Source organism: Salvelinus alpinus, chromosome 18 (genome assembly GCF_045679555.1).
Source record: "Salvelinus alpinus chromosome 18, SLU_Salpinus.1, whole genome shotgun sequence".
In the NCBI taxonomy this organism is placed as follows: Eukaryota; Metazoa; Chordata; class Actinopteri; order Salmoniformes; family Salmonidae; genus Salvelinus; species Salvelinus alpinus.
The window spans coordinates 13,769,517-13,841,605 of NC_092103.1; the positions used below are offsets into that span (position 1 = coordinate 13,769,517).

At 41.9% G+C, this 72,089-nt stretch overlaps 1 protein-coding gene across 1 annotated transcript; it reads right to left on the reverse strand.

Moving 5' to 3' along the window:
- Positions 1 to 2,357: 2,357 nt before the first annotated feature.
- On the reverse strand, positions 2,358 to 37,058 carry LOC139543839 (zinc finger protein GLIS3-like). The gene is made up of 11 exons (XM_071350309.1): positions 36,767 to 37,058; positions 27,204 to 27,789; positions 22,173 to 22,380; positions 20,820 to 21,990; positions 13,770 to 13,931; positions 13,216 to 13,326; positions 12,567 to 12,708; positions 12,271 to 12,391; positions 4,501 to 4,667; positions 3,469 to 3,654; positions 2,358 to 3,364 (listed from the first exon to the last, which is right to left on the reverse strand). Exons 2-11 carry the CDS (start codon positions 27,619 to 27,621, stop codon positions 3,240 to 3,242), a joined length of 2,811 nt encoding a protein of 936 aa, XP_071206410.1. The 5' UTR covers positions 27,622 to 27,789; positions 36,767 to 37,058; the 3' UTR covers positions 2,358 to 3,239.
- Between the last annotated feature and the right edge of the window lie 35,031 nt (positions 37,059 to 72,089).

Here is a 72,089-nt window from a genome sequence, read left to right on the forward strand (position 1 = left end):
CACTAAAAGTGGCAGTAATAAAGCCTCTCTTGAAAAAGCCAAACCTTGACCCAGAAAATATAAAAAACTATCGGCCTATATCGAATCTTCCATTCCTCTCAATGTTTTTTGAAAAAGCGGTTGCGCAGCAACTCACTGCCTTCCTGAAGACAAACAATGTATACGAAATGCTTCAGTCTGGTTTTAGACCCCATCATAGCACTGAGACTGCACTTGTGAAGGTGGTAAATGACCTTTTAATGGCGTCAGACCGAGGCTCTGCATCTGTCCTCGTGCTACTAGACCTTAGTGCTGCTTCTGATACCATCGATCACCACATTCTTTTGGAGAGATTGGAAACCCAAATTGGTCTACACTGACAAGTTCTGGCCTGGTTTAGATCTTATCTGTCGGAAAGATATCAGTTTGTCTCTGTGAATGGTTTGTCAAATCAACTGTACATTTCGGTGTTCCTCAAGGTTCCGTTTTAGGACCACTATTGTTTTCACTATATATTTTACCTCTTGGGGATGTCATTCGAAAACATAATGTTAACTTTCACTGCTATGCGGATGACACACAGCTGTACATTTCAATGAAACACGGTGAAGGCCCAAAATTGCCCTCGCTAGAAGCCTGTGTTTCAGACATAAGGAAGTGGATGGCTGAAAACGTTCTACTTTTAAACTCGGTCAAAACAGAGATGTTTGTTCTAGGTCCCAAGAAACAAAGAGATCTTCTGTCGAATCTGACAATTAATCTTGATGGTTGTAAAGTCGTCTCAAATAAAACTGTGAAGTACCTCGGCGTTACTCTGGACCCTGATCTCTCTTTTGACGAACATATCAAGACTGTTTCAAGGACAGCTTTTTTTCCATCTACGTAACATTGCAAAAATCAGAAACTTTCTGTCCAAAAAGGATGCAGAAAAATTTATCCATGCTTTTGTTACTTCTAGGTTAGACTACTGCAATGCTCTACTTTCAGGCTACCCGGGTAAAGCACTAAATAAACTTCAGTTAGTGCTAAATACGGCTGCTAGAATCCTGACTAGAACCAAAAAATTTGATCATATTACTCCAGTGCTAGCCTCCCTACACTGGCTTCCTGTTAAGGCAAGGGCTGATTTCAAGGTTTTACTGCTAACCTACAAAGCATTACATGGGCTTGCTCCTACCTATCTTTCCGAGTTGGTCCTGCCGTACATACCTACACGTACGCTACGGTCACAAGACACAGGCCTCCTAATTGTCCCTAGAATTTCTAAGCAAACAGCTGGAGGCAGGGCTTTCTCCTATAGATCTCAATTTTTATGGAATGGTCTGCCTACCCATGTGAGAGACGCAGACTCAGTCTCAACTTTTACATCTTTACTGAAGACTCATCTCTTCAGTGGGTCATATGATTGAGTGTAGTCTGGCCCAGGAGTGTGAAGGTGAACGGAAAGGCTCTGGAGCAACGAACCGCCCTTGCTGTCTCTGCCTGGCCGGTTCCCCTCTCTCCACTGGGATTCTCTGCCTCTAACCCTATTACAGGGGCTGAGTCACTGGCTTACTGGTGCTCTTTCATGCCGTCCCGAGGAGGGGTGCGTCACTTGAGTGGGTTGAGTCACTGACGTGATCTTCCTGTCTGGGTTGGCGCCATGCTCTCTCTAATTCTCTCTTTCTTTCTCTCTCTCGGAGGACCTGAGCCCTAGGACCATGCCTCAGGACTACCTGGCATGATGACTCCTTGCTGTCCCCAGTCCACCTGGCCGTGCTGCTGCTCCAGTTTCAACTGTTCTGCCTGCGGCTATGGAACCCTGACCTGTTCACCGGACGTGCTACCTGTACCAGACCTGCTGTTTTCAACTCTCTAGAGACCGCAGGAGCGGTAGAGATACTCTTAATGATCGGCTATGAAAAGCCAACTGACATTTACTCCTGAGGTGCTGACTTGCTGCACCCTCGACAACTACTGTGATTATTATTATTTGACCATGCTGGTCATTTATGAACATTTGAACATCTTGGCCATGTTCTGTTATAATCTCCACCCGGCACAGCCAGAAGAGGACTGGCCACCCCTCATAGCCTGGTTCCTCTCTAGGTTTCTTCCTAGGTTTTGGCCTTTCTAGGGAGTTTTTCCTAGCCACCGTGCTTCTACACCTGCATTGCTTGCTGTTTGGGGTTTTAGGCTGGGTTTCTGTACAGCACTTTGAGATATCAGCTGATGTAAGAAGGGCTATATACATTTGATTTGATTTTGATTTGGAGACGGCTTATGGTAGACAATTGAAGACCTGTGTAATGATCATGCTGTTTAATCAGCTTCTTGAAATGCCACACCAGTCAGGTGGATTGATTATCTTGGTAAATGAGAAATGCTCACTAACAGGGATTTGAGAGAAATAATCTTTTTGTGCGTATAGAAAATTTCTCTGATCTTTTATTTCAGCTCATGAAACATGGGACCAACAGTTTACATGATGTGTTTATATTTTTGTTCAGTATAATTCATATGCTACTAACACGTTTTAAAAACAAAAGAACGTGCCTTTCATGTGCTTTTTATGGTATCTACAGTAATTGCATAATAGGAGGGACAATATTTAGATACAACTGTAGTACAAATGCATTCAACTAATGTAAACATAAAAAATCCTCCAAAGCTCAAGACCATAGGCATCCACAGAAGTGTCATTTTTTTCAGTACAACACAATCTTTAGGAGGCATATTTCATTGCGGGCTTAGACTCTGACATCCGGTGATACCGCAGGAGGTTGGTGGCACCTTAATTGGGGAGAACGGGCTTGTGGTAATGACTGGATCGGAATTGGCGGGATGGCAACAAATACATCAAACACATGGTTTCCAGGTGTTTGATGCCATTCCATTTGCTCCCTTCCCGGCCATTATTATGAGCCGTCCTCCCCTCAGCAGCCTCCTGTGGATGATACTCACTTGAATGAAGACAGCATCTTGCAGACTTCAAAAGTAAGGATCTCAGAATAGTTTTTATGATACATATGACCATATGACTTGCCATTATGAAAACAATGTCGATTGAATAATATCAGTTAATAAGTGATATGTATATGTTCATTTTGCCCATTTAATTAATTCAAACTACTGTATGTCCCCTCTTGTCTACAGTTCTCACCCAATAGGGGCATCACACTCAGGTCAATGTCAGTGAGCATGGAGCTGAAGAACAATAGGGTTGTTGTAGGAGGATTATAGAAAGCATCTGCCTTAAGAAGTGGACAGATTTGCTGACGTCAACCCTCAGTGTAGATACAGGAGAGCTGGCTAGGGCAACGGTCCACCGCGCTGACATGTAGATAAGCGTCCTCTGACATCACTGGCGCCGGCAGATCCTGTGACGCACCTTGCAGGTCGTATACTGTGGATGCAGCACACACACAGGGAGCCATTGTTATACGATAGATGCAAATGAATGCACGTTGATCCGTACTGTACTGTAATTGTACTTTGTCTCTTCATTACCTGTGAGCCCAGACGACAGAGCTCTTTGGGAGATGTCTAGTCCATTCTGAGTGGTAAATGTTGGAGCAAAGCTGTCATCAAACACTGGGGTTTGCATCAGGTGACAGGAGTTGGTCTGCTTGGCGGATTTGTGTGTATCATTGTTGTATGACGGAGAGTACACCATTTGGATCTGACCATTAAAACCTGAGGAGGAAAATAACAGGTACATCTAGTTATTTACATTTCACAAATAGATGAAGGGGGAGACTGAAGAATCTGTTTTCCTCCTCTGGTGTTTCCCTCTTTCCATCTTCATTCATTCTTACTTCTTCCCACAAGCACATTGGCTTCATATCTTGATATTCATATTCACAAATAAATCTGGTATAGATAAAAGGTAGAATACTCAGTTGTAGTTCTATGAACCCTTACAACCACCATGGCACCTTATGGAAGCACTATTACTCATCTGATACTACAGAACTGTACTTTTGAGTAGTTTGAAGCATTGTTCTTATTAAAACAATAGAAGCGGTGCACAGCATGAACACCTTGTCAACATCAAGCACTGCTGGCAAGTCCAGTGGGGAAAATGTGCAATCTATTTTAAGCTATGATCTAGAGAGTAAAGCTGCTTCTTCTTTCCTAAATAGAAAAAACATCAGCCACCTGCTGCACAACAAACAGCATTAAGCCATGATCATCCTATATCGGAGTATCTGTCAAAACAGAATGTCAAACCACCCACACACTTCTTTAATAGACTTTCACACAATAAAACCAACAGTAACTCTCATTTCAGAGCAGGAATTTCCCTGTGGAATTGTATCATTGTTTTCTTTCCGCAGGCACATTTCCACAGTCAATAAGCTATGCCTTCCTGTAGGTGCAGGTGTAATCCTATGCAGATCTCTGGGACGCATTACCGACCTGATCTGCTGTCCCTTTTGACGTTCCAGGGAAGGATATCTTCAATTCAGTACATTATCACCGAATAGATGAATGCAGTGAACATATTTGATGTGCCTGTAGTTGGTAGATGTCATTTACCTGGGTGGTGATCTGTTTTTACTACAGGAGTGTGACTGGGATGACTCAGAGCTGTGCTGGTCTTTAGGGATAAGCCAGTGGGATGGTGGGTAAGAAGAGTGGAGGGACCAGGCAGTTGGTTTTGGTGTGACCCGGGGCTGAGATGGTGGGGGGACCTATTGGCAAACCTGAAATGTTTCACAAACCAGTATATGAAATAATATCAGGTTGTTCAAGATACAAATGGACATAAATAATTTAATCTACACACCTGCTGCAAAACATCATGATACTGTGACACTGCCCCTGCAGTAGGCTAATTTATTTATGCAACAACACACTCACTCATCATCACAAATCTTAAGCAATCTATTTACAGTGCCTCCTAAAAACATGATTCACATGGGGAAAAGAGGGTGGGATATCAGCTGATCATTGATGTTGATGATTCATGTAAATCTGCTAGTTAGCTAGCTCAATTTCTTTTACTGATTGTGATTTACCTTTTTCTGTCTTTCTGTCTCTCTCTACTGCACGTATCAGCCAACCAGACCAAATATTGATGATGATGTTGGCTAAATCAAGTGTTATCAAGTGTTAATCAAATGTTATGCTGCTGTGGCAGTACTGTTGATATTTTAACTAAGTAGCTAGCTACACACCCTCGATCGGCAATCGCATCTCTCAAGCCATGCATGTTTGAATCTCTGTACAGGGCAGACTGGGAAAGGCGCAACCGGCCACACGCGAGCTCCGTACAGGGCAGATCAACATGCACAACCAACGGAGTGGGTGGGGGGTCCCTGGCGTACCACAAACCCCCGCAGCCGATGCAAGGCGGGGGGCCCACAGGCTTTGGGGGCACCCAACCCCCAAAATGTATATATATATTTAGATTTCTTGGGGTTGGGGGCCCCCTTGAGGTCGGCCCAATAGAATTAGGAATCAGAATACTAGAGTGGACATGAACCTTCTTATTGGATAAATGTCAGCCATTTTGGTCAGGGAGTTGGTCAACCATGGTATGCCAGTGCTGTGATAAGATATTGTGTAAAATAATGAATTTTAAGAATTTTTCTACACTGTTTGTTAGCTAGCTAGCCAGACAGTTTTAGAAGAATGATTCTATACATTTTCTCAAATTAACTGCCAATATGCCAACATTCCATTCAAACAATGTAGTCAATTCATAGCCATACACTGGCTGAAATCAGTTGATGATAGGACTTAGCCAAGTTGTAAATGTAACAAGTACTGATATTATATAATAGCACTCTCAGCTTTCAAATTTATATTTTTTGAGACATTTATGGTTTCAAAAATGCAACCTTCATTTAACTAGGCAAGCCAGTTAAGAACAAATTCTTATTTACAATGACGGCCTACCCCAGCCAAACCCAGATGACGCTGGGCCAATTGTGCGCCGCCCTATGGGACTCCCAATCACGGCCGGATGTGATACAGCCTGGATTTGAACCAGGGACTGTAGTGACACCTCTTGCACTGAGATGCTGTGCCTTACACCACTGCGCAACTCGGGAGCCCCGAGTATATACATATATTTCAGAGGCTATTTATCCAGAAAGTTGGTATAAAACCCATATCAACTGTATTTATAATTATAGACAATATTTTAGGTTGACAATAATTCTATTACACAATTTTTACATTTTTTAAATCAAGATTATGCCTCTACTGACATTCATTCCAATTAGACTGGTTTGGATTTCTCCCTGACCAATATGGCTGCTATTACCACCCCCTTCTGGAACTTTGAGGGCTTATGATATAGCCCCCTCCCCAGATAGGATATGAACACATCATAATTTGTGTCAAAACTGTTTAGAGTGACAGGAAATTAGCTGTAAAACTGCACATTTTTCTTTCAGCTTCATATAAATTCTACCACCGCCCAAAAGGAGACTTTGGAGGCTTGAAGGGCAAAGGGGCATGTGCTCTGCACAGGTAGAGCCCAATCTGTGCACATGCCTGCTTGTAAGGAGAATGGAGAAACATGCAGTATCTCTTTCTCTCTCCTTAACAAACCCTCAACTTTGTGAGCTAACTTGGAACAAATAAAATAGTACAGTCAAATTTGACATGGTAAATTCATAAACACGAATATGAATGATGGAGAAAGTTTATATTGTGAAGTGACGTAATGCGCATGAGTGATATTTATCAAAATGAGTGATATTGTTAACGGGTATATTGGGCACATTTTTGGGAGTTCAAAGACAACTTTGGTAGTATTATAAACCTTAAAATATATTGTTTCTAGTAGGCTACAGAATTAGAGGGGGTGAAAAGCGTAGTGAAAAGTATACAAATAAGCATTATAGGTTATGACACTTAAAGGGGTTTAGCAAAAGAACTGATCTGATTGGACAAAAGACAAATTAGTGAAGAAATATCAGAATTGGGCTGCCTGTGTAAACTAGTGCTGAGTGATTAACTTTTACTGCCTCAGAAACCCGGATCCGGGAGCACCCCCCACCCCCCACACACTGATTAGCATAGATAGCATAGCTTCAGAAGTAGATAGTAGCATCTAAATATCATTAAATCACAAGTCCAAGACACCAGATGAAAGATACAGATCTTGTGAATAAAGCCACCATTTCAGATTTTTAAAATGTTTTACAGGGAAGACAAAATATGTAAATCTATTAGCTAAACACGTTAGCAAAATACACCACTATTCTAACTCCATCAGTTTCTTACTCCTTCAGGTGCTATCACCAATTCGGCTCAACTAAGATATTGATAGCCAATAACCTATAAAAAAAACCATCAGATGACAGTCTGATAACATATTCATGGTATAGGATAGTTTTTGTTAGAAAAAAGTGCATATTTCAGGTAGAAATCACAGTTTACAATTGCACCGACCATCACAAATCCACTAGAATTACTAGATAGAGCAACGTGTATGACCAATTTACTCATCATAAAACATTTCATAAGAATAGACAAAGCATAGCAATGGAAAGACCCAGATCTTGTGATTCCAGACAATATTTCAGATTTTCTAAGCGTTTTACAGCGAAAACACAATAAATCGATAAGTTAGCATACCACATGTGAAAACGTTACCAGAGCATCGATTCCAGGCAAAGAGCGCTATAACGTAATCACCGCCAAAAGATATTAATTTTTTCACTAACCTTCTCAGAATTCTTCCGATGACACTCCTGTAACATCATTTTACAACATACATATACAGTTTGTTCGAAAAGGTGCATATTTAGCCATACAAAACCGTGGTTACACAATGAAAATACTAGGAAATCAAGCCTCAATATGTCTGACGTCATCTATCAGAGTGATCTAGTTTAATTAAAAGCTAATCATATACTTGACTAAAAAATACAGGGTTGACAGGAATCGAAAGACAAATTAGTTCTTAATGCAACCGCTGATTTACATTTTTAAAATTATCCTTACTTTTCAATACAGGGTTGGCCAAGTGAAGCTATACCAAACAAAATGGCGATGTATGCGTTTAAAATATTTCGACAGAAACACGGTTTATCATATTAAATATTGCTTACTTTGAGCTGATCTTCCATCATATTCTTGGGCAATGTATCCTTTCTATGTTATAAACGTCTTTTGGTCGATAGATGTCCTCTGTCCTTCGAAATGTCCATCACCAACGACCGACACCCTAAAGCGTGTCCAAACTTTCAGAGTGCACGACAAAGAAATTCCTCAAAATCGCACTAAACGGATATAAATTGATATAAAACGGTTAAAATTCACTACATTATGATGTTTTTAACAACTATAACGACTGAAAACATGACCGGAGAAATACTGCTGGTTAGAAAACGATTTGGAACGAGGCAGGTCCGATGGCCTTCACGCTTGAGGCGCACGTTGAGAAAGAGGGGTCTCTGTACATTTTTGTCATTTATAATGGCTGTGAACGTCCCATAGACTTCATTGAAAACGTGATGACGTACAGACACCCAGAGGAAGACGTAGGTAGTGTCGGTTTCTTCATAGCATTCACTGTGGCCTTATAAACAGACCCCAGATCAGAGGTAAAAATTTCTGAAATCTGAACCCTGTCATGAAAAGTGCTGTAGAAATTGTTCTGTACCACTCAGAGACAAAATTTCAACTCCTATAGAAACTATAGACTGTTTTCTATCCAATAATAACAATAATATGCATATTGTACGATCAAGAATTGAGTACGAGGCAGTTTAATTTGGAAATGTAAAAAAAAAAATAATGCTAACAGCTCCCCCTATTGACAAAAGGTTTTAACAGACATTTCGGTTATTTTTCGGTTTTTAAACAACTAATTGACTGACTTCAGTTCAATTATTTGAATTCCATTTTTTCCCCCTGTGAGCTCAATAAGCACATTGCACAGTTTCTCTAGAGATGAATCACCTCAAGCCTGAACTGTGCGATGTAGTAGGGAGTTGTAGTTTCCAACAGGTCAATATTCTACATAGTTTAGAGCAGAAAACATGTTATTTAACTACAATGACCATAATCTATTGCACACCTACTGGTCCGGTCTGTGTGTTTCTTCTATGCCTGCTAGTTTAGATAAGTGTGGGGCAGACATGGCGAGAGAGAGAGAGAGAGAGAGAGAGAGAGAGAGAGAGAGAGAGAGAGAGAGAGAGAGAGAGAGAGAGAGAGAGAGAGAGAGAGAGAGAGAGAGAGAGAGAGAGAGAGAAAGAGAGAGAGAGAGAGAGAGAGAGAGAGAGAGAGAGAGAGAGAGAGAGAGAGAGAGACAGACAGACAGACAGACAGACAGACAGACAGACAGACAGACAGACAGACAGACAGACAGACAGACAGACAGACAGACAGACAGACAGACAGACAGACAGAGAAGAGACAGAAGAATGCACAATCGAGAGGGATAGACAGCAGTTGCTTCATGAGTTATCTCTACCTGAAAATACATGATCTAAGTGATTGATAGTTGGTATTCAGAAGTTATAAAAGTATGCCTTATTTACTTTGAAGAACTACTAAAATAGTGATTTTGCCAGACAGCATAGGCAGCAGCTCTATAGAGATGAGAAGATGACTTGGAATTAAATAATAAAGTCATCAAATAAAACACATGTATTATACACAACAACTGAAATATTCTTTAAAATGTTTTATTAAAAGTAAAGTTATGTGAATCAATAACTCTCTATGGTTAATAAGTGATAAGCAGTAATGAGCAGTCACTACCATCATGGGACTTCTATTCATTGTTTTATTCTGTGTTGTTACAGCATTCAACCCACATAATGCATAGTGCATTTATTAAAAAATAAATAATCGAAACTGGAATCAAAAACCGTGATTATTTTTTAATAATCGAAGCAAAACCGAACAGACCTCAAAAAGCACTAATCGCTTGTGTAAATGCAGTGTTAGACCAACAGTTTTAAGTAATACATACATGTTGTGGTTGGGATATATTGACCATATTATCAGGAACATTTTGGATATATTTCACTTCAAAATTCACCAGGAACAACCATTTCACAGTTGTTGTTTTTATGTCGGACCCCTCCGCCAATAAGAAACACAAAGTTACACCCTTGCCCCACAGACAGCACTTTCAGTGAAAAGACACTGATATCTGACAAGTAGAAGTCTGTTTAAAAGAGGCCGCTAATTCATCACTGAGGGGTAGTAACATAGCACACCTCTCAGACTTTAAATAACCCATGTTAACTAAGCACAGATACGTGAGAGAAATCTTAATGACTTGTTTTAGTTTGTTTGTTTGCCCAGACTAAAATGCCTGGTTACTTAAATATGGCAACCTTCTTTTCCCATACCAAGCATCAGAAAGTAAGAAAGAGGATATTGTGAAGAACATCCTTAGAAGGAAAGCCAAACAATGAGTGCTTTTATGGTGTATCTGTAAACCTTTTTCATTTTTCTTACTGGCACCAGGGTAATAATTAAAATAATTGAGGTGTTTACAATGCAATTGATTAAGGGGATAACAATGCACAGGCTGAATGAGGAAATAAAGAAATCACATAATGGCAGTGAATAAAATAGCAAATGGGATTTTACAATCGATTTAACATCTAGAAAAGTAATTACAGCAATCCTCTTCCCGGAGCCTCTGAATGGTATTTTTCCAATTTTATGATTCACTTATTGAATTCCTGAGCCACTCTAGATGGTGGTTATAGCATCCACTAATGCAGGCCCTAGAGACTGATGAGGCAAAGCAGGGCCTGCTTTCATTGGCTGATTGTGTACCCAGAATCCTGTGGTGAATGCTGCGGCCTACCGCTGCTACCAGGACAATCAATCAGTGTCAGTGAGAAGCCATGAGCATCTGGCTGCCCAAAACTTCAGAAAACACTCCTTCTCACCGCCTTTGAAGTGCATGGATGAAGGAATGTTTTTTTTTGTGGGCTGACCAGGCAACAGTGTTGCTGGCCATTCCCAACCTGTAAAACCTCTTCCCAACCGCTCTCTTCACAGCTGAGGTGCTGCGGGCCACAAGAAAGCCCATTGGGGTCTTTCAAAAGGGGAGAAAATGGTGCTTTATTTTAATCAGATTATTCTAACTATGAGTTTACTGCCATGAAGCCATGACAACCGACGTTTAAGTACTTATTTGTTTCAGATCAGAAAAAAAAGAAGGAAAAGGGGATAGGCATTTAAATCAGTCATGGCTACAGTCACTCTGCCAATGGGAACTCAAAATGAATAGAAATACCAAGTCGCTTGCCCAACAGATGCAACTGGGCCTGCAGCAGGTTCTCTTCCCAGAAAGTAGATGTGAACATGTTTCAAAAACCAAACCACTTTAACAGGATGGATGAGAAATATAACCATCTATTCATCATTGTCTGACACATTGTCAGAGAGCCAGACATTATGCTACTAGCGATGCCATTAAAACACATATCTCGCCGTCAATGTCTTAGACACACCGAGAAAAGTATCTGCCAAATACCATGAATAGAGTGTCTTGAAGGGGCTGTGGCTTTCAACAGGACTAGGTAAGGTCTTTCACTATATACAGGTAGCATTTTTTCACCTGCAGAATTCCAAGAACGCTGTTAATTGATTACCCAGTAGGAAGTGAGAGAGACTGAAAGACTGTTCTTAAGGTAATGACTTTCAGAACTTTCATTAGCCAGCACTTGTCATAACTACGAAACAGATTCAATGTAAATGCCTCGACCTTTACACAAGATCTGGGAACATGACTGAATTCTCAAAGTCTCAAGGAAGGAACATTGAACGCAGTTGTAGAAATCCTTGCTCGACTTCTAATCCTATATGTTTATTGTAAATTGATTACTGCATTTATGATGAGTAGACTTCGTTACAGAGATACAAATATGTGACTAAATATGACTATGCATGATGAATGGTTTAAATAGCACCCACTTTTTTTAGTTCAAGACTAGGTCTCCTGCACATTTTAACATTTAATACAGAATTACAGTATAACACGCACTGTGCACATATCACCGCGGTGAAGTTTTCAAATGGAAATGTTCTCACCACCAATGCCTTAGAAAACGATTTCCACATAACTACCACAGCAGATTGTGACAGCTGCTAATGAATTTTCATAATTTGAGCATAGGTAAAACACCATTGTATGAATACCAATTGTTTATCACAAATGCAAATGTTCCCTCTGCATCTAAACTTACAACCGGCAATGAAACAAAACAAAAAAACTCTAGAACTGCCTCATAGTCAAAGCTGAATAAACTTCTGTGGTGAACTCAAATAGATTACAAGACTAACACTAGTTGTTCTGCTGTGTGGCTGCAGTACCTGTAACTGTCCTGCAGAGCCAGGTGTGAGCTGTTTGAGGAGGGTTGGCCCTGTGGAACAGCTGAAGGGACAGGGATGGATAGAGACACACAGTGGCTTGACTGGCCACTGGACAGCAACTCTATCAAACACAGACAACAAAATAGAGATATAGATACACTGGACAAGGCTACACGCAACATAAACCCATCACTGAGACTCTAATTAAGAAGAATATACGTACATATCAAACTATGGATTTCACACCCGAATAGGTCTAAATAAAGGCCCAGTCAGAGCATCTGGATGATGTGTACCTGTGTAGTGATCTAGGGAGGGGCTAGTGGATTGGCCCAACCTTCTGTCAATCATGTCCAGAGGAGAGAGGCTGGGTTTCAGGGGTTGGATGGTTAGGCAATCCGTTAATGCCTCTTGGCTCATGTCAACGGACAACCTCAGCTTTAGACCAATCACAGAGATACAGAGGTACAGAGATCAGCATAAATGCAAGTAGAGAATAGACTAACTTAAAAAAACAGTGAATGTGGGAGTATTCGTAAAAACAATACTTTTTAAAAATAGAAACAGCCCACCTCCTGCGGCAAATTGTATCTATGGTGACATAACCTTAACTGTAAGATAGAATTAATGAGCATGATTATCCCCAACAGTGACTTTTATATGGTCTGAGCATTACAGCGCAGCAAAGAAAATCAACTACCTAGTGAAGATTTATACAACAATATGTGGAGGCATTCTGCGTTAGTGTACTGTATGAGTGGATGTGTTTGCGATACAATAGAAGTGGGGAAAAGTAAGAGGCTGTGAAAGAGAGCGGGTGTCTCAAAAGACATTGAGACTGTGATAAAGTCAAGTGGATCCTTTCACTGCAAAGTGTAAGATGCTGAGGGGGATTGAGCGAATTTTCAAGTGTAAAGAGTAGAGTCCAGGCAGCTCCATACTGACCTTCTTCCTCAACTGCCTCTCTTTGGAGGAATGGGATTTGACGTGCTTGCGCAGGGAGCTGGGGTCAGTGTAGCGCTTTACACAACCAGGGATCTGACACGCGTACGGCTTCTGCACAAACACGCACACGGACACACACAACTGTAAATAATGTCACAAAACCAACAACTTCCAGTTTCGACTTTCAGTGTGTGTGTGTATGTCATTTGATTAGATTTATTTAGCCAGGATAGTCCACTCAGTCACTGTTTTCCAGGGAGTCCTGGGTTCCATATAATCAATAACAGCATACACATCACATAGATGCTGTCTAGATAAAAGTCTACACAGAAGAATTTGTGTACAGCTTTCTTGAAGGTGGAAATGCTAGCTAGCTGCCATGTGGGTAAGTCCAGCTCGATAGAGGAAAACAAGGCAGCGACAGAGAGAAAAAACGAGAATGAGAGAGCACAAGAGAGTGAACAAGGAAGAACACTTAGAGTAAGAGATCAGTGTCTCAATTCTCAATGCGTGTGTTTTCTGTGTGTCTGTCTGAGATACGCCACTCAACTCACCGTGTCCAGGTGTGTGCGCTGATGTTTGGCTCGGTCGCTGGAGTTGCTGAAGGCTTTGTGGCAGCCTGGGTGCTGGCATTGATAAGGCTTCTCTCCAGTGTGGCTGCGCAGGTGGATCTTCAGGTTCTCCAGCCGAGAGAAAGCCTTCTGACAGCCCTCAAACTGCAACAACACACGAAGGGCACAGGGAGAGGAGGGATAGTGTACACTTAATATCCCTATCATTAACCTATACTGTACATCAGGGGTCCACAAAACAACATCCAAACATTCAGCATATGGAGACCTTGAGACTATAAAGTTATATCTGCAAAAATAGGATTCTCTGAGATAATTGGTTTGAAAGGTTTCAGCAATTTTTTATCTTGTTTTCTTTTGGACTTAACAACAACATGAGTAGTATATAGATTTGAGAACATTGCACAAAACAAGGGTATATCAATAACCCAATTTTAATGCCGATAGAAGCTCTCGATATGTAAACTACCACTGGATAACACTATAAGACGTGTGGTGGTCAATGTATCCAGCAGGGGTCAGTATCTGTGTGTACACAGACTTCAGTCTGTAAAATCTGTCTTGTCTCAAGGGTCTTGTAGGATCTAAACATGTTGACAGATGAACTCATTGTAGAAACATGCTACCACCAACTCGTAGAGAGGTTAAGGTAGAGAGGGGTTTGTTCCTCGTCAAAAGGGCTTGCTCCCTGCCCAGGTGCACTAGCTGTCACAAGCTATGGGATTCAAGAGTAGTGGATGGAAGCTGATCCAAGTCAGCAGAACTAAACAGCTCTCCTTTGTGCAGTACTACCAGTGGCAGACTGGCCATCTGTCACTTCGGGCAAATGCCAGATGGCCTTCCACTTTCAGCCTATTGTGCCTGTCAAACCTGTTTTTGCAAAATTATCATTATCTGGCTAATAATGGTGGCCTCGAGAGATAAAATAGGCCGGTGTGTGTGGGGGCCGCAAGAAATAAAATAGGCCGGTGTGTGTGGGGGCCGCAAGAAATAAAATAGGCTGGTGTGTGTGGGGGCCGCAATAAATAAAATAGGCCGTTGTGTGTGGGGGCCGCAATAAATAAAATAGGCCGTTGTGTGTGGGGGCCGCAATAAATAAAATAGGCCGTTGTGTGTGGGGGCCTCAAGGAGAAAAATAGGCCGGTGTGTGTGGGGGCCTCAAGGAGAAAAATAGGCCGGTGTGTGTGGGGGCCTCAAGGAGAAAAATAGGCCGGTGTGTGTGGGGGCCTCAAGAAATAAAATAGGCCGGTGTGTGTGGGGGCCTCAAGAAATAAAATAGGCCGGTGTGTGTGGGGGCCTCAAGGAGAAAAATAGGCCGGTGTGTGTGGGGGCCTCAAGAAATAAAATAGGCCGGTGTGTGTGGGGGCCTCAAGGAGAAAAATAGGCCGGTGTGTGTGGGGGCCTCAAGGAGAAAATAGGCCGGTGTGTGTGGGGGCCTCAAGAAATAAAATAGGCCGGTGTGTGTGGGGGCCTCAAGGAGAAAAATAGGCCGGTGTGTGGGGGACTCAAGAAATAAAATAGGCCGGTGTGTGTGGGGGCCTCAAGGAGAGAAATAGGCCGGTGTGTTAGAAATGCCTGAGACAACTTCGGGTCCCAGTCTGCCCCTGAGTACTACCACCTCACTGCAATGACCTCACCCCCAAGACATGTGAATCATCACAGTTTCCTACTGTAAGTCAAGCCTACTCCTTTGCTCTCTCACTCCACAGTCAAAGGGCTTGGAATGTCCTTACTTCAGTTTCACAGAGTAAAGTCATGGAACCATGACCCATTTTATTATTGTCCCTCCAGGACTGGATTCCTTGCATAGCTATACCTCTCCCTCAGTCTGAGCTGACCAACTACAAATGAATCAGTTCCTTTAATATTTGACTCATCACATTCATCTGCATTGCTATGGGACATATTCCTTTGATTCACTCCTTTGATTCCTTTGATTTGCATATTAACATATTGCTAACTTCAGACTGGATTTCTCCTCTGAACTCTATCTGAATCAACATTGCCGCTCTCTTCTTGCAAGACAATATCGCGATGAAATTCAAATCTCTAACGTACTGTATAGGCAAAGTGTTACCTACTCAACAGCCACTACACTCGATGTTGTTCTGTCTGGAAGCTGGCAAACAGCAGGCACGAACATACTGTACACCCTGCCGAGCAAAACCCCCAGCAGAGTACTGTCATTATGCCAAAACTCATTATGCCTAACTTTGACCCTCAATTCCAGTAAGGCCATTATGACTCCTTCTGATGGCAACCATATGTTCATATTGTCAAAAGGAATGGGAATCAGACTTTATAAGCCTTAAGTAATTCAAGAGAGAGGCAGATATGCCTGATAATTCTATCAGTGCTCACCAGCCTATTGGGGATAGCAAACGTATTCTGCATGACTGTATCATAGCGAATGTGTGAATTCGGGGTACAATCAACAGCATTTTAGTGCTTACAGATGAGGTCTCCCATGCAACGATGACGATATCTCCCCTTGTGGGTCTTTACCACTGCACTCTATGTCCTGCTTGTCTGGGGACACGAGTAATGACCTAACAGAAGTATCCCTGAAAGTGGAGAAAGCCACCACCATTCCATAGTTTTTCTAGTCTTTCACAAGTCTTCTTCACACACAGCAGGATATTCTGTCCAAATGCTCTCTAAAACGGTGGCATACCAGGGAAGTACACCACAACCGGACACTCCAAACCACAGTGTAGAGAAAAGGATCAGCATCGGACCATTCAGACGGGCTAGCATAAGAAAAATACAGGCCAGGGAGAATGAGCAGGATAAATAGCCATTCAGCCTGGGGATGGGAAGAGAACTGAGAACCAGCATCACACACAAATATACTGCCAGGAGCCCAGCGGTGCCCAGGAGTGGCCTGTCATGCACACTCACACACTCACACACTCACGCACACACACACACACTCTCTTGCTAATAAAGCTTAGAGTCCCCTTTTAGCTGCTGTGAGGGACAGAGGGTCTGAATAGACAGCAACATGGCTCCTCAGTGGAGCTGAATGCCACAGCCAGCCTCCTGACAGGTCCTGGCAGCCGGGCATGCCCTGGGGAACAATGACCCGCCCACAGCGTGCCAACAGAGTCAGTCTAGTGCCCTCTGTAGTGCCTCAGCCTCTTTCCTCTCTCTCACATCTCCTCTCTCTCACATCTCCTCTCTCTCACGTCTCCTCTCTCTCATGTCTCCTCTCTCTCACATCTCCACTCTCTCACGTCTCCTCTCTCTCTCACGTCTCCTCTCTCTCTGTTTCCTCTCTCTCACGTCTCCTCTCTCTCACATCTCCTCTCTCTCACGTCTCCTCTCTCTCACGTCTCCTCTCTCTCACGTCTCCTCTCTCTCACGTCTCCTCTCTCTCTCACGTCTCCTCTCTCTCACATCTCCTCTCTCTCACGTCTCCTCTCTCTCACGTCTCCTCTCTCTCACATCTCCTCTCTCTCACGTCTCCTCTCTCTCACGTCTCCTCTCTCTCACGTCTCCTCTCTCTCAAGTCTCCTCTCTCTCAAGTCTCCTCTCTCTCAAGTCTCCTCTCTCTCTCACATCTCCCCTCTCTCACATCTCCTCTCTCTCACATCTCCCCTCTCTCACATCTCCTCTCTCTCACATCTCCACTCTCTCTTCTACTCTCTTCTCCATCCCTTCCATGCTCCCGCTGTTCTCTCTCACATCTTTACAGAACGCTTTCCTTACTCTTATCTACAGCTCAACTCCCTTTCTTATCTTCTTCAAACGCTCAAATCTCACCCCCTCTCACATATCCTCTCCTCATGCCCAGTCAACGTCTCCTCTCCCTCTTATCTTCTCATCTATCGTCATCTTCTATAAATGCAAAAAGTTGGTTCATGAGATTTTGAGGTCTTTAAAATAAGAGCTGAAAACGATTACAGAAACTTGAGAATAAGCTGGTGCGTTAAAACACTTTGAAGTCTGAACCGGTTTCTGGCGGCAAAATCAAGTTATTTCCCTCCTTACGGTTGTAGAGATGGCGCTAAAAATCTTGGCAAACCATAAATCCCATCAGGCCTGCATTCTGTGCCGTTGCAGGCAGGACTAGAATTTCAAGCTGTCCATTGTAAGGGAAACTAAGTGGATTAAAACCGAACTACTGGGGTTGTGTTACACCTTAACGGCTACAGTCTTCGAACATCAATAAGAGATATGCTAAAATGCACACTGTGATTCCTCAAGTGAACCTACAACTCAAGTACTCTAGCGCAGAATAGAAGCATCAAGACCATTTATAATTCAGACGATGTACAGACTTTGGGGCCCAAACAAAACCGATAACTCCAGGATGTGTCAAGATATCGTCTATATCATTCACGTAGCTGAACATCACACTGCAGCAATGCGGATTGAGTAACCAACGGGAATTATCTGAGCTGACTGATAGCTTCCTGGTTCATCTTAATTGCACAGCCATGCAGCTACCATGACACTTGAACGCCTGCATTCCCATGGAGTGCTTTATTAAACTGACTAAGCTAGAGGAACCCTGGCCTCCACAGTTGCTTGGGTACCCCATATGTCTCTCTATTTAATTAACTACGATCCAGATCCAACAACACAGGGAGCTTTCATTAGAAAATAATATAGTTACTGTAGGAGGAGATATGGTTCAGCTGTCCAAGAAACTGTATGAATCTACTGCACAACATCTAAAGCTGTTGTGATAAGCCGGAAAATGTACCATTATTAACTATGGCGGTAATTGTTCATCCTTCGAACAGTAAATCATCAAATTAATGTAGAGCAAAAAACATGATTAGCTAATGTGTTTACATAGGCGTTGCTCTTGGGGATTTCCAATGCTCCAAACCCGTTTGAAAACTGTTGAAAGTGTTGAAATCCCAGTGATAAGGCATATACTAAATACACAGATGAATCAACTATGTGTTAAGAAAGTGCTCAATCACCCTCACGCACTGAGAGCTGACAGGTACAAGTCATGGCTTGCCTGGTGTATGTGGGGCAGTGTGCTGGGTAATCAGATCTACTTCATTGTAATGCTACCGGCTGGGCGGGCGGCTCGCGCCTCTGTTTGCCATTCACCAGCCCCATCCTTCCTGTCAATCATTCCTCACAATAAGCCCGAGTGTAATTCTCGGACAATTGACTGGCATGGCATCTAAGACGTTTTTAGTGAAGTAGAACTGGTTCTCTCGCTCTGTGAGAGTCTCTGTTGCCTGTCTAGCTCCTCGGCTCTGACTTTGATTGCTCAGACTGTTTTGTTCAGTAAGTATGGGTTTTCTGACAGTTTCTGTCAATTAGACTGACCTCGTTCTATTTCTTTTCGGTCTGACTTTTTCAGCGTATGCTGAAGTCAAGCCTGGGATGATGGGATGTCACACACTGGGTATGTCCAAATAGGCACTCTATTAACTACATAGGGAATAAGGTGCCATTTCCAGCGTTCTGTTTTTGGGCATGACCCTGGATATTTTCCCCTGTAACACATGATTACATGATACACAGACCCATCTGACTGCAGCTGCAGCCTCCATAGCAACGGGACTGGTTGGTACTAATAAGTGAGTGTTTTGGAGCGAAAGGTCGACCACAGGTATGCATCCAGTTAATAATTGTCTAACCAAGAAGCAGGGAAACGGGTCAAGGAATGAGAATTGTTGGCCTCTGACTCATCTGAACCTCAAGTATGTTCCCAGTGGGGTTGAGGGCGGGGGGTATCTCTACAATTGTCTCGACCAGGGATGTCAAAGCCATTTTGCCCGCGGGCCACATTCGGGTCTTTACCAAAGTCCAGAAAATGTGTTCGATTTCCTTGCAGTCAAAATTGTTTTCAAATGTTTTATTCTCCCTAACTATTCAGCTTTCTTTTCGGTGATTCATAGCAACCTGGAAAGAGTGAAAAGACTGTTTCAGTGTAGGTCCAATATAATTTCTACAGTTTCTTTTTAGTTTTAGTAATCCAGCTCGATGAGCCTAAAAAAGAGCCCGAGCTCACTACTGCAACTAATGTGCATCGGTTTTGTGCTGCTATGGCTCCTGAAGGACTCCTATAACTGCAATTACAGCACAGGAAGGCTATACAGAGCTGAACAACTCATCTGTCAACTGACTTTGGCTTTGAACATGGTATGTTGTCATGCCGTGAAATCAAAAGAACCAAACGTAGCCTTCTCTAACAGCACATCTGAGAGAACAAAAGGTAGCACTAGGACTGGGAGCACCTGTCTCAGGGGAATCCAGCCAATCCTCCCCATCAGTACCAGGTCCAAGGATACATGGCTTTCAGATGAGCTCCATTCAAGTCTCTCTCTCCTTGGCCACAGAACCAGACCCAATCAGAACCGGGCCAGGGAACATCACCTTCCCAGAACCCCAGCCAAGTCTGTCCCTGCCTGGCAGGCTCTTGGCTGCTGACAGGCCCTGTGACTGCCTGGTAGAGTAGCTCAGAGAGAGAGAGAGAGGGGACTGTGGCAGAGCAGGGATCAGGAGGCTGGCTGACTGGTGCCCTGCCAGAACTTAAGCGCTGCTCTGCCTTTGTGCTGATTTAATAACTACATAATTAAGTTAACTGCCATGTCAACTATCACAGAGCTGGACTAATTAGCCCATGGCCACAGTTAAGAGGAGAGAGAGACCATATTTCTGACCCAAACCTTCAACCTTCGGACGTACATCAGAGCACACAAAGGCCTTAAAGAGGTACAACGTGCGTACTTCAAGACGTCGATTTCCCTCTAAACCGTCTCAGCAAGGCTATTAGGAGGCTGAAAGGCCCTCTACAGCTCCGGTCTAGAGGATTGGCTGGTTGACTCACAGTAGACAGGGGAGACAGCCTGGAAGGGAACTGGTGCACTCACTTCCCCCCCTTAGCATACTTATGGGAAAAATATGTTAACCATTGTGCATAAAGGGGTGGAATAACTGAGGTAACATTTTGTTCAGGTAAAGCCAATGGATCCTCAAGTGGGTGACTAAACAGATTCACACTTGCATTTTATAGACAGTTTTGAGGCATTCACCAGAGATTGATTTGCTATGTACCGTGCACTTGTTGGGCTTCTCTCCTGAGTGGACTCTCATGTGGATGAGGAGTTTGTAGCGGGCGTTGAAGGGCTTGAACCTGCGTGGACACCCTGCCCAGAAGCAGGTGAAGTCCTCGCCATTCCGCTGGTCCACATGGAGCTTCTCTATGTGCCTTACCAGCTCCTCCTTTTGGTCATACACAGCACTGCAGTCAACCCAGCGGCAGCAGTGGCCCCCACTGTATTCCTCTGTCTCCCCCTCCTCTTCCTCCAGCATGGGAAACAGGGACAGGGGATGGGGCAGGAGGCTGGCCCCATGTACAGGGGGAGCTGGGGGAGCCTGTGGGACAGGGCCCTGGGAATGGCCCTGGATGTGGCTGGGAGGTCTGTGGAGGTGGAGGTGCTGGTGAGAGTGGTAGGGGGGCGGAGGGCCCTGCGGTGGACTATCTGATCTGATGATGGTGGCCAACTCTAGCTGAAAGTGTAGAGATGGCACCAGGTCATTAGCACTCCTGGCTGCCTCCTGTAGTGTCCCTCCCTCCTCTGGGAGACACTGCTGCTCTACCACCATGTTAGCCATCTGGCTCTCCAGCGCCCCACCCTGCTCCAGCATCTGCATGCGGCCACACTCCATCCCAGGGTGGGGGTCACTCAGTGGGATCAGGGCCAGCGTCGAGCCTGCGAGGCTGAAGAGGCCTGGAGACTGAGGATAGGGGATACAGCTCCCTCTCACCCCCAGGAAGTGGCCATAGACCTCAGGCTGGAGGGGTGAAAGGGTGTGGTGGGAAGCCGGAGAGCTCCGGGAGCCATTGATGTAAGCCACCAGCGAGGTGGGCGAGGTGCGGATGATGGAGTTGAAGTCGATGCCATAGCCATCTGACAGAGGGGACATGGAGAGGGCCCTCTTCCTGGAACGGGCTGAGTACTGCCGGGGGCTGTTGGCATCCCCGCCAAACAGGTAGGAAGGCAGGGACGCAGAGTTGGAGATGCTGGTGCTCCCTGACATGGCAGTGCCAGGGGGCATGCTGAGCAGCTCACCCCCCTCGCTGCCAAGGGTTGAGCCCTGCTGTGGGCAGAGTGGAGGAAGGACTCGGTAGCCATAGGGCCACTCCTGTCTGCCACTCAGAACTGACTGGGTCTCTGCTAGGCTCAGGGTGGTGGAGGCCAGGGACTCTCTGGAGAGCAAGGACCTGAGGCACAACACTGTAGTATGTGAGTAAGGATAGCAGTACCAGGAAAATCTGGTAGAGTTGAGTATCACAGCTGTTTAATAACGTACATGGAAATTGTTTAAAGTAGCTCAGAAATCAGTGCAATGAAAAGAGTTTGTAGGTATACTCCCCCACCTAGTGTGATGCAGAGGTTGACTCACCTGGCATCTGTGTAGGGTACCATCAGGCCTTGTGGGGGTTGGGAGTCTTGGGGGGCGTGTGGTACCAGAGGACCTGAGGTGTATGCCTGGGCACTCACAGGAGACACCATGCCCAGGCTCTGGACCACCATCGGACTACTGGTGACCCAGAGGTTAGCACCAGCTGGCTGGCCAAACACCTGCATACTTGGTCCTGACACAGAGTAACCTGATAGAGACAAGTTCACCATTAGAGGTTTGAGGGTTCACCATCAATGTCAAAGTATACAGGGTCATACAGTAGGAAATACAATCACTTGACATGGTTTGCTTGAATTAGACCATATACTTTACAAATAAAAAAAATACAGACATTTCTCCTCACATAATAATATCTAAATAGTGAGGAACCACATACTGTATTAATGACCAAGGGTCTAAAATGTCGAGTGACATTTCTTAGGCCTCATGCGGGCTCTAAATTAATCAACACCGTTTCAAATTCATGTTCAACTGGGAATATTATAAAAATCATAATAAATAAGAGGCCTTTACATCCGAGCATCCAGCCTTCCAGTGCTGCTGCTTGTGCTAAAGACCACATTCAAACAAAACCGTTCGACACAGCTTGAAACAAGATTGAAAAAGAAAACACCATGAGAAATAATACTAACTTTCTTAATTATGGAATCAAGTCATTCAAAGTAAATTCCAGACGAAGATAATAGAGAGACACTTGTGGAGAACTCTCACTGTGCATTAATTGTCGCGAGAGCTTCAACTACTGTGTAGTCTTCTACAATGTTCACACTTCAGTGGTTGTGGCATTTGCCATTTGCATCCAACCATTGTCATCATGCCTGACACACATTTCTTAGTTTGTACTGGCAGTATCTGACTTTGATAGAGACGCAATGAATCCATGGTTCAGGGTCTGTTCCTCTCCGCCACAGTTCACTTCCCCATATTAACACACCCAACTGTGTTTGCACACCAGGGACCCATGAGGCAGATATCATCAACAGAAATCAAACACAAACCTAACATCTTTTGTCTTGTTCAATAGAAGCTTATGAATCCTGGAATTCACCCTAACAAACCTGGGCTGCCCAGAGACACTTTCTGCTCTGTTAATTACTAATGAGATTTTTTTCTTCCTCTCTTTCCTCCATCGCTCATTTAGGGATATGTTTTCTGCTTGGTTAGTTATCAATAAACAAGCCAGGGAGAAAGGAGTTCTGGGGAAGAACGGTGGTTAGGGTGGGAGGACGACATTGAAGTGAAGTGAAGTATGAAGACTTCTATGTAAATCGGTGCTACTTTGAAGAGTGGCGAGAAGAGAGGGACTGATTGAAATGCTGTTTACAACATATCACTGGGACATGTGCACACTGTGATCTTTCAATTGAAAGGGAGGAAGAGGTCCTCCATACAGGTCCTCGGAGGGCATAGGTATCAGGCTTTAAATAAATAGTTTATTGTAGGGAACATTTAGCTAGCTATTAAACAACTGATTACTTTAATAGGGTGCTTTCAATATACTTGGAGGGACATCCTCACTTGCAAGTGCACCTAGAGAGGATAACTAACCTAAGGTCACGAGGGTCACAATATTTCATAATGAGGGGGACAAAGTCAAGACTGATCAAAACAATTACAGTTATGGGCAATTCCACACTAAAGGAACTGCGCTGAGACACAGATTTTTTTCTCTTAAGTTGTATGCCAAAAAAAACCCATTGATTTCAAAGTTTAACAAACTGTACAACTCTCTGCACAAGGACTACTTTTAACAATTTCCTGGAAGAACTATGCAGATGCTTATAGCTACTTCCTGTACATAGCCATGTTATTTTCACTCGTTATTGTTATTCGTTATGCACTGTATTTAGTTCCCGTGTCACTATTTCTATTTGATCTTTAAATCTCTTCTGGTTATTGAACTACAGTAAATTAAGTGGATTTACACCCAGTAACTGAATTGCAGTAATGGAATTTCATCATTGGTCCCTGATCTGTACTACACAGAAATGCATAATTATGGATAGGAATGTCATTCTCTTCATGGTGTTGTATCCTAAAATGGTACACAAAGGTATACATATGTAATATCCTCCGATTTTGGTATTATTCTACCACACTGGCTATTATTTTAATGAGCTCCGCCACCAAATAAGACCACATTTGGTTGGTCCAGACTGGACCAAATCTTAACTAATCACAGATGTCTATGTTTCACAAGTTTGGACATCAAAGTACAACACAGTAGAGTTCAGTAGAAAACAGTACAGTATAGTCAAGTAGAGTATTCTTCAGTACAGTACAGTAGAGTATAGTTCAGTACAGTACATTATAGTGTAGTCCACTCTAGTGTGCTCTACTGTGTACTGTACTCTACTTTTATTTACTGTACTGTACTGTACTGAACCATACTCTACTTTTCTTTGCTGTAGTGTACTATACTCTACTGTGCTCTACTATAATGTACTGTACTATACTCTACATTTCTTTACTGTAGTGTACTCTTCTGTGCTCTACTGTACTGTACTGTGCTGTCCAAACTTGTGAATCATGGACATCTATTTTTGTGACAAATGAAGGTCAGTACAGACGTCTGTGGACCTTGAAATCAAGTCTGGTCTGGACCAGGCCCTCAAAAAACGTCTGTGGATGTTGAAATCAAGGCCAGGACCAAATGCAAACTACTTTTCAATGTCCATGGACGTCCGGTGTCGGTCAGTGTTCAGTGGGTGAGGATCCTGGTTATAGTAAATGGAAAGGGAGTGTCAGTAAGAGCCGGGAGAGGGGACATTAATTGAAGAGAGAGGGAGCGAGAGAGGGAGGGGTTGTCTAGACTTTTCACACACTTGCTTTGACCACCAGACGACAGAAAGAGAAAGGAAACAGTTGTCAGCTGAACATAACAGAATGCCAGTGGATGGGAGGACAGTAGCAGGTGACCCAACTGTGGTTTGTGACTGCTTTGAGTTCCCATTGTAGCCAATTAATTTGCAGAAATTCTGTTACCAATTTGTTTTAATCACTTAGTCTACAAAATTAACAAAATCAATATCAGTAAAAACACTATAACTAACTGGCAGGTCTACCTTCACTTGTCACTTCTGTGAACTGTCATTATCCTCCCCCCTAATGAGGGAGAGAAATGTGAAAATATCATGAAGATTTTGGCAATGGAAACTTACAGAAGGCAGAATTTTTTCCCCCATAACTAAATGTTGATATTAGTTGGCAGGGGTCTTCAACATTATTGTGTTTTGATGTAAACTCGGCAAAAAAAGAAGCGTCCTCTCACAGTCAACTGTGTTGATTTTCAGCAAACTTAACATGTGTAAATATTTGTATGAACATAACAAGATTCAACAACTGAGACATAAACTGAACAAGTTCCACAGACATGTGACTAACAGAAATGGAATAATGTGTCCCTGAACAAAGGGAGGGTCAAAATCAAAAGTAACAGTCAGTATCTGGTGTGGCCACCAGCTGCATTAAGTACTGCAGTGCATCTCCTCCTTATGGACTGCACCAGATTTGCCAGTTCTTGCTGTGAGATGTTACCCCACTCTTCCACCAAGGCACCTGCAAGTTCCCAGACATTTCTGGGGGCAATGGCCCTAGCCCTCAACCTCCGATCCAACAGGTCCCAGACGTGCTCAGTGGGATTGAGGTCCGGGCTCTTCGCTGGCCATGGCTCTTCGTTGGCCAACACTGACATTCCTGTCCTGCAGGAATTCACACACAGAACGAGCAGTATGGCTGGTGGCATTTTCATGCTGGAGGGTCATGTCAGGATGAGTCTGCAGGAAGGGTACCACATGAGGGAGGAGGATGTCTTCCCTGTAACGCACAGTGTTGAGATTGCCTGCAATGACAACAAGCTCAGTCCGATGATGCTGTGACACACCGACCCAGACCCTGACGGACCCTCCACCTCCAAATCGATCCCGCTCCAGAGTACAGACCTCAGTGTAACGCTCATTCCTTCGACGATAAACTCAAATCCGACCAACACCCCCGGTGAGACAAAACCTCAACTCGTCAGTGAAGAGCACTTTTTGCCAGTCCTGTCTGGTCCAGCGATGGTGGGTTTGTGCCCATAGGCTACGTTGTTGCCGGTGATGTCTGGTGAGGACCTGCCTTACAACAGGCCTATAAGGCCTCAGTCCAGCCTCTCTCAGCCTATTGCGGACAGTCTGAGCACTGATGGAGGGATTGTGCGTTCTTGGTGTAACTTGGGCAGGTTCGGATGTACCAACCCTGTGCTGTTACATGTGGTCTACCACTGCGAGGACGATCAGCTGTCCGTCCTGTCTCCCTGTAGCACTGTCTTAGGCTTCTCACAGTACAGACATAGCAATTTATTGCCCTGGCCACATCTGCAGTCCTCATGCCTCCTTGTAGTAGGCACATTCACACAGATGAGCAGGGACCCTGGGCATCTTTCTTTGGGTGTTTTTCAGAGTCAGTAGAAAGGCCTCTTTAGTGTCCTAAGTTTTCATAACTATGACCTTAATTGCCTACCGCCTGTAAGCTGTTAGTGTCTTAACGACAGTTCCACAGGTGCATGTTCATTAATTGTTCATGGTTCATTGAACAAGCACGGGAAACAGTTTTAAACCCTTTACAATGAAGATCTGTGAAGTTATTTGGATTTTTACGAATGATCTTTGAAAGACGGGGTCTTGAAAAAGGGATGTTTCTTTTTTTGCTGAGTTTATTTCTAATAGATTTTAAGGCTTTTTATGGTAGATGTTTTCTAAGACCTCCTTTTCCACCTGTTTGACAAGAAATCAAAGCCTATGCTTATTCCTAATTTCTAGGATGGAAATTGTTGAAAAATGTACATAGCTTTCATTTGACACCCAATTTGATATCCTCCTATGAACTTCACATGTTGGTGCTCATGTAACCTTTCACATGGAAATGACCTTATCCTACACAAAAGGTCAAGACATCACTCACATCTACACTCGTGTAAATGTATTAGTCTGAATGTAATACTGTATATCGACAAAGCTTACAAGAACGTACCTTTGACACCACTGTCAGAGCAGTCAGACGCCATGCCCTGATTGGTGGCTGCAACGCTGATGGGTGGGAGTTGAAGGGCGGGCACTTGTTGCCGTGACATCTGTGAGACACTTGACACATTTGGCTGTTTCCCATTGGTCAACATCTGCCTGCGGAGGCTCAGGGCAGGGAGCAGGACAGAACTCCCAGAATTCCCAGAGTTTGTCCCGGAGCTGAGGGGTACCTGCGAGTGGTGGACACCCCCTCCTCTACCCCAGCTGCTACCCACTGGAGAGGGGCTCAGGGTGGCACAGAATCCCGGGGACAGGGTGGTGCGCATAGGCATCCTGATGGAGGGGGCCTGCTGTCCTGTGATCATGCCCAGCGAATGGGGTACACCAGAGGGGGAGACCAAGAGGTGACAGCCCTTACCGTTCATGTCTGACCCAGTTTCTTTTTCACAAGCAGCCTTGGAGGGTTTAGGAGACTAGAACAACTTTTCCGAAAATGCTCCTCTTCCCAAAAGTCTGCAGAAGAGGAAGATCCGTGGCTAAATCAGCATCTCATCTTCAGGCCCTCTGTGGTCTATCCATACGGACAAAGACATCTGAAATATATCAGTGAGACAGGCACACATTTATAGTTATGAGTAATAAATGAGTCACAAACTATAACTCACGCAGGGAAGAATTTACTGAAATCTCCCCAAAATATGTTGCCATAGTCTACTCATGGTTCCCAACTCTAGTCCATCGAGAACCACCAACAGTACACATTGTTATTATATCCCCGGACAAAAAATATCTGATTCAATTAATTGCGGGCATGATTAGTTGACAAGTTGAATCAGGTGTCCTTGTCTGGGACGTTTGACAGCAAACAGAACTACAACAGAAAACCTTCACGTGCGCAACTATGGGGCAAAACAGACGGGCTTGGCTTATATTGTTAACAACAGGTAAACTATATTTAGTCTCCAAATGTTTATTGAAAACATAAATACATTTGCACAATGAGTACTTGTTGTCTCTCAAATGCATTGTTACAGTTGTTGGGCCACTCAGGGGTATGTACTTAGTCCCCTACTGTACTCCCTGTTCACCCATGTCTGCGTGGCCAAACACGACTCCAACACCATCATTAAGTTTGCTGACAACACAACAGTGGTAGGCCTGATCACCCACAACGATGAGACAGCGTATACAGTGCCTTGCAAATAATATCCCCCTTGCCGTTTTTCCTATTTTGTTGCATTACATTATTTACTGTAATTGAAATAGATTTTTATTTGGATTTCATGTAATGGACATACACAAAATAGTCCAAATTGGTGAAGTGAAATGGGAAAAAAATTACTTGTTTAAAAAAGAAAAAATGGAAAAGTGGTGAGTGCATATGTATTCATACCCCTTTGCTATGAAGCCCCCAAATAAGATCTGGTGAAACCAATTACCTTCAGAAGTCACATAATTAGTTAAATAAAGTCCACCTGTGTGCAATCTAAGTGTCACATGATCTGTCACATGATCTCAGTATATATACACCTGTTCTGAAAGGCCCCAGAGTCTGCAATACCACTAAGCAAGGGGCACCACCAAGCAAGTGACACCATGAAGACGAAGGAGCTCTCCAAACAGGTCAGGGACAAAGTTGTGGAGAAGTACAGATCAGGGTTGGGTTATAAAAAAATATCCGAAACGTTGAACATCCCACAGAGCACCATTAAATCCATTATTAAAAAATTGAAAGAATATGGCACCACAACAAACCTGTCAAGAGAGGGCCGCCCACCAAAACTCACAGACCAGGCAAGGAGGGCATTAGTCAGAGAGGAAACAAAGAGACTGGAGCTGCAAAGCTCCACAGCGGAGTTTGGAGTATCTGTCCATAGAACCACTTTAAGCTGTACACTCCACAGAGCTGGGCTTTAAAGAAGAGTGGCCAGAAAAAAGCAATTTCTTAAAGAAAAAAATAAGCAAACACGTTTGGTGTTTGCCAAAAAGCATGTGGGAGACTCCCCAAACATATGGAAGAAGGTACTCTGGTCAGATGAGACTAAAATGTAGCTTTTTGGCCATCAAGGAAAATGCTATGTCTGGTGCTAACCCAACACCTCTCATCACCCCGAGAATATCATCCCCACGGTGAAGCATGGTGGTGGCAGCATCATGCTGTGGGGATGTTTTCATCAGCAGGGACTGGGAAACTGGTCAGAATTTAAGGAATGATGGATGGCGTTAAATATAGGGAAATTCTTGAGGGAAACAGTCTTCAAGAGATTTGAGACTGGGACGGAGGTTCACCTTCCAGCAGCACAATAACCAGATCTCATCCAATTAAGAATCTGTGGTATTACTTAAAGATTGATATACACCAGCAGAACCCATCCAACTTGAAGGAGCTGGAGCAGTTTTGCCTTGAAGAATGTACAAAAATCCCAGTGGCTAGATGTACCAAGCTTGTAGAGACATACCCCAAGAGACTTGCAGCTGTAATTGCTGGAAAAGTGGCTCTAACAAAGTATTGACTTTAGTTATGAATAGTTAAGCACGCTCAAGTTCTCTTTTTTTGTAATATTTCTTGTTTGTTTCACAATAAAAAACATTTTGCATCTTCAAAGTGGTGGGCATGTTGTGTAAATCCAATGATACAAACCCCCCAAAAATCTATTTGAATTCCAGGTTGTAAGGCAAAAAAATAGGAAAAATGCCAAGCAGGGTAAATAATTTCGCACGCCACTGTAGAGAGGAGGTCAGATAACTGGCAGTGTGGTGCCAGGACAACAACCTCTCCCTCAATGTGAGCAAGACAACGGAGCTGATCGTAGACTACAGGAAATGGCGGGCCGAACAGGCCCCCATTAACATTGACAGGGCTGTAGTGGAGCGGTCGAGAGTTTCAAGTTCCTTGCTGTCCACATCACCAACAAACTATCATGGTCCAAATACACCAAGACAGTTGTGTGTTCTTTTCCCCCTCAGGAGACTGAAAGACTTGGCAATGGTCCCCAGATCCTCAAAAAGTTCTACAGCTGCACCATCGAGAGCATCCTGCCCGGTTGCATCATCGCCTGGTATGGCAACTGCTCGGCAACTGACCGTAAGGCGCTACAGAGGGTAGTGTGTACGGTCCAGTACATCACTGGGCCAAGCTTCCTGCCATCCAGGACCTATATAATAGGCGGTGTCAGAGGAAAGCCCATAATATTATCAGAGACTCCAGTCACCCAAGTCATAGACTGTTTTCTCTGCTACTGCACGGCAAGCAGTACTGGAGCGCCAAGTCTAGGACCAAAAGACTCCTTAACAGCTTCTACCCCCAAGCCATAAGACTGCTGAACAATTGCTAAACAACTGAACAATGAAATGGCCACAGGACTATTACATTGACACCCCCCCCTCTCTCCATTTGTTTGTACATGTTGCTACTTGCTGTTTATCATCTATGCATAGTCACTTCACCCCTACCCTACATGTACAAATTACCTCAACTAACCTGTACCCCCGCACACTGACTCGGTATCGGTACCCCCTGTATATAGCCTCGTTATTGTTTCTGTTAATGTGTTACTTTTATTTTTGTGAAAATAATTTACTTTAGTTTATTTGATAAATATTTTCTTAACTCTTCTTGAACTGCACTGTTGGTTAAGGGCTTGTAAGTAAGCATTTCACGGTAAGGTACACTCGATTGGCCCGACTAACCGGTGCCTGTATATAGCCTCGCTACTGTATATAGCCTCGCTACTGTTATTTTTCACTGTGTTCTTACTGTTGTTTTTTATTTCTTTACTCATCTGTTGTTCACCTAATACCTATTTTTTTTACTTAAATTGCATTGTTGGTTAGGGTCTGTAATTAAGCATTTCACTGTAAGGTCTACACCTGTTGTCTTCGGTGCACGTGACAAAATAAACTTAGCGAATTTAGCGAATTTTTTGCCATATTAGCATTGACATGAATTACTTTAAAACACCTTAAAACAAGGCATGGTATCAAGAACAAGATAAACCTACCTGAAACGAGCCACCTACGATTCCCCACATGACAGCTTCTTGTCATTTTTGCCAGCTATCTGACCATTGAGAATCATAATAAAGCACAGCTTCTGGACCCATCAATGCGCGCATCATTTTCAAAATGTTGTCAGCCAACCCGTCTATACAGTAGAGCCGTTTAAAAGGCTTTTTTTGTGTTGTTGCAGAAATGTCTTCTTGAACATGTGAACTTTTAACGCATTGATGCCTTAATAATAAACTTGTATGTGATCTGTAATTATGAAGAACATTTTTAAAACGAAGCTGTTTAGCCACAGAGAAAATACAGAATCTTGCCCCGCCATTATTGGTTGGGATAAGGAGGGGGCCGGGAAATTCATGAGAGAGAGTCTGTCACTAGCCTTCTGTCAAATGTCACATCCTGCTCTCTGATACTGCGGATATTGGAAAAATTACTCATATTTCATATTTCCATTATGGATAACATGCAAAGTGTAGCTACAGCTTTCAACAACAGTGTCGCCCTGAATTCTGCTGGTGCTGGTATCATGCAGCTCTTATTGGTTGATGCCGAGTGGGAAGGATATTTTGAAAGTGTTTTAGTCTGCTGTGATTAATCATCATCCATATGCAGGTAAGAGTCCCCAGTGAAACAGCTTGCTAGCTTCATGTGCACACTTCATTAGCTAGCTCAACACAGTGTCATAAAGTTGTTTTCGTTGCTAGCTACCCACTGGGCACAAACTGGTTGAATCAATGTAATTTGTCAACGTATTGCGATGTGGAATCTACGTGGAAAACAGTGGAGGCTGCTGAGGGGAGAACGGCTCATAATAATGGCTGGAATGAAGTGAATGGAATGGCATTAAACTATGTGTTTAATGTATTTGATTCCATTCCACCTATTCCGCTCCAGCCGTTACTACGAGCCCGTCCTCCCCAATTAAGGTGCAGCCAACTTCCTGTGGTGGAAAATACATTGGATTTGAAAAAAGTTACGAACTTTTGTTAAAACTGTCATTTTGAGGGTAACATTTCAACAACCAAAATATGTTGAATTTGTACAACTGAAACAACGTCAGATCTTCAACATAATAGCCACTATAACAAAAAAGATAAAGAGTTGATCTATCTACAGCTATTCCTTCGGTCTCCCATCCAGGATTTTAACCAAGCCCAGCCCTGTTTAGCTTTGATATATTTGTCACTGACTATTACCAATGTGCTATCGTGATAATGATTGTTGAGAAAATCTCAAGTTAATAGATTCACTGTTGCTATCGGAGTCATTCCAATGGGTAGGTCCAACAAATCAAATCAAATGTAACCGTCATTTATCAATCCTATATCATCAATGATGATATTTAGGCCTGTATAGCATTTGGGAAGTCATCAACAGCTAATGTTTCAATTCAACCCAGGGTTCAACTAAAAATAGAAAATACATATAGGCCTACGTTTCAGCTTTGGTTGACTTCAAATGGAATCTACAAGTTAATAATACATATCTTGGATTCACGTCTCCATCTAAACCAAAAATACAATTGAAAGAATAAGATTACATCAAATCAAATTGTATTTAAAGTTAGATTTGATTTAGTCCTATTGTTGATCAATGTATCTACCAAATATTACCCAATTATCCACGTTGAGGTGGTGTGTCCAGTGGCTATTGCTGTGTAACTAAACACCTGCATACAGGCTACTGCTGAACGATTAAACAAAGAGTCTTTTTTTTCCTGAATTGTTTTACTAATTGACTGTCGGTTCAATTATCTGAATTATATATATTTTTTAAATCTTCTGTGAGCTCAATGAGCACATTGCACTACAGTTCATCTAGAGATAAATCAGATTATGCCTTAACTGTGAGATGTAGTAGTTTCCAACAGGCCAATGTTCTACATAGTTTAGCACAGAAAACATGATAATTAACTACAATGACCATAATCCATTGCACGGCTACTCGTCCAGTCTGTGTTTCTTTTACACTTGCTACACAAGACACAGAAGAATGCGCGATCAAGAGGGGATACATAAAGTATGCCTTATTTACTTTGAAGAACTACTAAAATAGTGATTTTGTCAGACAGCATAGGCAGCAGCTCTATAGAGATGAGATGATGACTTGGAATGAAATAATAAAGTAATTAAATTAAACACATGTATTATACACAACAAATGAAATCTTGTATTCAAGTAAAGTAATGTGAATAACTGATGGTTAATAAGTGATAAGCAGTAATGAACATTCACTACCATCATGGGACTTTATTCATTGTTTTATTCTGTGTTGTTACAGCATTCAACCAACATAATGCTTGGTGCATGTATTTATTTTTTTAATTATCAAAACCGAAATAAAAAATCTTTATAATTTTTTTAATAATCGAGCCGAAACCGAACCAACCTCAAAAAGCACTAATAATAAAATAATAATAATAACTAATAATAAACAGCACAAATACAGGTAGCATGCTAGCTAGCTAGCTAACTTTAGCTGGCCAGAACTCTAGCTAGCTAGCTAATGTTAAATTGGCTAATGTTTATGGTTGATGTGCTGAGCCATGCATGACATGATGATAATCTTTGTCATTTTTGTCAGTTTGTCATGTTTAACCACCGAAAATAGCCACTGGGGTGCATATGCTAACCCATGTTAGCCAGGTGATAGGTACATACATGCTAAGGTTTTCTAGCTAGCTAACCACAATTAAATAATGGCTAAAAAGCTATCTAGATTGGATAATAGATTTCGATTTAGGTCGTTTTTTTGCCATTTCAACTAACTGGCTAGCTAGACGAATATCATTTACATTTAGCTAATTATGAAGTTAAATGTTTGCTAAATAAGTTGTGTCAGCATTGCCATTGTTTGACTGGAAGCAGGTTGACTACAGGGCTTGTTTTTTAGCTGGTGAATTAGTACAGCTGTAGCAGTCAACAGCCAATAACAAGCTATTAGAGTATAAATGTATTTATGTTTTAACTCTAACCTATTTCCTGGAATTTGTCTTTCAGCATAAGAAGAACCTGCTCTCCTCTGCAAGTACAAGGAGATGAACTAGGGTGAACAAGCAGCACTTTCGGTATTTTGTATTTGTACTTTATGAGCTTATTGCTTTAACTTGGGTGTCAGTGAATGTTAGTGCTGGGTTTGTTATTTTTAATACAAGGTTTTAAAGTCTTGTCTATTTTAGTCTGCTTTCCTTTTTTATGGCTTCAAATGTCTGGAGCCTGGTGTTGTTGTAGCCAAGGAGCTTTCATTCAGATGGAACCAGATTTCAGCTGCTTTGCAACGTTGACGTCCTTCCTCCTAGAGATGTGCAAGCATCCCCTGGACTGGACACATCCCGGCAAACATATCTTTTTGAGAATGAAAAGGCCATGAATATTACATGTCCTGCTCCAAATGGCAACATATTTAGCTTACGTTGTATCTTTTAGTTGTCACTGTATTAGACTAAGCAGTGGTGATTTGATGGTTTTGAAATGTTGAAGCTGAAATGGTGCTGGAATAGTGCAGACAGCTCCTGTTTTCTTTGTGATTTACGGTAACTCTCTGTGGTTCTAAATCAATAGTTGTTAAGTGGTCCAAAAATGGCGGAAACATTAACTTTCTTGATCATGCTGTAGGTCATATAACTGTCTGTTACTGTACATGCAATATGCTTTGTGGACTTCACTGGACAGAGGTTGCTATCTGGTTTTGTGATAAAACAAAGTTGTGGTTGAATTTATTCTGCCACTGTGTCTTCTTATTGTATCAACCTTTAGGCCTATATATCACACTCACATGGCATATGAATTAACAGGTTATAGAGCAAACCACGCAATTTTCACATCACATACACTACCATGCAAAAGTTTGGGGTCACTTGGAAATGTCCTTGTTTTTGAAAGAAAAGCTAATTTTTTTCCATTAAAATAACATCTAATTGATCAGAAATACAGTGTAGACATTGTTCATGTTGTAAATGCCTATTGTAACTGGAAACGGGCAGATTTTTTATGGAATATCTACATAGGCGTACAGAGGCACATTATCAGCAACCATCACTCCTGTGTTCCAATGACACGTTGTGTTAGCTAATCCATTTTGAAAAATTTAAAAGGCTAATTGATCATTAGAAAACCCTTTTGCAATTATGTTAGTACAGCTGAAAACTGTTGTTCTGATTAAAGAAGCAATACAACTGGCCTTCTTTAGTTGACTAGTTGAGTATCAGCATTTGTGGGTTCAATTACAGGCTCAAAATGGCCAGAAACAAAGAACTTTCTTAGGAAACTCGTCAGTCTATTCTTGTTCTGAGAAATGAAGGCTATTCCATGCGAGAAATTGCCAAGAAACTGAAGATCTCGTACACCGCTGTGTACTACTCCCTTCAGTAGTACACAGTGGTACACAACAGTTTTAAGCTGTACTAACATAATTGCAAAAGGGTTTTCTAATGATCAATTAGCCTTACAAAATTATAAACTTGGATTAGCTAACACAACGTTCCATTGGAACACAGGAGTGATGGTTGCTGATAATGGGCCTCTGTACGCCTATGTAGATACTCCATTAAAAATCTGCCGTTTCCAGTTACAAGTCATTTACAACAAAAGGATCTTATGATATACGCCTAGATCTATATAGATTGTTTTTACCTTTATGTGTTTGTGTGTTTTAAGTTGTTCCTTCTTGTAAGCTAGCACCTGAAGTTAATCAAATATTGTAATCTTGAAATATTTTATTTGTTTTTTAAGCAATGTACCTCACTGCTTTAGCATATGGCCACAGTCACATGGGTTCACATGTGAATTCTTATAGAGATGGGTGGGTCTAAGGCTTAAGAGTGTTTGAACTATGTTAAATGGGCGTGAACAAAGAGAAGCACTGTAGCTTTTCAATATGAAAGGTTATCTTTATTATACAATAAATAGCCAATTTAATACCGTTCATGTTTTGCCTAATGAGGGAATTAGTGAGATAATGTACAGAATATCTATTTTGGAAATTTGGTAAAAATATTCATTTTCTAAATACATGTTTCCCAAGGATTATTGTAAAGCAAGTGTGTAAATGGCTGCGAAATCTTTGAAAGCCTTTTTCTCCTAAATGGAATTACACATTCATCAACATTTAAAGCAACATTACTTCCCCATTTTTGATCCAACTACAGTATATGGTATACCATTTTGAAGCGCTAAGTCTGTAACGTTACTTGAATACAATGTGAAAAAAAATGCAAATCCCTTACATTTGATTTAAGTCAAATGCGCTATCTGTCTGAAAAACATGACAGGCATATTATAAATCAAATCGTACATGCTTTATCATTAAAAGCAACTTTCTAAAAGACAGATTGCAGTTTCTATTTACTGTTGGCTACTTTGTTACTAAAGACGAATTACAATTGCAAGTAATTTGGTAGATTTAGCACTTAGCAGAGTGATTTGCAAGAACATTTATTTCAAATGTTTGTAGTAGGCCTATCATTGTCAACCCTAACGTTTACAGTAAATTAAAGTAAATAAAAAGTTCATGACAATGTCAAACTTTTATTGAATTGTAAATACTGTTAATTACATGTTTACTCACCTGCAAATTCTTTAGCACTGAAACTATCTTCTGTCAAGTAGTAGATTGACAGGTGAAAACTCGAAACGACAAGGCGATAATGACTTCAGATAAGTATCTAAATAAGGCAGATTTTCGACATCACCACACAGTTAAGGTGAAATTACTGTTCGCGGTTTCGATACATTATTCATATCTATGTTTGAGAAGTTGAGAAGTTGTGATGAAGTTGGTCCCACGCGCTCTTGGCACCCAGTCACTGAGCCTCTTGTTGGTAGGCTACGTATTCGTTTTGGTCATCATCTCCAGCAGGGATGTGTATCGGTTACCCTTTTGCCCTTGTGTGTGAGCGATGTGATTTCATATTCAAGCAGCCTGGTCTCATATACTAGACGCGACACAGTAAACGAAAATCAGGGACACTCAAATTAGTATGATATGTTATGTTTTGTATGGTTACACAAGACAGAAGGTTACTTAAGGCAAAGCTTGCCTGTTCGAATCTTAGCAAGCACATTAGCATTTTAGCTAAATAGCAAATTTGCAACTACTTACTACTTTTTCCCTACTTTGCAACTACTTAGCATGTTATCTAACCCTTCCCCTAACCTTAACCCTTTAACCTAACTACTAACACTAACGTCAACCCTAACTTTAACCTTAACCCCTAGCTAACATTAGCATTAGCCACCTAGCTAATATTAATATTAGCAACAACAAATTGGAATTCATAACATATCATTTCATACTAAATGGAGGAAACAGCTCTACATTTACTATGTTATGTCTACCCTTGAGTCCAGGTTGCAGCAAGAGGTAATTCTTTAACTCTGCTCTATGCAAATTGAAAATCCAATGGTTTTCAAATATTTTACAACTGGTAAAATGATTAACATTTTGCTGAATATTAGGTTACATCATAGTTTTGATGAGTGTGTGTTAGATAAAAAAGTGTAATCTCTGTGTGTGTATGTGTGCGTGTGTGAGAGAGAGACACACACACACACACACACACACACACACACACACACACACACACACACACACACACACACACACACACACACACACACACACACACACACACACACACACACACACACACACACACACACACACACACACACACACACACACACACACACACACAGAGAAACAGAGAGCGAGAGAGAGACAGACAGAGATAGATAATTATATTATATACCAGTAGGCCTATTTCTGACCATAATTTAACTTGATAGGTATGGCTCGGGAATTGGCAGCAGATTGGAAAACTGTTAATGTTAAGCCGAATATGACTTAGATATAAACCTGTCTGTGTCCCCAGATTTTGAACACTGTTTATTTAGCTATATGGAACTTAATGTTCCCAGTCTACCTGTGTGCTGCTCCATCTCCCCCTTCCCCTCTAATCCCAGTTCAGGCTCCATTGTTACGCACTTTTCTCCTGGGGTCTAAAGTGTTTGCTCTGTGGATCCTGCTCCAAGTTGGCATGGCAACCACAGTGTTTACTCTAGGGTGACTTGAAGGTAGTAGTGCTTGGGAACCTGTAAAGGAGGAATTCTCTGTGCCGGGGCAACACATCCAATAATAGTATCAAGATAAATATAAGATAGGAGGGAATATACAGCACATTAAATACCAAATAAATGCATTTTATATGTAGGCTGTGTGACAGGGGACTGGTCAAAAACACTATATTGTGGACATTGAGCATTGACGTATCGGTATGTGGATACCATATAATTAGGAATTAGAATAGCCTACTAATTTAATACTCATTTTATAGGATCTCTATGGTGGGTACATTCTCTTTTAGCCAAATCAGTGTGATATCAAGGACGTTCTGAGATTCTTAGGTGGGCAGTGATGTATTATGCCTTTTAGGGTCAGTGGGTCTCTGATTACACCTGTTTCAGTGTCAAGACGAATCCCAGCTAAAGTAATGGCAGTATTACTAGGAGAAATACATCTTACATTCTAACTCATATGGCATTTGACTTGTAACGTTCCATTGTGCGTTTTAGTCTGTGTATTAGAGTGGAAGTGGGGCAGATTGGTAATTGTGTCAGCTTTCAGCAGGAAGTCAGTATGATGATGACCTCTATTGGAGAGTAGAAGGAAGACTTGTCTTTAATCCTCAATAAACAGGATCACGCCCATCCCTTTCCCTCTGCTCACTTGCTGTCATTATTAATTCATTCCCCATTCATCATTTAATATTTGATATTTATTGCGTAGTACTGCGTGTAATTTTCATCAGCTCACAGCACGTACATCGTGTCATTTCTGTTCTCCTTGTATGTAAAAAGTTATCCCTCTTACCAGCAGGGGGTACTGTTAGTACACCCATGAGATGATTTTGGAGTCTAGTACAGTACATTAGTTAAGCGTCCCTTTAGGATAGACTTACAATACCCTTTGCCACATATGCAGCCTGTCGAGGTCAACTAGATGTGATTTGATGTTGTTTACAAAATGATCATGAGGGTTGTATACTTGCAGGGTATGTTCCTTCAAGGAGCAACCTCCCCCTGGTCCCTCCATGATTTGGCCTCTCCTTTCCCTTCGCCTGGCTAAGCTATTCACGGTGGGTTTTCAAATGTCAGAGCGTGGAGGAATATAACAGCAGTAGGACTGGGGGCAGAGCAACAACACAGTCACACAAACAGCCCTCTGACTCCATCTTCACTACAAACACTGATAGAGCGGGAAACACCACGATTGGGTTTATGTCCATTGTAGATGGTATTTACTGTTAATGTAAACCTTATAGGGTAAACTCAGCATACAAGATTGTTACTTTTTCCCCTAAAGATGTTTCTTTCCAACCATTTATTTGTGTATGAGAGAGAGAGAGAGAGAGAGAGAGAGAGAGAGAGAGAGAGAGAGAGAGAGAGAGAGAGAGAGAGAGAGAGAGAGAGAGAGAGAGAGAGAGAGAGAGAGAGATAGACCGGGGGAAAGGGGTGGCACCCATCTGGAGAGAGAGTTCCATTTGTATTGGATTAATGCACTTATGGGCTCTCTAATACTAAAATAATCAATGTCCATACTTAATGACAATAGCAGCACTTCCAAAAGCAGCAAAACACCTTGTTCATTCATTCTGGTGTCAATGTGAAAGACCATTGGTGATTTTTCTTGAAGTTATATTACTGTAGTCACTTAGGGTAATGCACATTCCGCTGGAGTGCTGGCTAATTAAGCCACGTTTGATTTGCTAATGACAATACAAGTCAAATACAAGGTTACTGCAGGCTGACTCAACCCTTTTAGTGCAGGAGAGTGAGAGACAGAGGGAGTGCTTGTAGTGATTTAAAGTTATCAATTTATTTGAATCATCCCTCAAAATCCCAGGGCTTTTATTCAATTGCATAAATTACACAGATACATTATCCTTTTTACTGGAATGCAAAACAAAATACAAAAAAATAAAAGCTTTTCCATAGATACTCCAGAGGGCCATTACGGAAAGGATGGATGTTTTCTGCATGTCGGACAACCTGTAACATACAGTAATCTCATACAATATAATCATGATTGGTTTTCTGCTGTAAACAGCGTTGTGGGGTGGAGAGGGTATGAATAAGAGCTGGCTCTCTGAGCTGCCCTGGAAACAATGCCTCATCATCACTCTAAAGGCCATAAACTCTCTCTCCTCTCATCTGAAGTATAGATGATGCCATCCACTGTGAATGCCAATGTTAAGGGGGAGTGTAAGCCATCCATCCCTCTGCCCTCTGAAGGCAGTCCCTCCCTCACATCCTCCAGACAGGGATGAGCGAGGGAGAGATGGGCCTCTAAATGTCTCTCACTTTCATCCATCAATCTTATTCTACTTCACTAATGACCTTTGCAACAGAATAACCACTAACTGAGGAAAATGAATGTATTGCAGTCAGAAGATGGATGCAGATATAGACAGAAGCCACCACTCTTTCATTCCTGTCATGTGTTGTTTTTCTGTTCTCACTGTTGTCTTTGAGGACAGGAGGACTATAGTAAAAGACTGCTGACACAACAGCTTGCGTTGGAAACAACCGTCGGGCCAAATGCTTGTTTTTAATTTCAGTAGGCCAGCAGGTTCAGGCCCGAGGGTGTGTGTCGTAAACTCACTTCTCTTTGGATGTTATTAAGAGCACAGTTATTGGACCTCAGATGCGATGCCTCATACTGGGCATCCTCCACAGCTCTTCTACTCCCTCTGCCAATCGGCCAGGATACCTGGGCCAGCATGTCACCTAAATTAAGGCAAAACAGAGGAGTTTTTTCGTAAAACGTAATGAAAAGCTTCAGGACATTTGTTCTGCTTCAAAAGCTGAAATGGGCCAGGTCATAAACAAATCAAAGAAATAAACGTACAAAAGGAAATCCAGTAACATCAGAGTACAGTGATGTTCATCATTGACCCGTGTCTTCCACCGTGGCGATCTGTTGATGTATGAACATAAAAGAGCTGGAGCTGCAATTTCCCAGAGCTATTGTGAGTTTTGAGAGGTAGTTGAGGAAATAAGCAAGGCCTGTGTCAGATGAGTTTGTGAACATCCCAGGAAAAAAGTATCAATAGGATTCTGAATGAGGTAGGCCTACAGGTTTTTAGATTGGATTGGATTGAACTTGAGTTGAACACAGTTTGCAGTAGTCCCTTTCTGACTCCTCTTGATGCCGTGAGTAAATATGAGCACTCATAGGAGATGAGTCACAACATTCCAAGTAGTTCATGGGTGGAGAGCTGTTGAGCATGAGCTCTGAAATGACACTCTACAATTCAACCGCAGCATCACTTCAGACAGGAGGCGTAACCACTTCAAAAAAAAGTGACATCACCGTTACATATGGTCTTACATGTTTTTGTCTTCATTTTCTGACACAGACCGTTTCAAATGTATATTCAACCTCTTGAATCAGACAGAGCGTCACATTCAATGTGACAGGCCTTCAAAAGATGCATTTGATAAGTGTGTAGCTGAGGTTCACTGAAAAGTGTAAGCTCACGCAGGGGTCACTATGCACAGTAATATTTCACGAGTCCTGATTTCTGACACAGGTGGTGAGGGTGTGTGGAGTTGAAGGTAGACTTTGTGATATGACATAGATGCAGTAAGTAAACAGCGTAATGGGTACATTTTCGCAACAACTAAGAGCGTTGAAGGCTCAACTTCTGGCTAACATGATGTGAACAGCGTGAAGCGAACCCGTGCACATGCACAGATATTGTGTGCGACTGTGTGAGAGCAAAGTTTTGCATCTTGCTCATCTCAATTTCTGCAATGCTGTCCGTGGCAACGTCATTTCGCTGAGTCTACCTTTAATATTGAGGGTGGGTTGCACCAACATGCTTCAAATACATTTTATATTAAACCTAACCTAGACTTTGTAAATCTAGAGATGTGTTGCACCATTTGATTTTAAACCTGGGTTAGTTACTCTAAGGTTAAATCACAAAATTATGATTAGAGACACGTGTCATAATGGATTCACCATAGCAATATGTTCTAATTATATTTCTGTGGAAACAAAAGTGAGTTTTGACTTCGGGCTAAATTCTGAACTTTTTTGTCAAATTAGTTAGCTGGCTAGGTTAGTTTTACAAACATGATAAACCACAAGAGTTAAAATGGTTAATAACACAGAAAGAAACTGCACATACAGTGACATTAGATTAACAAAAAACCTCAACCAGTTAGATTTAATCCCTAAACTAAATTTAAAACTGATTTTAAAACAATGGAGCAACAAGATTACATTTGATCTTGGTTTAAAGTAAAACAATGAAACTGAGTTTAGAGGAATTTAACTAGGATTGATTTAAAACTAGGTTTACATTTTGGTGAAACAATATTTATAGCCACACCTTGATTTAACCCAGTTTAAGAGTTAATCCATGTTGGTGCAACCCACCCCGAGTGTTAATGGGTGTGCCCATTGGCCTCAGTGGGAGGCCAGGACCAGGTAGTGGACCCTCTGTGTCATTAGCCCCCTGCCTAGCACCTCCTGGTCAGGCTCTCTTATCTACAAATACGTCTTCATTAAAGTGATGACGCTGGCCTCTCTCTGAGGCAGATGGTAATTAATAGCCCTTCTCCTCCTCCTTGTACTGGGACACTACCTGAAGGACACCCATCACATCACCCCTTTAATGGCACCTTTGTAGTCATACTACCCCTCACTAGAGTGGAGGAATTCCACGAGGCCACCTGAGAATGACACAAGGCCTGTTTTTATTTATTTTTTTATTTTTTTAGACATGGCATTTGACTGTGGTGAAGCAAACCTTTTTTTGTGTGATGAAATGTACTTTATTTTGTACTTTTTTTGTTGGGGGGGGGGGGGGGGGGGTTATAGGTACAATATTTAAATCAAGGGTTTGAACCGGTTCAGGGAACAGAACCGAAAACCGGAAAATAACTAAATTATTTGAGGAGCAGAACCCAAACCGAGTGATCTATACTCTTCCGGAAAATAACCGTTATTTTAAAAGCATGGGAACTGGTTAATAACGTTCTTTTAAAATCGCCGCAAAGCGTCTATCCAAAGCCCTCACTTTGTCACTTAGAAACTTATGCCGTGTTCACGTGCTAGTCAGAACTAGGATATTATTATTTTTTGACTTGATAACTGGTTGAACATGTTGAACATGGCGTGTGTATAACTACAAAAACATTTTTGAAAGCAAAAAGATTATATATACATGGATTTGGAAAGTATTCAGACCCTTGACTTTTTCCACATTTTGTTACATTACAGCCTTATTCTAAAAGTGATTACATCGTTTTTTTCCTCTCATCAATCTACACACAATACCCCGTAATGACAAAGCAAAAACAGGTTTTTAGAAATTTTACAAAATGTACCAAAAATTAAAAACTGGAATATTACTTTTACATAAGTATTCAGACCCTTTAATCAGTACTTTGTTGAAGCACCTTTGGGAGCGATTACAGCCTTGAGTCTTCTTGGGTATGACGTTACAAGTTTGGCACACTTTTTTGGGGGGAGATTCTCCCATCCTTCCCTGCAGATCCTCACAAGCTATGCCAGGTTGGACGGGGAGCGTCACTGCACAGCTATTTTCAGGTCTCTCCAGAGATGTTCGATTGGGTTCAAGTCCTGGCTCTGGCTGGGCCACTCAAGGACCGTCAGAGACTTGTCCTGAAGCCACTCCTGTGTTGTCTTGGCTGTGTGCTTAGGGTTGTTGTTCTGTTGGAAGGTGAACCGTCGCCCCAGTCTGAGGTCCTGAGAGCTCTGGAGCAGGTTTTCATCAAGGATCCCTCTGTACTTTGCTCCGTTCATCTTTCCCTCGATCCTGACTAGTCTCCCAGTCCCTGCCTCTAAAAAACATCCCCACAGCATGATGCTGCCACCACCATGCTTCACCGTAGGGATGGTGCCAGGTTTCCTCCAGACGTGACGCTTGGCATTCAGGCCAAATAGTTCAATCTTGGTTTCATCCAACCAGAGAATCTTGTTTCTCATGGTCTGAGAGTCCTTTAGGTGCCTTTTGGCAAACTCCAAGCGGGCTGTCATGTGCCTTTTACTGAGGAGTAAAAGGCACATCAGGCCACTCTACCATAAAGGCCTGATTGGTGGAGTGCTGCAGAGATGGTTGTCCTTCTGGAAGGTTCTCTCACATCCACAGAGGCTCTAGAGCTCTGTCAGAGTGACCATCAGGTTCTTGGTCACCTCCCTGACCAAGGCCCTTCTCCTCCGATTGCTCAACTTGGTGGTTCCAAACTTCTACCATTTAAGAATGATGGAGGCCACTGTGTTCTTGGGACCTTCAATGCTGCAGAAATGCTTTGGTTCCCTTCCCCAGATCTGTGCCACAACAAAATCCTGTCATGGAACTCCACAGACAATTCCTTCGACCTCATTACTTGGTTTTTGCTCTGACATGCCCTGTCAACTGTGGGACCTTATATAGACAGGTGTGAGCCTTTCCAAATGTCCAATCAATTGAATTTACCACAGGTGGACTCCAATCAAGTTGTAGAAACATCTCAAGGATGATCAATGGAAACAGGATGCACCTGAGCTCAATTTCGAGTCTCACAACAAAGGGTCTGAATACTTATTTAAATAAAGTATCTGGAAAGGGCCTTCCCCAAACTGTTGGTACAATGTTGGAAGCACAGAATCGTCTGGAATGTCATTTTATGCTGTAGCATTAAGATTTCCCTTCACTGGAACTAAGAGGCCTAGTCCGAACCATGAAAAACAGCTCCAGACCATTATTCCTCCTCCACCAAACTTTACAGGTGGCACTATGCATTCGGGCAGGTAGCGTTCTCCCGCCAGCCGCCAAACCCAGATTTGTCCGTCGGACTGCCAGATGGTGAAGTGTGATTCATCACTCCAGGGAACGCTTTTCCACTGCTCCAGAGTCCAATGGCGGTGAGCTTTACAATACTCCAGCCGACGCTTGGCATTGCACATCGTGATATTAGGCTTGTGTGCGGCTGCTCGGCCATGGAAACCCATTTCATGAAGCGCCAGATGAACAGTTATTGTGCTGATGTTGCTTCCAGAGGCTGTTTGGAACTCGGTAGTGAGTGTTGCAACTGAGGACACACGATTTTTAGCACTCGGCGGTCCCGTTCTGTTAGGTTATGTGGACCACTTTACGCCTGAGCCGGTGTTGCTCCTAGATATTTCCACTTCACAATACCAGCACTTACAGTTGACAGGGGCAGCTCTAGCAAGGCAGAAATTTGACGAACTGACCTGTTGGAAAGGTGGCATCCTATGACGGTGCCATGTTGAAAGTCACTGAGCTCCTCAGTAAGGCCATTCTATTGCCAATGTTTGTCTATGGAGGTTGTATGGCCATGTGCTATATTTTATACACCTGTCAGCAACGGGTGTGGCTGAAATAGCAGAATCCACTACATTGAAGGGGTGTCCACATACTTTTGAATTGATTTGAGCATTTTGTTAAAGTTTCTGGCAATGGTTTTATCTCATGAAGGAAAAAGATTTGCTCCCAAATATTTAAAATAGGAAACGATTTTAGATTTCTTAAGTAGAAATGGAGTACTCCATCAGGGTCTTGAGAGACAGTATGGCTGATTTGGTGATATTCGTTTTATAACTTGAGATTAAGGTGAATTTATATATGATCTTCAATGCCTTTGGAAACAGGTGAGATACAGTACATTGTCTAGATATAGTAAAATATGAGATGGGATCAGTAGATTTGAGGGAAATTTGTGTTATTTCATTCGATTGGCGAATTGCCTTGGCCAGGGGTCCATGGATAATAAAAGAAAAATTGGATCGCCTTGTCTGCTGCTTCTAGTGACTCTGAACGAAGCAGAGCAGATATTGCCTGTTATAACTATGGCTGAGGGACGGCATATAGCATTTTAATCATATTAATGAAATTGGAGCCAATTCCCATATGTTCCAAGACAGACCAGAGATATGACCAGTATTATGTTTCGGGCAAATACAATACAACACATTACTGAGTACCATTCTCCATATTTTCAAGCATAGTGGTGGCTTCATCATGTTATGGGTATACTCAAAATGGTTAAGGACTGGGGAGATTTTCAGGACAAAAAATAAATAGAATGGAGCTAAGCACTGACAAAATCCTAGATGAAAACCTGGTTCAATCTGCTTTACACCAGACACTGGGAGATGAATTCACCTTTCAGCAGGACAATAACCTAAAACACAAGGCCAAATCTACACTGGAGTTGATTACCAAGAAGACAGTGAATGTTCCTGAGTGTCCGAGTTACAGTTTTTACTTAAATCTGCTTAAAAATCTATATCAAGATCTGAAAATGCAGTGATAAAAAATCAATTTGACAGATCTTGAATAATGTTGAAAAGTATAATGGCCAAATATTGCACAATCCAGGTGTGGAAGCTCTTAGAGACCCAAAAAGACAAACAGCTGTAATCACTGCCAAAGGTGATTCTAACATGTATTGACTCAGGAGGTTGAATACTTATCTAATCAAGATATATTAGTGTTATGTTTTTAAAAAGTCAAGGGGTGTGAATACTTTCTGAAGGCACTGTATGTTGACAATGACTTGAAAATAAGTCTGTTAATTCATAGTTATTTTGCAAAAGAAAGCAATGAGAAAGCCAAGCGTTTCAATGCATGCTTCCGGAAACGGACAAACTTTTAATGACAATCTGCGTCCAAGGTCATACTGTAGTTACCAGTAATTGACTTGGTGAGATTGGATGTTAACATTTCTTAAATGTCTTGACAGTATGACAGCATGTTTTCATGGCCATAGAATGAATGAAACCCCATTTGCAATTGACTTAGCTTGGTGTTGTAACGGTTTCGAGGAGGAGTAGGGATCAAACCAAAATGCAGCGTGTTGTGAAGACATGATGAATATTTATTAAAGCAAAGACGAACACGAAAAAACACTTGGAAAATTACAAAACAACGTAGACAGACCTGAACATGTGAACTTACATAAACACGAAGAACGCACGAACAGGAACAGACTGACTAACCAACCAACCAACCGACCGACTGACCGACCGACCGACCGACCGAACGAACGAACGAACGAACGAACGAAAACGAAAAGAAACAGTCCCGTGTGGTGACACAGACACAGGAACAATCACCCCCAAACAAACAGTGAGAACAGACTACCTAAATATGGTTCTCAATCAGAGGAAACGTCAAACACCTGCCCCTAATTGAGAACCATATCAGGCAACACATTTAACCCAACATAGAAACACATAACATAGAATGCCCACCCCAACTCACGCCCTGACCAACTAAACACATACAAAAACAAGGAAAACAGGTCAGGAACGTGACAGGTGTTTCTAAAGTGTCAGAGAGGACATATTATCTGGCCATACTATATTAGTGGAGCCTTCTTATTTTGGAAAGAACATTCCCATAATACAGTTTGGGATGTACTGCTGAGGACAGGCACCTCACCTGATTAACCGGAAGCTGTGTGATCTTCTTAAGCCAGTAATTAGCTACCAGTATCTCAGTATTTCAACCTGATCCTGCTTCTCATCACTTTCTAACTTTAGCAGTAGATTGATGACTACGGTATCTTTTTATACAGTTCTGGTCTCATAAGGTTTGATAGAGACATAAGCTTTTCTCTCTCTCTCTTCCTCCATGTCCCATCTGTCCAGCGGAGCTGTGTGGGATGCAGGCAGAGTGTGAATTACAGGGGGCACAGGGTGGTCTCAGACCCCTTGAATGAGACATGAGTCCCCCTAAATGCAACAAAGTCAAACCCGTCATTCAGGGTATGTTTTGAGCACCACATTTTTAGCAATTAAAAAAAAATATATATAATGTTTTTGCCTGTTTTGGAAGTTATTTTGGCATTAATTCACATATCAGTGTAAAAATATATATATCATTGAGTTAATAAAGCCGTATACAAACATGGTCTCAAGGTTTTGCTCGCCTGAGGTATAGTATCTCATGATAAACTGTAGACCACACTATCTACCTAGAGAGTTTTCATCTGAGGGAAAAAAAACTCTAGACCACCTTTACTCCACACACAGAGACGCGTACAAAGCTCTCCCTCACCCTCCATTTGGCAAATCTGACCATAATTCTATCCTCCTGATTCCTGCATACAAGCAAAAATTAAAGCAGGAAGCACCAGTGACTAGATCAATAAAAAAGTGGTCAGATGAAGCAGATGCTAAGCTAGCACAGACTGGAATATGTTCGGGATTCCTCCGATGGCATTGAGAAATACACCACATCACTGCCTTAATCAACAAGTGCATCGATGACGTCGCCCCCACAGTGACTGTACGTACATATCCCAACCAGAAGCCATGGATTACAGGCAACATCCGCACTGAGCTAAAGGGTAGAGCTGACGCTTTCAAGGAGCGGGACTCTAACCCGGAACCTTATAAGAAATCTATGCTCTCCGACAAACCATCAAACAGCCAAAGCATCAATACAGGACTAAGATCGAATCATACTACACCGGCTCCGACACTCGTCGGATGTGTCAGGGCACGTAAACTATTACTGACTATAAAGGGAAGCCCAGCCGCGAGCTGCCCAGTGACACGAGCCTACCAGACGAGCTAAATAACTTCTATGCTCGCTTCGAGGCAAGTAACACTGACACATGCATCAGCTATTCCGGTCGACTGTGTGATCACGCTCTCTGCAGCCGATGTGAGTAAGACCTTTAAACAGGTCAACATTCACAAGGCCGCAGGGCCAGATGGATTACCAGGATGTATACTCTGAGCATGTGCTGACCAACTGGCAAGTGTCTTCACTGACATTTTCAAACTCTAGACCCACTCCAATTTGAATACCGCCCCAACAGAACCACATATGATGCAATCCCTATTGCACTCCACACTGCCCTTTCACACCTGGACAAAAGGAACACCTATGTGAGAATGCTATTCATTGACTACAGCTCAGCGTTCAACACCATAGTGCCCTCAAAGCTCATCACTAAGCTAAAAACCCTGGGACTAAACACCTCCCTCTGCAAATGGATCCTGGACTTTCTGACGGGCTCCCCCCCAGGTGGTAAGGGTAGGTAACAACACATCCGCCACGCTGATCCTCAACACGGGGGCCACTCAGGGGTGCGTGCTCAGTCCCCTCCTGTGCTTCCTGTTCACTCATGACTGCACGGCCAGGCACGACTCCAACACCATCATTACGTTTTCAGATTTCACAACAGCCTGATCACCGGCAACGAGGAGACAGCCTATAGGGAGGAGGTCAGAGACCTGACCGTGTGGTGCAAGGACAACAACCTCTCCCTCAACGTGATCAAAACAAATTCGATCATTGTGGACTACAGGACAAGAAGGACTGAGCATGCCCCCATTCTCATCGACGGGGCTGTAGTGGAGCAGGTTGAGAGCTTCAAGTTCCTTGGCGTCCACATCACCAACAAACTAATCAAACAAAAGGTTTGATCCTCAAAAGGTTCTACAGCTGCACCATCGAGAGCATCCTGACTGGTTGCATCACTGCCTGGTATGGCATCTGCTCGGCCTCCGACCACAAGGCACTACAGAGGGTAGTGCGTATGGCTCAGTACATCACCGGGGCCAAGCTTCCTGCCATCCAGGACATCTGTACCAGGCGGTGTCAGAGGAAGGCCCTAACAATTGTCAGAGACTCCAGCCACCCTAGTCATAGACTGTTCTCTCTGCTACCGCACTTCAAGCAGTACCGGAGCGCCAAGTCTAGGTCCAAGAGGCATCTAAACAGCATCTACCCCCAAGCCATAAGACTCCTGAACATCTAATCAAATGGCTACCTATACTATTTGCATTGCCCCCACCTTCTACACTGCTGCTACTCTCTGTTATTATCTATACATATTCACTTTAATAACTCTTCCTAAATGTACCTGTTACCTCAATTACCTTGACTAACCAGTGCCGCCACTCATGTGACAAATAACATTTTATTTGATTTTAATTGTAATTCCGGCCTCTTTCTAGAGCTACGACCTGAAGATCAATAACGTCATCATGATTCAACCTTATTTTTTTCATAGTTTCCAGTTGTTTTGAAAGCACCATAAATCCAGGGAATGCCAGACTTGGATGACAAATTTTGCCCACGAAGGACCACCACAGCACCTTCCTGTTCAAGTGAGCACAGCACAACAATGTGAGTCCAAAAATGTATTGTATGCTGCTGCATAAATTATGCAAAATGCCAGGGAGATATGTATACTGTAGCTAAGAAATTAATACTAAATGTATGTTGTGTAGTAAGATGTTAGTAGCCCATGTGCCTCACCCTAATAATTTGGTCTATTTACCCGTCTTAATTGTGCCTACTGTTCTGACTTGGTGGTGCACATGTAGCCTATAACCTGTTTTAGAGAAACATAATCATTGAATATTGTAAGAGCTTTCATCTGTTGCTGTACATTTCAAAAGTGCTCAACAAATAGTTATATTGACTATGTCCGTCCTAGCTCGCTCGTTATTGTCTTTATCAAAATTACAGATTGCCTCTTATCCGCTTGTCTCATTATCCCATAGTTTGTACATCTCAATTGTCAGTAGAAACCACATTTGTTTAAGCAAGTCAGCCATATCAGCTATGTTTTTTTTAAAGCACTAAATGAGGCTGAAGGAACTGTTTTGCTGCCAGACATGGCTTTGCTGATAGCCATGTGTAGCAGTGGTAAGATGTTGGGACAGCTTTATGTAGGCAATTAACAGTTTGTGGGCACCGTTTGTCACCGTTATAGTGCAATTCATGTATTGTTTAGTGTTGTGTATTGGCTTTGCTGGCATGCATCGCCACTGGCCGCTCTAAATAATGCTAATTTAACCACTCTCCTACTTGTTTAAAATGACATTTCTACTGCTACAATGGTAAATACAAAAAAGCTTATTCCAAACACCCCCCCACCTCTGTCTCATGGATTACATTGTGGCTTCACTTGTTATTACGGGACAATCCTGTATCTCAGCCCCTTTTCAGGTGTCCCATCATTTCTTTACTAAAAAAGTAATTTGTCAGCAAGACATATTCATTCATTAATGACAATTGCCGAATGTCATTACACTTCTTGGTGTTTTGTAACAGAGGTCTCTTTCCATTCATCAAATGGTGCAAGTGCACCACTATGTTTGAGTGGATGAACATGCGCAGATAGCCTACATTTTGAAGTGATTTGTTTGACTGGTTGTGTTCATATCAAATTTAAAGGCAATAAAACATTTTGACCATTAAATGACATGTCTTAATGTTAAATTTGCGTTAGTGCCAGCTGGTGCCAATGACATCTATAGTGCCACTAACTGGTCTGGTGCAGCCATCTAAGGTTGCAGAGACGTTATATTCCTACAGCGTCTAAGGACAAATACATAAGGTTTGCATAAAACATTTCATGGCCCCAGGTTCATCGGTTCAGTTCTCATAGCCCTGGTGTGATATGGTGCCATCAATTGGTGTATTGTGGTTGACTTTGAATGCAGCAACTAATCATTCTCAAGTTTATTAGAGGCTAATTCATTAGTCTACAGTGCCTTGCAAAAGTATTGATCTCCCTTGGTGTTTTTCCTATTTTGTTGCATTACAATCTGTCATTTAAATAGATTTTTATTTGGATTTAATGTAATGTACATACACAAAATAGACCAAATTGGTGAAGTGAAATAAAAAATATAACTTTTTCCAAAAAATTCAAAAAAATTCAAAACGGAAAAGTAATGCGTGCATATGTATTCATACCTCTTTGCTATGAAGCCCCTAAATAAGATCTGATGCAACCAATTACCTTCAGAAGTCACATAATTAGTTAAATAAAGTCCACCTGTGTGCAATCTAAGTATCACATGATCTGTCACATGATCTCAGTATATCAGTATGTTCTGATTGGCCCCAGAGTGGCACCACAAAGACCAAGGAGCTCTCCAAACAGATCAGGGACAAAGTTGTGGAGAAGTACAGATCAGGATTGGGTTATAAAAAAATATCAGAAACTTTGAACATCCCATGGAGCACCATTAAATCCATTATTAAAAAATAGAAAGAATTTGGCACCACAACAAACCTGCCAAGAGAGGGCCGCCCACCAAAACTCACGGTCCAGGCAAGAAGGGCATTAATCAGAGAGGCAACAAAGAGACCAAAGATAACCCTGAAGGAGCTGCAAAGCTCCACAGCTTAGATTGGAGTATCTGTCCATAGGACCACTTTAAGCCGTACACTCCACAGAGCTGGTCTTTACGGAAGAGTGGCCAGAAAAAAAGCCATTGCTTAAAGAAAAAAATAAGCAAACATGTTCGGTGTTTGCAAAAAGGCATGTGGGAGACTTCCCAAACATATGGAAGAAGGGGTACTCTGATCAGATGACAGTAAAATTGAGCTTTTTGGCTATCATGGAAAACGCTATGTCACAGTGAAGCATGGTGGTGGCAGCATCATGCTGAGGGGATGTTTTTAATCGTCAGGGAATAGGAAACTGGTCAGAATTGAAGGAATGATGGATGGAGCTAAATACAGGGAAATTCTTGAGGGAAACCTGTTTCAGTCTTCCAGAGATTTGAGACTGGGACAGAGGTTAACCTTCCAGCAGGACAATGACCCTAAGCATACCGCTAAAGCAACACTCGAGTGGTTTAAGGGGAAACATTTAAATGTCTTGGAATGGCCTAGTCAAAACCCGGACCTCAACCCTATTGAGAATATGTGGTATGACTTAAAGATTGCTGTACACCAGCGTAACCCATCCAACTTGAAGGAGCTGGAGCAGTTTTGCCTTGAGGAATGGGCAAAAATCCCAGTGGCTAGATGTGCCAAGCTTATAGAGACATACCCCAAGAGACTTGCAGCTGTAATTGCTGCAAAAGGTGGCTCTACAAAGTATTGACTTTGGGAGGGTGAATAGTTATGCACACTCAGGTTTTCAGTTTTTTTGTCATATTTCTTGTTTGTTTCACAAGAAAAAATATTTTTTTACTTCAAAGTGGTAGGCATGTTTTGTAAATCAAATGATACAAATTCATGGTTCGTGAGAGAAAGATTTTTTAAAGCATTAGCATATGTGCTAACGTGCATCTATAGGTAAAATGCGACCATATTTTAATGCAACAACACTTTCTTCTCAAACCCATGAAAGATGTAATGAGTCTAAATATAACATCTGGAGTGAATCTGATGTATGGTTCATGAGGAGAAGATGATTGCAGATTATTTTGAGCATTAGCGTTACATATGCAAAGAATTCAGTGTGATTCATTTTAAGAACGTCCATGATAGCAATGATAAGTTTGAAGTTGATAGGCCTCTGGTGGAGTGGATTTACAATGGTTTAAATGGACATGTAAAATCAGATTTATGATTAGTCAAAACTAAGCCATCTTAGCTTTTCTTAAAAAACCAAGTTAAGACCGGTACCATATGCCTAAATTGCAATTTGGTGTCATTTGGTCCTATGGTTAATGAGAAGAAGATTGTTTTGGCATATTTTAGCATATTAATGTATGTGCTAATATGCATCTGCTGATATTGTGTGGCCATCCTTGAACGCATCAATGTTATTTTCTCAAACTCTTTAGGGACTATTATGATGAATTCAAAGACCACATTTGGAGTAAAAAATCGGACTATTTTAAGCATTAGCTTTACATGGTCAAAAACGTTAATTGTTAATAGTTTCCTTATTTTTTAGATACCAATACCAAACTTAACATGCTTAATCATTTTAGAACACCTACTTATTCAAGGGTTTTTCTTTATTTTGACTATTTTCAACATAATAACACATATGGAATCATGTAGTAACCAAAAAACTGTTAAACAAATCAAAAGATATTTGAGATTTGAGATTCTTCAAAACTTTCTTGGGCCAAGAAACACGAGAAAGACGAGCAATGGACATTAGACTTGTGGAAATGTGTCCTTTGGTCTGGAGTCCAAATGGGAGATTTTTGGTTCCAACCGCTGTGTCTTTGTGAGATGTAGTGTGGGTGAACGGATGATCTCTGCATGTATATTTCCCACCGTAAAGCATGGAGGAGGAGGTGTTATGGTGCTTAACCAGCATGGCTACCACAGCATTCGGCAGCGATACGCCATCACATCTGGTTTGGGATTGGTGGGGCTATCATTTGTTTATTTGTTTAACACTTTATTGGTTACTACATGATTCTATATGTGTTATTTCATAGTTTTGATGTCTTCACTATTATTCTACAATGTAGAAAATAGTAAAAATGAAGAAAAACCCTTGAATGAGTAGGTGTTGTAAAACTTTTGACCGGTAGTGTACATCAGAGATGTTTTGTATGGCTCTGAGGCCAGGCTGTCGCTAGTCTCATTATTATGTTTCGACATACATCATTCCCCAGAACCTAACCAAGCATCAATTATCATGATTTTAGTTCTGGGTTTCCGAGATTATAGTTTGGGTACATGCAGTAGATTGAGGCAAATCCACAAAACTTGATTGTGTCAGCGTTGGAGGATAGCGCACCGGTGTCTCTTTAACTTTATGAGCTATGAAAAATATTACTGCAGTGTGCTGTTTTGACCCTGACCACATAATTTAGAGATATTACTGTGAGCATAGGCATTGTAGAGCAGCAAAACCATATGTGAAAATATGCCATGCTGCTCTGTTCAGGGCGTCTTTGTGTAGCTGACTCACGTTACATATGTAGGATCTTAATTTGATCACTCTTTCGTTGCTGAAAGTTTTCCTGAGTCTTGGAAATGCAGATGAGCTTTGTGATTTACATCAATTGACTGAAAAAACCTGCACACAAACACGGTTATGTTTACAGTATTCCACCTTCCATCTAGCCTCATATTTACCAGCTAGTAGCCTAACCACAAATCAAGCAACGTTATGGACTAAATGTTCAAATCCTGTTGCTGCAAGATTATGTTGCTCTGACAATACAGGTAAAAAAAATTAAGATCTTACATCTGTAGCTTGACTCATTGCTGCTTGACTCACTGCTGTGTACAACTGCACAATGCCTGCTAAGATAACAACACACACCAGTAGTTCAGAGGTTAGGTACTGCCAGTATCTCCAGCAGTCTCAGAGGTTCCAACTCACTGGGCAAAAACTGGTTGAATCAATGTGCGTCTAACGACAGGGTGAAAAACGTCACGTTGAATTCACGTTAGTTGACAACTCAACCAAATGTAAATCAAAACCAGACGTTGACCTGACGTCTGTGCCCAGTGGGCAGTGTCTTCAGCTGATTCTGTAATGATTCCTGACCAGAGAGCAGAGTGATTATGTTATCCATCTTCATCATGTTCATTATCATCAAGGAGGCAGACACAGGTGTCCTCTGCTCCTCACCATTAGTGTGACTGGATTACACCAGTATCCCAAGGAAGCTCCCATAGACTGCTGTGGTGAGGAATACAGCCTCACTCCTCTCATGAACAAACTCATAAGAGACGCTGTTGTCTTTGACGGAATCTGTTCATTACAATACATGTACAGCAAATCATATTGCTCTATGTCTGTGTTGTTACAATAAGTCGTTGGGAGCTAGTAAGCCTGCCGTATTTCGGCCGTACGTATATGTGGTCAAAGGTCATACTCCCGAGGGGGTTCACGTTTACAGCATGTTTGTTGTCTTATCATCCTCTACTGTGACTCTAATAAAGAGAGACAAAGTGACAGACTTGGTCGTTCCACTACCCAGACAGACAGTAGGCTACACAGACAGGGGTTGCGTGATGTGGGAACGCCAATCTATCTTACACTCACCCGTACAGCTGGGTGAACAGGATAGCTTGATCATTACTGGTGGCATCCACATGGACACATGCAATGAGAGATCAGGACATCTTTATGTGTCATGTGGCATGTGGAGACAAATCTTGGACAGAGAAACGCATGCACACAAACACGGCAGCCCATTCTCATAGGTTACAGAAGCACGTACCGTGATGCCATCCTGCGTGAAAGATACTGTATTATGCACTTAAAATGCTTTTAGGTAGGAACATTGTCATATCATGTTGCACCTGGAGGAGGTCATTCCATGAAGTTATTGGATTTACATATAAATTGAACAAGTTGGACAAACACACCTCCAGTATTCTATTATCAACTTGCATACTTTAACAAGTGTTTAATTTCTTCATTAAGTTGACTTATGGCGCATTATTTTTCAATGCTGTTGATTAAAATACATTGAACTAATTCCGCCCCCACGCCCTGCCCCCTTTCCCCACCCTATTCCCACGATGCAGCGATCCTAATGTGTTCTGGGTGTCTCTGTGTCCTGGAGCTAAAAAAGGAAATGTTCAAAATGTGGTGGAATATGAAAAGCAATCAAATTTTCTGTATCAGTAAGCAGGTCTGTTGTAGCTGGGGGTACTTCTTGCTTTCTGATCTTGCTTGGGGAGGCATTTTGCAAGAGCCCCAAGGCTCACCTAGCTAATTAACTTTTTCTAGTTTTACAGTAATGAATTCCTTTATTTTTAAATGCTGTTTTCCCATCTGGGGAGAGACAGAGACTGTGAACTTCATCCTCTGCATGGTGAACTGGTGTATTTAAGGTTCTGTGAACACCTTGAATAATATAATATATTTTTATGTAATTAATTGATTCACTCATGTGTTGCATTGCATTATTAGAACACCTGTCTGTTATGTGTTCATTCATGAATATAATTATTATTTGTGAAAACGTTGTTTGTTTCTCCTCTATGTATCATTTTACACACAAAAACCTTCCAAAACAAATTGGAACTACATTGCTCAACATGTGGTCAGCCATAGTTCAACATGTTCCATTACCATGAATACTTGCTGACAACACTTGACAATGTTGAACATGAAACAAAAACAAAAACAAGATTGTTGCCATGGATTGTTGCTAGGCAATGTGACAACATGGAATATTCATCAAAACCAATTGTGCTATGCTTGCCCTCCAGTGACAAAACCAGCAATCATCCTACCACTGCTTTGAAATTACTGCGATAAAAGTTTTTGTTGTTGAATTATATACACTAGTGTATTTAATTGTATCAGTTTTATTCAGTTGGATTTTGTGACAGACAGTGAAACTGAACTTACCTATAGCTTCCGTTTTTTTGTGAAAGTGTGGCGTCTAACAGTGTAGGTTTTTGGAAAAGTGGGCCTATTATTTTACTTGTGTTTGAAATAGGAACTCCTAAAGCCTTGAACATCTGCAAGTTCACTATCATCCCCTTCTAAAGCCTTGGTTAAACCGCGGTGATTCTGAAGTGGAGAATGATATGGACTTTCAGACTAACATGGTGCACAGGGTTGTCTTGGTGATACTAATGGTGACGGAGGAGGAGAGACAGATATAGATGCATGTAGGAGTAGGTGTTTTTATGAGCTAGAGCAACTTCTAAAGAGAAAACAACTGGCTAACTTTGTTTCTCCCCTTGTTCACTCTGAACCAACCACTAAGTGAGCTAACTCCCCTCCCAGCCGCTCACGGGTCCCTCAGTTGTAATCAGAGCCAAATGAAGGTTTTAAACTGAGTGTTAAAAAGGTGCTATCTTGAAATTTAAAGGGTTCTTCAGCTGTCCCCATAGGAGAACCCTTTAAGGAACCCTTTTTGGTTGCAGGTAGAAACCTTTTGGGTTCCATGTAGAACCTTTTCTACGGAGGGTTTTACAAGGAACCCAAAGGGGTAATACCTGAACCAAAAAGGTTCTCCTATGGGGACAGCTGAATAACCCTTTTTTCTCACATTGTAGTGTCATTAGTTTGATTAAGTTCTGTAGAGGAAGCAGCCTCCTGTTGGACCCTGGCTTTAAAGGCCCAATGCAGCAGTTTGTATCTCAATATCAAATAATTTCTGTGTAAAAATTAAATACCTTACTGTGATTGTTTTCAATTCAAATGGTCAAAAAAAAAACGAATACAGCTTCTTAGCAAAAAACAATTTCTCAAGCAAAAATTTTGCTAGGACTGTCTGAGAGTAGTCTGAGTGGAGAGGGGGAAACTGAAAACTAGCTGTTGTTGGCAGTTTGGAACTATCTTTCTTAGTGGTTTATTAACTGATTTACCTTCTGGTGATGTCACCAGGCAGGCCAAAACTACATCCCACCAAAACAGGCTGAAATAAATTATACACTAAAAGGGCATTATCATAATTTTCACAACTTCACAGTATTATTCCAATCTCATAGGGTGGAAATATATATAAACATTTTGTTATATTATTTGAACGTTTTTGGGATGTTATCATCCTAATGTTAGATAACAACCCTAACTAGAACTTAATGGCAATCTTAGGTAATGTTCTGGGAATGTTCCCATTTTGCTGGGCTGAGTCCTTGCCTTCTGGTGAAAGTCTCAGAAGTAAGTCTACTCTCTGAGAACCATGCATGATAGACATTACTTAACAATTCTGTCACACCCTGATCTGTTTCACCTGCATTGTCCCTGCGTTACTGACCCCTGCCTGCCCTGACCCTGAGCCTGCCTGCCGTTCTGCATCTTACGGACTCTGCCCTGGATTACTGACCTCTGCCTGCCCTTGACCTGTCGTTTGCCTGCACCCTGTTTTGTAAATAAACATTTGTTATTTCAAACTGTCTGCATCTGGGTCTTATCCTGAGGTTTGATAGATTCAATGCATTTGGTCTAAATGTTTTGCTACACTTTCACAATGAATTTCATGAAATTAGTTAGCTGAGAGAAATAAAGCAATTCCGTTTTCATATCTTTTTTTACATGTCTTCAGTTTATGCTGTAACTCTTGGATGAAAACCAATAGCTAGCTAGCTAATGTCCTAAAACTAATGTTCAATGGATGGTGAGGTGACAAAATGTCTTTACTCAAAGGACTACCCCTTGATCACGACTCTCAGTTCCATTAAATTACACATAAGAGTCATTGAACGAAGGCGTCTTCTGTAGGGGGGAGTTTTGTTAAGTTCCGCGACGCTCGGTCTGAATATTGACATGCATCGCTTGCGGTACGGTTTTGGAAGCAGAAGGACCTTGTCTTTCATTTCAGCAAGAAATTATTTTCAAAAAATAAAAGGTTAAATTGATACACACCTTTATAGGGTTAGGCTTCAAACACGGCCATATTTCCATGTTACAGTGCTTGTTTACGGAAAATAGACGGAAGAAAGAATGGACTACCTGTGCTAATTGGGGACTGGTCTTGATAAATCAATGAGATTTTTATTTTCACTTAATCACTTAATCTCCATGTGGGTATTGGTTAGACAAAAATTTGAAAATTAGGGTGCAGAAATGTTATGCTCTTAGTGTAACCTTTATTTAACTAGGCAAGTCAGCTAAGAACAAATTCTTATTTTCAAGGACAGCCTACTCCTTCCTCCCCGTCAGGGAATGGAACCCCGTTCTCCCGCGTGCCTGCGGGGATTCTTTAGCTACAGTTGAAGTCGGAAGTTTACATACACTTAGGTTGGAGTCATTAACTTTTTATGGCTGGGTGCCAGTATTGAGTAGCTTGGATGAAAAGGTGCCCAGAGTAAACTGCCTGCTACTCAGGCTTAGATGCTAAAATATGCATATTATTAGTAGATTTGGATAGAAAACACTCTGAAGTTTCTAAAACTGTTTGAATGATGTCTGTGAGTATAACAGAACTCATATGGAGGGCAAAAACCTGAGAAGAAATCCAACCAGGAAGTGGGAAATCTGAGGTTTGTAGGTTTACCTATCCAATATACAGTGGGATATTGGTCATATTGCACTTCCTAAGGCTTCCACTAGATGTCAACAGTCTTTAGAACCTTGTTTGATGTTTCTACTGTGAAGAATGAGGGAAGGAGAGCTCTTTGAGTCAGGTGTCTGGCATGAGCTGAACAAGACAAAGGAATTCTCCGGTTGAAACATTATTGAAGATTTATGTTAAAAACATCCCAAAGATTGATTCTATACATCGTTTGACAGGTTTCTACGAACTGTAATGGAATTGTTTGACTTTTTGTCTGACCTGCGCGTCATGAATTTGGATTACTGGACTGAACGTGCGAACAAAATTAAGGTATTTGGACATAAATGATGGACTATATCGAACAAAACAAACATTTATTGTGGAACTGGGATTCCTGGGAGTGCATTCTGATGAAGATCATCAAAGGTAAGTGAATATTTATAATGCTATTTCTGACTTTTGTTGACTCCAAAACATGGCGGATATCTTTATGGCTTATTTGGGCTCTGTGCGCTGAACTCAGATTATAGCATTGTGTGCTTTTTCCGTAAAGTTTTTTAAAATCTGACACAGCGGTTGCATTAAGGAGAAGTTTATCTAAAGTTCCATGTTTAATACTTGTATCTTTTATCAATGTTTATTATGAGTATTTCTGTAAATTGATGTGGCTCTCTGCAAAATCACCTGATGTTTGGAGGCAAAACATTACTGAACATAATGCGTCAATGTAAACTAAGATTTTTGGATATAAATATGAACTTTATCGAACAAAATATACATGTATTGTGTGACATGAAGTGTTATGAGTGTCATCTGATGAAGATCATCAAAGGTTAGTGATTAATTTGTATCTCTATTTCTGCTTTTTGTGACTCCTCTCTTTGGCTGGAAAAATGGCTGGGTTTTTCTGTGACTAGGTGCAGACCTAACATAATCGTTTGGTGTGCTTTCGTCGTAAAGTCTTTTTGAAATCGAACACTGTGGTGGGATTAACAACAAGTTTATCTTTAAAATGGTGTAAAATACTTGTATGTCTGAGGAATTTTAATTATGAGATTTCTGTTATTTTGAATTTGGCGCCCTGCACTTTCACTGGCTGTTGTCATATCGATCCCGTTAACGGGATCTCAGCCGTAAGAAGTTTAAAACTTGTTTTTCAATTACTACACACATTTCTTGTTAACAAAGTATAGTTTTGGCAAGTCGGTTAGGACATCTACTTTGTGCAAGATACAAGTCATTTTTCCAACACTTGTTTACAGACAGATTATTTCACTTATAATTCACAGAATCACAATTCCAGTGTGTCAGAAGTTTACATACACTAAATTGACTGTGCCTTTAAACAGGTTGGAACATTCCAGAAAATGATGTCATGGCTTTAGAAGCTTCTGATAGGCTAATTGACATCATTTGAGTCAATTGTAGGTATACCTGTGGATGTATTTCAAGGCCTACCTTCAAACTCAGTGCCTCTTTGCTTGACATCATGGGAAAATCAGAAGGAATCAGCCAAAAATCAGCCCAAACAAATTGTAGACCTCCACAAATCTGGTTCATCCTAGGGAGCAATTTCCAAATGCCTGAAGGTACCACATTCATCTGTACAAACAATAGTACGCAAGTATAAACACCATGGGACCACGCAGCCGTCATACCGCTCAGGAAGGAAACGTGTTCTGTCTCCTAGAGATGAACGTACTTTGGTGCGAAAAGTGCAAATCAATCCCAGAACAACAGCAAAGGACCTTGTGTAGATGCTGGAGGAAACAGGTACAAAAGTATCTATATCCACAGTAAAACAAGTCCTATATCGACATAACCTGAAAGGCCGCTCAGGAAGGAAGAAGCCACTGCTTCAAAACCGCCATAAAAAAGCCAGACTACGGTTTGCAACTGCACATGGGGACCAAGATCGTACTTTCTGGAGAAATTTCCTCTGGTCTGATGAAACAAAAATAGAACTGTTTGGCCATAATGACCATCGTTATGTTTGGAGGAAAAAGAGGGAGGCTTGCAAGCCGAAGAACACCATCCCAACCGTGAAGCTCGGGGTGGCAGCATCATGTTGGGGGGGTGCTTTGCTGCAGGAGGGACTGGTGCACTTCACAAAATAGATGGCTTCATGAGGATGGAAAATTATGTGGATATATTGAAACAACATCTCAAGACATCAGTCAGGAAGTTAAAGCTTGGTCGCAAATTGGTCTTCCAAATGGACAATGACCCCAAGCATACTTCCAAAGTTGTGGCAAAATGGCTTAAGGACAACAAAGTCAAGGTATTGGAGTGACCATCACAAAGCCCTGACCTCAATCCTATAGAAAATATGTGGACAGAACTGAAAAAGCGTGTGCGAGCAAGGAGGCCTACCAACCTGATTCAGTTACACCAGCTCTGTCAGGAGGAATGGGCCAAAATTCACCCAACTTATTGTGGGAAGCTTGTGGAAGGCTACCTTAAACATTTGACCCAAGTTAAACAATTTAAAGGCAATGCTACCAAATACTAATTGAGTGTATGTAAACGTCTGACCCACTGGGAATGTGATGAAATAAATAAAAGATGAAATAAATCATCTTCTCTACTATTATTCTGACATTTCACATTCTTAAAATAAAGTGGTGATCCTAACTGACCTAAGACAGGGACTTTTTACTAGGATTAAATGTCACGAATTGTGAAAAACCTTGTTTAAATGTATTTGGCTAATGTGTATGTAAACTTCCGACTTCAACTGTAAGTAGCCCAGTACTGTACTGCCAACCGCCACGTTGTACAGCGCCATATTTTCCGTTCCATCCTAATGGAAACCCAGAGGGTTTTTAGTTTTTCTTAGAATAGAAAAAACATAATATTAATCAAAATAATTAAGCAAGTACCAGTCAAAAGTTTGGACACACCTACTCATTCCAGGATTTAGAATAATAGTGAAGACATCACAACTATGAAATAACACATATGGAATCAGTTAAGAACAAATTCTTATTTACAAGGACAGCCTACTTCTTCCTCCCCGTCGGGGATTTGAACCCCAGTCCTCCCGCGTGCCCAGAATTCTGTAGCATTCTGTTTTGGCTGCCAGAGTCAATTTGCGCTTTAAACAGAACATGTAAGGTCCTTGGACTGTAAGGAGTAACGTTAGGCTACTTTAGTCTAATAATAGTCTAGTTATAGCCAGGCTGACTTGAAGTCACATTAGGTCTGTCACATCCACTTGGATTCTAGATAGCTATCTAGTGCTGCCAGAGTTGTGCAGCCTACTATGTTGCCTTATTGACAGCCTTTTTATTAATTTCACGCAATAAAAACTATCCTCACAATTATCTTATCAAATATTTTGTGTCTATAGCTAGCTATAATAGTAAGCAAGCATAACAAGCAAACAACCACGAGCCATGTCAAGATGCCTTGTCGAGATGCTTAAGCTAGTTGACGTTAGCTAGCTATGTGCTAGCTTCCAATACAACACAAAATCACCCATCGATCTACGTGCATCATGACAAAATTCATAACTAAATAGACGGATTTGCATGTTTGGTGCAGTTAAAAGCTGTATATTCAGTTTCTTCCTGCTTCTGTTCAACAGGTCGAAAGAATTCTCCAGACACAAATGAGAATGTCCCGGTCTAGAGCGCGCAAGTGATTTCCCTTCAGCGTATGCATGTGACATTAGCTCGCCCACGTCACAGCATGAATCTTTAAAATGGTAATAACTTTGCCTGTGAGTGATGGAAAAATATTGTCCTCTATGACAATTACTTGAATATTTCAATCGATTTTTTGTTTGTAAAGTTGATGACTAAAGTGTCTTATTTGGAATTTAAAAAAAAACATTTCTCTATGGGGCCGTCTATGAGTATTGTCTTTCTAGGGTGGCCGTACTTCAGCTAAACTGTGGTACTGAAAATGCCATCTGAGCACAGTGGAAGGTGTGTTCCAGACCAGAAGCCTGGCCCCTTGGTTGAAAGGTGCAAAATAGATTTTTCTCAGATGCCAGAACAGTGCTTTACGTAGCTGTTGGACCTAGAATGTTCTGAGAGCTGTGTTAGCTAGCAAATGTTGTGCTGTCTTTAGTTTGGCTAGCAGTTAAAAGCAACGATGGCCCTTTTAGCCTAAATACTGTACAGCTACCAAATGTCTTACATTAACTGAGCTAACCACTGTACATGGTTAAAACATATTCCTCGTTACGTGTGTTGCTTGAGCTTATGCAAGGATGAACACTGAACGCACAAATAGTTCTGTGTTCTGTGCGCCAGTGTGCAACAAAGTAACCAAGGTGAAACATGGCAACATCAGAATGTTGCTAAGGATTGTGTTGCTAAAAATCGTAATCGTAATCAAAATCAAATAACAACTTAATGTGCAACTTTTACAAGTTTTGAACCACACAGTTGTCATATTCATACCATTATCTATGTAATGTTGTTGAAATTTTGCAGTTTTGTTTCCTGGGTCATGGAACAACACATTTTTGGTGGCTGGCCCTTGGACTAGAAGTGGTTCTGAGGAAACATTACAAGAACGTTCTGCTTATGTTATTTAAAACATCCATAACAACAAGCAGGGATTACACCTACATTGCCATGGTTTCATAAAGTTATGTAAATTATGACATGATGGTGCAGAATTGCTTCTACATTTAAAAAAAAACTTTTATGGAAGTACATACCGGTCATGACGGCACTAAATGGCGATAGTTGCTAATCTAAACTCCATATTCGGGGGGTAACAAACTTATTTTGACATTATAAAGCTTCAAAAGCTGGTGAATGGCAAGTTGAATGGCTGCCTCCTGGGCTGAAAGGTGATTCGCCATATCATCGTCTCCCATAAAGCCAGATTCTGATTCAGAGTAAAGGTGTAAGCAGCTTTATATTTGTCTTAGTACTAGTGCCGCAGATAACACTCCAAACCTCCCAGGTTTGATCCCTGCTTGCGACTATTAACAAAATATGGCAAAACTATGTTAATACAATAAATGTGTAATAAATTGTCATGTGATTACAATAATTGACAGATGTGTTTGTACATGGACTGTTGTACAACTAACTTCCTCAATAGTAAGATAACCCTAGCACATGAAAGAAACCTCCATGGACTTTTCAAAACTTAATTTGATCATTCTGGGAACATAGGAATAACTTTCTAAGACCATTGGGGGAATGTTTTGTGCACCCTGGTACAAGCATTGTAAAAATGTTATCACAACTGGACATTTTTTGTGTTTTGGGAATCTATTTCTTGTCATGTCCCCATAATGTTACCACAAACTAAAGAAATGTGTAAGGAACTATTGAAGAACATAAAAAAAATGTATTCTGGGAACGTCAGGTGATGTTGTATAATCAACTGGACAGTTTTGTGTTTTGGGAACATACATTTTGTGTCCCCATAATGTTCCCACCAGACTGTACCAACAACAACCTGATGAAACATTCTAGGAACCTTTCAAGAACAGAAGAAAAACGTTCCCAGAACGTTCTTGCAATTTCAGGACAATGTTCTATACAAACATTGTATAATCATCAGCACAACTGGACCGTTTCTGTTGTATGAGAACAGTTGCCGCAACCAAACAAATATTCTGGGAACTTTCAATTTTCGTTTGTTGGGAGCTCTCCGCTCTGTCTTCTTAGGGAGACAACTCATTACAGTTTGTAGGGATATGTGTGTGTTTGATCTGGTCCCTGTGAACCACATCCTCTGGGTTGCCTGGGAGAGGTTAGGGAGAGGAGGTGGTCTGGCCTGTCTGATGTGTCGGAGGTGTTGACAGGCCTCACCAGAGGAGGGAGATCACTCATCACTCTGTCAGTCACTGTGTAAAGAGAGGAAGCATGGCATGCAGCTCTGTGACCAGCCTAATGAACAACAGTAGGGGGCTTTCCTCCCTCTCAGGTCAGGGGAGGATAGAATTGGCTCATGTATGGCTCCTCTGTTGCTCCAAACTTGCTCTAAGGAAGTTCAAACTCCGTACCTCTAAGCCTTTTGGAGGCCTGTGACTGTGTAAAGTGCACTGTGCAGATGGACAGTAAACCCACTAAACTGTCTTTAAGTCATTCCTTTGAGAAGAAGGCAGTCACCCGTAGCACTGATTGATAGTAAGACTTTCTGAGCTCTCATGAGAAGACAGCTGTGTGTTTTATGAAACTCATATATCAAAAGTAATTGATTGTATAAACCAGCTTGGCTTAGCTTGCTTTTTAGTTTATGAATAAAATTAATAAGCAAAAACAAATGGTGAATAAATAATCAGTTGGATGCCCTTGAGAACGGTTCTAACCTTCATGGATACTTAGGACATTATTTCGGCAGCTCTCTTAATACCGTAATTCACTAAGAGGTGAGGCTGAGTGCACACACACACACGCACGCGCACGCACGTACGCACGTGAGCACATGCGCACACGCACGCGCACACGCACACGCACACGCACACGCACACACACACACACACACACACACACACACACACACACACACACACACACACACACACACACACACACACACACACACACACACACACACACACACAGTCAGGGCACGGCAGTGCGAGAGATGGCAGCCAGAGCTGTTGATCAGGATGCCGCTGATGGGAGTAATAGATCCATTTAGCATTAATCAATGTCGCTCCGAGGTTCATTGAGCAGCGCATTCACCAGAGCCTACATCCTGCCTTTGTGTCTCTGAGCCTTTTAATCTAATTGGACATTAAACTCCTGTCATTATTCCTTCAGCTTCTAGACTTATTTATGCCTCTCTAGCTTGCTTGTCTTTACCTTTTCATTATACCACGCCATTCTACATCAGCAAACTCATTAACGAGAATGAATCAAAGGAGAAAGCTGATGTGCGGCTGAAAAGTGTGATTTAATAAATCTGCGTTAAGGGCGGCCGTGGTACACGACACATCATTCATGTTGTTTACTGGCTGTTATTTGGCGCTGGGTGAGGGCACTCGGATGACAAAGACAAAGAGGCCAAATACAAAGGCAAACAACAGTGCTGTATTTTAATCATGCCAATGGCAGGCAGCCAGCCTCATCCTTAAAACGTCACTGTTGAAGTAATTCACACCCTGCGCCAACACATGTCAATGTAGCTGCTGCTTCTCAACTTTTCCTTCTGCTTCTCAGGACCCTACAAGTAGAGCCTTTATTCACATGCCCACAATTAGTGTTGCTTGTATGTTTTTTTGGGGGATTTTCCAACACATTTCACAACACATCGATGTAGTTTTCAGGGACATTGTTAATATTCCGCCATGATTGACATACGTTGTGTTAAGAAGGCTCTCCTGTACCTTCTTAACACAATGTTAGCCTGTCAATGATGGAGGTCTTCTGCAGGGTATATGAGGAGGGAGAGGTGAGTCTCATGGCTCCAGGGTCCTAAGAGACTCCCTAGTCATCAGCTGTATGCGTGGCAGGCAGGCAGAGAGCTCTTCTTCATGGGTGTTTAAGCAAGCACTTTAAATGGAAATGTACTTGACACTTCAGGAGATGTTATCGTCACGTATTAGAATGCAGCTGACTTACTCCCCCCTCACTCTCTCTCTCATCTCTCTCTCAGTTTCTCTCTCTCCTCTCTCTCCATCTCTCTCTCCCTCGCCATCTCTCTCTCTGTATCTCTCCATCTCTCTCTCTCCATCTCTCTCTCTCCCTCCCTCCCTCTCCATCTCTCTCTCATCTCTCTCTCCCATCTCTCTCTCTCTCCCCTCTCTCTCTCCCTCCCCCTCTCTCTCTCTCTCTCTCTTTCTTTCTCTTCTATATGTAGATCAAGTTATAACTTTTTATTTTCTTCATTACGGAACTGTTGGAAAACGCGTGGGTGCGTAGTCTCTTTGACAAGCACAGAGCCTGCTGTAGGAGGGAATGTGATAATGTGTTGACAAATCTCAGTAGCATTAGCCGTCTCTAAAATAAGTGATATGTTGACAGATGTGGGAGGCTCTTCTTAATGCGTTTAGAAACATACTGCAGATCAGATCTTAAGGGAAAGGTGACAGTGAAATAAATGAACAAAAAAACAAGAGAAAAACTCTATAGAAAAGAAAACAAGATTATTGACAGGATTCAATTAGCATTAATGTTTAAAAAACTGATCCAGTCATAATTGTAGTGTATGTAATACCTTTCGATTTTCCTCAAACTAAATAGATTTGCTTGAAGGCTTGTCCTTCTCCTTGTCCCTTCTTTCTCCCCTCGCTCTGCCTGGTTGCCTGTACAGTACAGTGCCTTCTCCCCAGGCCCTTCTATTACCATAATTACAGCCTGTGCACATTTCATTAGCCTAATATGTCTATGGCTTGGCTGCTGCAGCATGTGTGTACACATCCCCCAGCTGGAGCCCACTCTATCTCTGCTCCCCAATGCTATGCCACTTCCACCCCCACAGCCAGCCTGCAGGGACAGAAAGACAGCTCCACACAACAGGTGGTAGAGACACAGAGAGAGGAGGAGGAGAGAAAGGAGAAACATATTAATGTGGGGAGAGCAGGAGATGGAGAGAGGGAGAGAGACATGGGGAAGTCTGAGATTTGGCAAAAGAATGAGATACAGGTTTGGAAAACAAAAAAAGATGAGTGGATGGTGAGCAAAAGGAGTGTATTATAAAACACACCACTCCCACACACACAGAGAGAGAGAGAGAGAGAGAGAGAGAGAGAGAGAGAGAGAGAGAGAGAGAGAGAGAGAGAGAGAGAGAGAGAGAGAGAGAGAGAGAGAGAGAGAGAGAGAGAGAATAGCACCATCATGTTCTCTATTAGATCGAAACATGTGCCAGTGAAGTGGGGTGCAGATTTTGTTCCCTGTCTCCCCAGCGTGGTGAGTGAGTGGCCATGCTGAGCAGGTCTTGTCTGAGAGCTGCAGGCTTTTGTTCTCTGCCTGTGATGATCTGTCCGTCATTTACATCCAGGCCAGCTCGCTGGAAGCTGAAGTCTGCTCCGCATTAACTGCCTCAGAGGTCAACCCAGTTTGATCATTACCTCCTAACAAGCAGCTGGGAATCCCTCTCCTCCTACTGGTCCATTTATCAGGACTTTTAAAAATCACTTTGCATATTCTACTCTGTATCACATCCCGATTCTCTCTCCCTCTCTACCTCTTGTATGATTAACAAAATATCATGATGACATTCATTCTTTGACTCCACTATTGATGTAGTTGTCGTGTCTTTGGCTATGCCGGATTAAGTGATATGACATGCTATTCTATAAAATCCTTTCTCCGTAATAAATATTACCTGATTGAGCTAATCATGTAAATGTAATTAACTAGAAAGTCGGGGCACCACGAAATAATATTTATAGAGCTGTTATCTTCCGAATAAACTCTTAAAGACCTAGTAATATTTTACATCAATAGCAGTCAATATTAATCGTCAACTTAATTCAATCTCATCTGAAAGTTGTAAATTCTTGGTTATCTTCACGAACCCTGGCTAACAAGTTGAATCAGCAATACAAAATTGGGTTTAATTATTTATTTACTAAATACCTAACTAATCACACAGAATTACATATACACAGAATGAATCAGAACTTGATTACAAATTACGTCATAAAGGAAAACGTCCCTAGCGGGCGGAACAGATATGACAGCTGGTTACACAAAGAAAAGGGGGATTGGTTTGAGTGAAAGAGCGGGAAGACTGAAGAACAAAGGGAGAAGCGATGTCTCTATCGTAAATACAGTATCTTATGCATTCTAAATTACCGCCCACTTGGAAAAGGAAAATGCAATAAATATTTACTCTGAGCTGCGCTTCAGTAGGTTGGTGGTAGATGGAAGGCCGTGTTGCCAAACCGGGTCCTTTGAAGAATGTCTCTGGTGGTAAATTGTATACATTGTAGTAACGTCGTTGTGTGGTAGACGGGATACTCTGTCTGTTCTTTCCTAGCCCACGTTTGCAGCTGCTGTTGCTAACTCAACGGCTAGGAGGTATCACTTCTGTAGTGAATAAGAGTTCAAAGTTCATACCATTCGCAACCAAAGCTCACGCTGAGTTTGGCTTAGTTCTGTAGTTGACATGTTAGTCCTTTTAACGCAAAAGGCTGCAGACCTCACGTACTTGGAACGGGAGGTTATATTGTCATCAAGGCTTTATATAGTGGAGCGAGAAAGGTGTGTTTGAAAAGTTTTATAACCCATGTCTCTTCACAGGGGCGGGCCACTGATTGAGCAGAGCCCTAACCTTATGAAAACCCAAATCTCTCATTTGGAAGCTAAAATTACATTTAATCTCTTCACCAATAATTTTATATTCAAACATTTAAATTGAACAACAATTCCATGTGAATCCGATAACTACAATGTGCAGACTTTCCACTGTAGAGTTTATGTCATCCTATCATTGATGAGAATGTCTCAGATGACAACCGAACTGACATCATATTCATTAAGTACCACCGCATATGTTCAATTGGTCGGATTCCAAGAATATAGTTCATTTCCCCCCACCTTCTGATGTTCCCAGAATCTCTATGTTAAGCAAAGGATTTTCAAATGTCACATCAGTAGGGTAGAGAGAGGAAAAAGGGGGGAAAAGGTATTTATGACTGTCATAAACCTACCCCCAGGCCAACGTCATGACATAGTTCATCCGCTCTGTAGTATGACCGTTCCTGATATACAGTGCATTCAGAAAGTATTCAGACCCCTTGACTTTTTCCACATTTTGTTACATTACAGCCTTATTCTAAAATGGATGAAATTATGTTTTTTCCTCATCAATCTACACACAATACCCCATAATGACAAAGCAAAAACAGGGTTTTAGACATTTTTGCACATTTATTAAACATAAAAAACAGATATACCTTATTTCCATAAGTATTCGGATCCTTTGCTATGAGAGTCGAAATTGAGCTTAGGTTCATCCTGTTTCCATTGATCATCTTTGAGATGTTTCTACAACTTTATTGATGTCCACCTGTGGTAAATTTAATTGATTGGACATGATTTGGAAAGGCACACACCTGTCTATATAAGGTCCCACAGTTGACAGTGCATGTCAGAGCAAAAACCAAGACATGAGGTCGTAGGAATTGCCCGTAGAGCTCCGAGACAGAATTGTGTCACGGCACAGATCTGGGGAAGGGTAAAAAGAATCTGCAGCATTGAAGGTCCCCAAGAACACAGTGGAACCACCAAGACTCTTCCTAGAGCTGGCCACCTGGCAAAACTGAGCAATCGAGGGAGAAGGGCCTTGGTCAGGGAGGTGATCAAGAATCTGATGGTCACTCTGACAGAGCTACAGAGTTCCTCTGTGGAGATGGGAGAACCTTCCAGAAGGACAACCATCTCAGCAGCACTCCACCAATCAAGGCTTTATTGTAGAGTGGCCAGACGGAAGGCACTCCTCAGTAAAAGGCACATGACAGCCCGCTTGGAGTTTGCCAAAAGGCACCTAAAGGCGTCAGACCATGAGAAACAAGATTCTCTGGTCTGATGAAACCAATAATTAACTATTTGGCCTAAATGCCAAGCGTCACATCTGGAAGAAATCAGGCACCATCCCTACTGTGAAGCATGTGGTCCCCACATCATGCTATGGGGATGTTTTTCAGCGGCAAGGACTGGGAGACTAGTCAGGATCGAGGGAAAGATGAACAGAGCAAAGTACAGAGAAATCCTTGATGAAAACCTGCTCCAGAGCGCTCAGGACCTCAGACTGGGATGAAGGTTCACCTTCCAACAGGACAACGACCCTAAGCACACAGCCAAGACGATGCAGGAGTGGCTTCGGGACAAGTCTCTAAATGTCCTTGAGTGGCCCAGCCAGAGCCCAGACTTGAACCCAATCGAACATCTCTGGAGAGACCTGAAAATAGCTGTGCAGCAACGCTCCCGATCCAACCTGACAGAGCTTGAGAGGCTCTGCAGATAAGAATGGGAGAAACTCCCCAAATACAGGTGTGCCAAGCTTGTAGCGTCATAACCAAGAAGACTCGATGCTGTAATCGCTTCCAAAGGTGCTTCAACAAAGTACTGAGTAAAGGGTCTGAATACTTATGTAAATGTTTTCGCTTTGTTATTATGGGGTAGTGTGTGTAGATTGATGAGGGGAAAAAACGATTTAATCCGTTCTGGAATAAGGCTGTAACGTAACAAAATGTGAAAAAAGTGAAGGGGTCTGAATTGTTTCTGAATGCACTGTAGTACCTATATTCACAGTGCCGAGATGGAACATT

Coding starts and splice junctions, on each gene's coding strand:
- LOC139543839 (XM_071350309.1), bottom strand. CDS start 27,621: ATGAACGGTAAGGGCTGTCACCTCTTGGTCTCCCCCTCTGGTGTACCC. Junction 22,381..27,203: donor CTCTGACAGTGGTGTCAAAG/GTACGTTCTTGT, acceptor TGTCTCTATCAG/GTTACTCTGTGTCAGGACCA. Junction 13,327..13,769: donor AGCGCACACACCTGGACACG/GTGAGTTGAGTG, acceptor GTGTTTGTGCAG/AAGCCGTACGCGTGTCAGAT.